The sequence below is a fragment of the Maniola jurtina genome, chromosome 4 (genome assembly GCF_905333055.1).
Source record: "Maniola jurtina chromosome 4, ilManJurt1.1, whole genome shotgun sequence".
In the NCBI taxonomy this organism is placed as follows: Eukaryota; Metazoa; Arthropoda; class Insecta; order Lepidoptera; family Nymphalidae; genus Maniola; species Maniola jurtina.
The window spans coordinates 6,190,166-6,262,254 of NC_060032.1; the positions used below are offsets into that span (position 1 = coordinate 6,190,166).

Genomic DNA, 72,089 nt, shown 5'->3' on the forward strand with positions numbered 1-72,089 from the left:
AGTATTGGACCTATGCTAGGTTTTTCTAACGAAAAACTAAAAGCAAATAAATGGCATGAATCTACAGAATCCGTTAACATTCTACCACTGTCTGTCATAAGGATCGAATGTGATCTTGTACAGAGTTCGTACACTAACGGTTCTCCTTCACATATTATTTATGAGTTTGTGCCAAACATTCCTCCAGGTCATAGATTTATAGAATCTCCAAGTAATGTGATATATTTTCCGGTCAAAAGAAAGATAATTTCATCAATAACAATAAAAATTTTGGATTTGGAAGGCAATAATATAAATTTTAAGGGCGAAACTATTGTTTTGTGTCTTCATTTGAAAAAGTCAAAATGATCGTATTTAACAAAAGTAATTATTATAAAGAGTATAACCCAACTATTAAGAAAGTTATTACCAAGGAAAGTGTAAAACAAAGAAGACGTGTTAGAGTATATAAAAAAATTCATCAGAGTAATAAACAATTTCTTAAAGCCCTCGGCTTCAAAGTATGAGCCTCCTTCAGATCAACGAATTACCTGAATTCGATAACTCTATCGAGAGTTATGAGGTTCATACATATAATCCATACAATAACAGTTTCAATGAAAATGATGAAATTCGGATACCTATTCACCAGCAAGATATTTACGTGTTACCATCAGCCAGTTCCATTTACATTGAAGGAAAAGTTTCGGTGACTCATAAAGATCAAGCTGGCAAAGTTCAAAAGAAAAGTGTTGACTTCAGTAATAATGCAATTGCATTTCTTTTTCAAGATATCCGATACGAAATGAATGGTGTTGAAATCGATCGTATTAGAAATGCTGGAATAACTACAACCATAAAATCTTTCATTTCAATGAATAGCGGTGACAGTAAAGCGGCTGCTGCTTGGGGTTGGAATATAGACGGATTTAAAAATCAAAATGGAAATTTTAATGCTTTGATACCCTTAAATAAGATTTTAGGTTTTGCTGAAGACTACAATAAAATAATAATAAACTGTAAACATGAACTCATACTTAACAGAGGTAGTACTAACATAAATAGTGTTGTCATGGGTAGCGATGATATTGTAGACATTGATATACAGAGAATCCAATGGCGAGTACCACATATTAAAGTATCAGATCAGCAAAGATTAATACTTTTAAGGAAATTAGAAAAAGATAATCCCGTACAAATAGCATTTAGAAATTGGGATTTGTATGAATATCCATTATTGCCAAAAACTACCAAACATTCATGGGCGTTAAAGACTGCTTCTCAATTAGAAAAACCTCGATATGTTATATTTGGTTTGCAAACTAATAGAAAAAATGTTAAAAACAGAGACAGCACAATATTCGATCATTGTACATTAACCAATGTCACATTATTCCTGAATTCCCACTATTATCCGTATGATGCTTTAAATCTCAAGTTTGAGGAAAATAAATACAGTATATTATACGACATGTACACCAAGTTTCGTCAGTCGTTTTACAACCTTCCTATTGATCCACTGCTTGATCTTCATACATTTAAAGAAATAGCGCCTTTATTTGTCATAGATTGTTCCAGACAAAATGAAAATTTAAAAACTGGTCCAGTTGATGTTCGTCTGGAAATAGAAACGTCTCAGGAAATTCCAAGCAATACCAGCGCTTACTGTTTAATCATAAACGATCGTCTTGTGGAGTATAGGCCGCTGAGTAACATTGTTCGAAAACTATCATGAAAATTATTGTGGACGTTCAAGGTTTTAAAAATGATCAAAATTACTTTCTGCCTAAAGAGATTGCTATAGTGTATAGTGATCGAGTTCAAGTTTTGTTAATAAAACCACCATATCCCTATGAATGGCTAACAGACACAGAAAAGAAACAAGTTAAATGGATTGAAAAGAATAGAAAAATATTATGGAGCGAGGGAATCGTGCCTTACGAGACCTATAAATACCATCTAATAGATATTTTAAAAAATAATGATATTTATTGTAAAGGCCTTGAAAAGCAGTTATGGTTAAAAGATATATTAAGTAATCCTAACGTACATAATTTAGAAGATAAAGGATGTCCTCGTTTATTAACATTGTATGAGTTGTATAATTCACATTCTGACATATATAGTTGTGTTTATCATCCGACCATCTGTGCGCTGAAAAATGTAACTTGTTTAAAAAAGTGGTGTATGAATAATAAAGTTTTAGATGATTAAATATGCTTGTTTAATTTCCATATACCTGCTTCTTTTATTTAATTTACTGATTATACTCGTATTGAAAACACAATATTTGGTGTAGGTTGTTATAGCCAAATAGTTGTTTTTCATGTTGTAAAAATATTACATTTGAAGAGTAATTTTAAAATTCAAGGTTTCTTAGTACCTATCTAGTTTTATCAACATATTTGCTCGTGCAAATAGAATGAATATTTCGTTCTTAAACCATGTGAATAGTTTGTTCAAAATACGGATAGTTGATTAATTTTTGCTTGGATTTAGCTACACTCCATTTATTTAATGTGTTGTTGAGGACAGTAGTTTAGAATTGGGGAATTCTGTATCAAAATTGGTGGCGATTTTGGATCACGGCGAGCGAAGCGAGCGAGCGTAGCGAGAGTGATCCAAAATCCCCACCAATTTTGATACAGAATCCCCAATTCAACACTACTAATGATTCTGTGAACATTATCTACAATCATTTGATTTAATAGAATCTTTTACAAATTTGGCACTCCATCGAAAACGTTTGACATAAAAATTGGCACAAATTAATGAGCACTCACAAAGACCTTAAAAATTAGGCCATCTCTATGAGAGTTAAAAAGGAACTTTTGTTAAAATTCATGTGTGCGGCTGTGACACATTTTTTATTTGGCGCTATGTATGCATAACGGTAGTCCTGCGCGTATATCCTCTGCGAGCGGCACCACCTGAGCCCTGAGCCTCACATTCTCTTCGTACTCTGTCAATAATATCTGCTACTAATTTTTCTTCTCTTGACCGTTTTTCTTCCCAGTCGGATTTATTATTGTAATCACCTGTAATTTGAACAAAATATTTTGTAAATAAAATTGCATTACAGCAGCTATTTTAATCTCTCTATCATATTGAAACAAAAAATATAAAATAGCTACCTATATTGAATCGAAATGTTTAAACTTACTGAAACTTTTGTATTGAGTACATAAATTCAAAAAATACCTAGTATATTTACTTACTTCTAGTAGGTATTTTACAGAGTTTTCTGTTTTCAGGTGATTTGGATGCTCTGTTTGTATTTTGTTTTCCATTATTGTGATAATTTGGCACACTAGTTTTCGGAATTACCAATTCAGGATCAGGTTCTTCTTTAATTTCTGTTTGAGTTGTGCTTGTTTGCTTTGCTAAAGCTTCGGCCTGCGAGTTTGTCAAAACAGGGCTGGAATCTTTTAACACCTCACTATGTCTGCTTGCTAAGTGACCAATATAGCCTGGAAAATGCATTACATTTTTTAGCGTACTTAAAAATAATTAAAATATACGGCTTTACAATGTTTGCTGCAGAATTGACTAATTTCAGATTAATGAAAAACGTGGCAACATTAATAGGATGGGTAGGATTTTCAACTGTCAAGTGTCAACATTGTTGATTGTTTTCAATTAAAGTAAATAAAAGAGCCAGTAATTTTCAATTTTTAACAAATTTAAAATTGCAAGTTCACCGTTGACGGTGGAAATTACTGGAGTAATTTATTAAAATTATATTGTTATTATTATTCTATATGTATGTACTATGTGTATCATAGTTATTAGTTAAGCATATAAAATAAAACTGTTAAGTGTTAATGTGAGAGCTAAAAAAGTATACTTACCTACTTAAAATTATTAAAAAGCGAAAAGAAGCTGTGCTTATGTTCCTACTGCTTATTATAAGCAAGTAACATAGTTAAGCCATTAACATATTAGGGCTTAGGGTAACTACTAAGCAAAAATATTACTAAATAACGAACTTAATCTTTTTGGTATCAAGATATTAATTAATTTGTGTATTATGATATGATAACTACTAATGCTTACTTCTTACTACTAACTACAAAGGTAAGTACTTAATTTTATATTTTGCAAATAATAAGTAGAGAAAAACTTATAGTATTCACTATCTATTGTAAGTTGTAACTTAATGGTAGGTTTGCATTATGATCTACTTATAGAGATTTATATCTACATAATATGTATATGACATACCTTTTCTGCTCTTAAAATATACCAGACATTGTTCACACTGGAAGAGTGGTGTTGGATTCAAAGGATGTACAACATGTAGTTTATATTTATGCCTATACCAATGAGTTCTGCTCTGTAAAACTTCTCCGCAGAGCTTACAAATAACACTTCCATCATTCCTTGTCATATATTCTAAGAAGTCATTTCGGGCTTTTGGTGGATCTTTTGAATTTTCTTGATCTTTGCTTTCATTTGTGTCTTCGGGGTTTGGTTGCTCTGTTAGGAAATGAACGCCTGCTTCCTGTGCTTCTATAGGGTTTTGTTGGGTGTCATTGAAAGTCTCAGATGGATATTCAGATCTTGAGTCTGTTAAGACTTCCAGGGTGATTATTGGCATACTGTTCACATCATCTTCATATGTGTAGTGGTAATCTGAAATATTTTAATACTTACATAAAAACTCTGTACAATCTATTCTATATCTCTATATCTTAGACTTCTTCTATATCCTTGACTATATTGAAACGCGTAAGCGACATAGGCTCTATGTATAGTGGTGTAAAGGACGTTGTTACCGCTGTTAAGCTGTTGTTACTGAACTAGCAAAAGCAAATTACTCTTGAACATCTAAATTGCAGGGCAATGAGTCGCGTTGCTTCGACGAGGTTTTTGCGATTATCTACCTATCTTTTAACCAAGTCTACATCTAGAAAAACTAGATTAAATGATGACCCATTTCATAAATGCAATGTTAAGTTGGTTTCAGTTAAAAAGAGCTCTGAATGTCGACAGTAGAAGAAGTAGCGTGTATGTATATGTATACCTACTATAGGTCCGAAATGTCAATCGTGACCCAGAAGAGATACCTCCCCTCGCCGTTGCTTATTTTGTACCACTAAATACATCAAAATCCCCTGTAAATCACCTGTATTACTACCTACGGAATTTAGAAAAACCTACCTAGTAAGATTCTACCTAGGTTCCTACACGGCATCGTACCGGAACGCTAAATCGCTTGGCGGCACAGCTTCGCCGGTAGGGTGGTAACTAGCCACGGCCGAAGCCTCCCACCAGACCAGACCATTAGAAATTATAAAATTCCAACTCCCTGCCGGGAATCGAACCCGGGGCCTCCCACTAATAAGACCACAGCGCTTACCACTGCGCCAGGGAGGTACCAGTAGTAACAGGGCCACTGCTCAGTTTCAAAACCAGGTTCTTTTTGCACCTAATAAGTACATATAAAATACTATAAGATGATGCTTGCGATGTCGTCCGCGTGGACTTAGGTTTTTTAATAGTTTTGTGGGAACTCTTGAATTTTCGGGATAGAAGTAGACAGTATATTCGTCTCCGGGATGCAAGCTATCTTTGTACCAAATCAATTAGTATACCTACCTGCCCACGACTACGTTCACGTGGATTTGTTTTTCTTAAATCCCGTGGCAACTCTTTGATTTTCCAGAATAAAAAGTAGCTTATAGGTATCTTGCTCCGAGATGCAAGCTATCTCTGTACCAAATTTTCTCAAAATCGGTAAAACGGAATGGTGAAAAGTTAGCACACACACACACACACACACGCACGCACGCACGCACGCACGCACGCACGCACGCACGCACGCACGCACGCACGCACGCACGCACGCACGCACGCACGCACGCACGCACGCACGCACACACACACACACACACACACACACACACACACACACTCTCGCATGTATAATATCAGTATGGATCCATCCATCCTGATGAAGCCATCGGGAATGTAGAAATTACACCGTAGTCGCGGACTACTAGCTACTGTAACTTTTTACACCAAATCTACACGCAAACATGCCTTGCGCGAATAGCAAGCGGAGGTGGTGGCATTGGCAGCGAGTGGACACCAGGGACGGTTACCGGTAGGTAGGTATTATTAACGTTAAAACTACCAAAATATTTCGTGAACACCCTACCCAAATAACAGCTTTCTAGTACATAGTACTAATAGTCTCGGAGCTAAGCTACGGACGGACAGACGGAAACGTGGTGTAACTATCAATCAGCTTGTTTGCGTCCACTGCTGGACATAGGCCTTCCCAAGAGCGCGCCACCATACGGTCCTCCGCTTTTCTCATCCACCCACTTCCCACTACCTTCTCCAGCGGGTTGGAGGGCGTCCCACACTGCGCTTGCACGGTCTCCACTCCAGAGACACACGTCTGCCCCACCGGCCATCGGTTCTGCGACAGACATGACCTGCCCACTGCCACTTCAGCTGACTAATTCGTTGTGCTATGTCGGTCACTTTGGTTCTCCTACGAATTTTGTTCCTCAAAGAGACATAGCCATTGTACCCTGAGCGACTTTAAACTTGATACTTGTAACTATAATGTTCCATTTACTACGCAACCCTAAAAAGATAAAGTTAATAATAAGCTAGTTTGTGAAAAATAATTTCTACAATTTTAGTATTTATACTTTTATTTGAATTATTATTTGTAGTGTACATATTATTTTCGCATTACAATTGAATGCGTTGGTAAGATTCTTCCCTTAAATAAAACTACTTTAATTTCTTGTTATATAATTTTTTTTAGATATTCCGTAGCTTACATCAAATTTACTGTTAAAGCTCTGCTGTTTGCAACGATAATTTTATACTTAAGTAATTAACATAATTATCCAGTTAAACTGTGGTAGTAATGTTAACTTTAATATAAATGTTATAGAAAATCTACCAGTATATTTACTAACGCTTACATTGTAAAAATACTATAAGAATAGCGGGTAGATACACCTAAATGTTAGTGTCCAATAACAATCATAGTCTCTGATTATCTAAAATGCTATCGACAGTTTCCGGCCCTGAATAAACTCATTGTGGATAAACCCTCTGCTGATAAAATCTGAAGAAAAACATAGTTTTTTTTAAAATATACAAATTGTTGTAAGAATAATACTAATGCCGTAATACGTTGTTGAACGGCTAAATAAATATTTTTCTGTACCTACTTCAGTAAACTATCAATTGAATAGAATCTAGAAAAAATTAACACACGTAATATAAAACATTGCACTACCTTTAATATAACTCGGATGTTGTAGGTATTTATATACTAGTAATATTTGATATTTATTTATATAGTTATGAGAATCAATACTTTTCTGTTTTATGCAAACCAAGTTAAACTTATTAAAAATAGAATTAGGTAATATAGCTGTAGATACTCCAAAATTATTTCTACAGAAGGTGGACATTAAAATGGAATTAGAATTTTTATAAGAATTATACCTACTTATAAAACAAAAACCCCGAGTTTAAAATGTCAGAAATCAATGTTCCCGAACCCCTCAATCAGAAAAATTACGTCACCTAAACTTTTAACTAGGTAAGGCTTTATTTATACATAAGAAATCTCTGTGGATATTAACTCAATAAAAATCAAGTGCACAAAAAAGTGAAAAAATTCTCAAACATACTTATGCAAGTAAATAAATGACATTATATTCACTGCACAACTCAAAAACAAAAAAAAAATCTAATGAAAAGGAACCTTAAAATTTAAACATGGTCTGTTAGTTCTTTAACCTTCGCCAATTCTTAAATCAAATAATAAACGCGTTTATCGTGACCATAATACTAAGTGAAAACAATAATTATTTGTATATTATCTATATTAATATATAGGCTGCCTGGCAGCATAATATGGTTGAAAGGAAAAGTAAGATACAACAATGAACATGTTGCTAACTTAGTTAGCTCTAATATCACAAAACCAAATACTACAAAAAGAAAGAAAATAAAAATATAAATAACATGTTACCACTCAAATAAAAAAAACACTAGAGAATTTAAAAAAAAAGTGATTAATAACAGGAATGGGAAAGAACGAAACGTCGTAAGAGATTTCTCGTCGTAAGATATATTTTTGTATGCGCTGCCGAGACGGGCCAAGTTGTCAGAATACTCGTACTTAGAATTTAAAAACCGGCCAAGTGCGAGTCGGACTCGCGCACTGATGGTTCCGTACTCGGGTATTTTTTGACATTTTGGACGATAAATCAAATACTATTATGCATAAAAACAAATAAAAATCTGTTTTAGAATGTGCAGGTAAAGCCCTTTTATAGGATACCCCACTTGGTATAGTTATCTTACTTTGAAAATTTATACACATTTTAATTTTTTTTAAATGATGTAACCATGAATTCACGGTTTTCAGATTTGTTCCTTTACTTGTGCTATAAAACCTACTTGCCTGCCAAATTTCATGATTCTAGGTCAACGGGAAGTAGGTACCTTATAGGTTTTTTTGACAGACACGACGGACGGACAGACAGACAGACAACAAAGTGATCCTATAAGAGTTCCGTTTTTCCTTTTAAGGTACGGAACCCTAAAAAAAGTCGACATCAAGTTTGCGAGTGTCCATTTGGTGAACATTAGAAACCCTTTTATTTATTGCTGCTTAAACTGAAATTGATTTCACTTGATCAAGAATTTATGACAGTGTATCACCTACTAGTAAGTGAAGAAACGATTTGCGTAACTCTGCTCACCATTTAACGAGGATGGAAAAGCTAAGAAAAACTTATATCGTTAAATAGGAAAACGTCTTGAATCGTGATAGACGTTGCATAGGCAACGTTGGATGGGTAATAAGAACTTATGCTCATGCAAGACCCGATCGTCACTTCTGGTGACAAGGCCAAGAGTTCCTTAAGTGTTAGCGAATAAGAAAAAATAAGTCCACCAAACGGCAGACCTAAGCTAGGGTATGGCAATTGAAAAGTTGCATTTTTGTGACTTTAATTATTGTAGAAAAGTTTGTGAAAATTGGCTAAATCTATTTTGTGCTAACTGCAGAGAAACAGTTAAACCGGTGGGCTTTAGAGCGAATGCTGAGTGCAAAAGTATAGTAATGATCGGTATTTAAAACACGAAAAGGGCAAAAATAAACACCACGGTATCTCGTTTAAATTAACAAAACGCAAAAAAATCAAGGCTGGTCATCATATTATGACTGTCTCGGCAATACGCGCAATTGTAACGTAGGTACAACGCTAGAACGGTTTCATTTTGTGCGATTGACTGGCGCTGGTACATCTATCTAAAAATCACACTTCAAAATTGTTAATACCTTATCGGCAACTATAAAATCTATAAAGATTCAAGTCTATCCTTAAATATATACAGCAACTTGAACCTATCAACCTTACATAAACTTAAAATTGTGCGCTAAATTTAAACACAAACTCAATAATATTTTAAGTAGATAAACCTAAAATCTATGTATATAATTCTACAGTTTTAAAAGAAATTGCTCGTGTTATCAAAACTCTTTCTAATATAATCTTATAATATAATAACTATTAAACGAGAACTTAAAAATATATCCGTGGAGATTATTCATAACATCTAACAAATTATTTCCCTTATCAATGGAAGAACTGCTGATTGTCGTTTCTCGGATTCTAGGTGACCTAGAACCTTCTTTACCCTAAGCCCTAAAATGAACAGATAAAGATGGACACGTTATTTTATACAACATTAACATATGCGCTATGGCACTATATTTTACGTAAGCATATTTATTGTATACATTTTGATCTATTACTTTAACAATATATGTCGACCGTAACGATTTAAATATGTATCGTATGATTAGGCTCACTAAAACTGAAACACTATAATATTATAAAGTCTTGAATAAGAAATCTTTGAAATATAGTAGGTAATAATATATAATTTTCCAATAATATTTTCACTTATCATTATTCTGCTATTTTCTTCTGGTTGTTGCAATTAGCTTTACTAACCTAGACAATATTTAAAAATACCTCAAGAGACATTATTTAAAAAATCAGTTTAGCACATAAAAATCCTGTTGATGTTGAAAGTTAGCTAGAGACATAGTCTCATAATTTAAATATTCTCATTTCTTTTTCGAAAATGTATTGCGAAGACAAATAAATGTTAATTAGGTACAGTCTTTGGTCGGTGTCTTGCGATATATTTTAAGTAGTAAGAGGAATAAAAAGGATATTTGAAACAACAGGTTTAAAAGTCAAGAGTAGAAAACGATTGGAAGGCACATTTCAGACTTGCAAAGCACCTATTAATGCTAGTAAATGTAACAATTAAAATTTAATACGCCGTAGTAGTTGCGTAACTGGCCTCCATTAAATTGTGTAAATTATTGTCTAATATTTGCACAACCATACTTTTACATGTAAAAACAATGAGCTCTATGTAACAATCATTAGATATTAAATGCATAACAGTATCATTGGAAATACTTATAATAAAAGTGTTCATTAAAATTTCACTCCAAAAATAGAACAAATACTATGACTATTGAACTCTAGAGGTTCTAACTCTAACGATTTATATTTTCAAGAATAACTATGATATAAAGGCGTTTTCGAAGGCACTATATTTACGATTCAAATTAATATTGATAATATGGAATCCGTAATACTCGAAACAAAGTTCATCTTAAGCTTGTGTGGGATCAGGAGAAGAATGTGAAGGTGTTGAGCCGTGAGGCGAGCCTGATCCAACCGCTTCCAGTTTGATCCCAGGAGGTAGCTGGCCTTCAATGCCAGGTAACATAAAGAAAGCACTCGGTGGATAAACACAGTCCTTGGGCACATAGTAGTCGTGCGTAGTCTTCATGTGGTTCTTCATTTTATCAGGCCTAGAGAATTCTTTGCAGCAGACAGGGCAAGGAAATACTTTCCTTTGTTGGCCCTCATGATAGAGGAAGGCGTGCCTCTGGAATGAATATTTGTTTTTGAAAGTTTTCTGTATGTTCTCTTTCGCACATTCCGTGCATTGGTATACGCCCTCGTTCACGGAAGCGTACCTGAATAGATTCAGGCCCCGGACTGACATTTCCGTTAATTGTTCCGCAGGATCATTGGACGCTGAATTCGCTCTCCTCCTTATACGCCTTCTCACGGCTGGTCTTTGCATTTGTCCTCCTGTTGGTAATGTGTTATTATTAATGGAATCGTTATGATATTCATTCGAGGTGGATGCAGATTGTGTCGAAGGATTTATATAATTTTTTCCTTGGCCATCGTTTGTCGGCGATTGCACATATTTTATGTCTTTTTCAAAATCAGGCGTACCACGACCTGAAATTAGTTAATTTTTTTATTGTAAATTAAATTGCATAAATAAAATTGTACTAAGTATTTAAATTGACATCTAACGACACTTAACAGCAAAAGGAAATATATCTACTGGTTTCGAATGAAAACTTAATAAAATAGCAATCGATTAAGGAAATAAATGATGGAAAAAAGAAACAAAAACGAAAATATATTAATATTTATTTGTTCAAATTGAATGACAAAATTAATTACACCATGATAAAAACGAAAAACATGACAGATGTAACTACCTTATGTATAGACAAGTTTATCATAAAATAACATACTTAGTCATGTAAAAGATTTAAGTAGCACCAATTTATTTTACAATTGTATAAAAAGTTTGCTTTACAGTTTACTGTATTAAATAGTATGATAAACTCGTATAAGTGTATCCTTAAATAAATATATATATTTAAATTTTTAAACAAAAATAAAACTTATAACATGAATTTATAGGGATACGCTTCTATATTCCTAAGAATATTTTCGGCGCATTCTATATGTATCCGTATATCTGCGGTGTATAAATTGAATTCGATTGACTTGAATCAACACCAGGCAGTGATGACAAATTTCTAAACATAATATTTTCAGAAAAATTGGATCATTAAAACTATGTAAAGTAATCATTAAATCTACGTAATAAATTAAAAAAAAAAAAAATAATGTAACAAAAAAAGATAGCTTTCACTATGTTAAAATAGGACTCAAGTATTTGCATTTGGAACTATTTCGGCAAGTGTAGTAGGTACATCATTTATAAAAAAATAACGCATCTTAGTTAATAAGATCACATAAGGTGGGTTATTTAATTGAGATAGATAACTCTGGTAAGGATTCATATTTTGCAGGTCTCTGATAAAAATAGCTGCCTTTTTAAGAAACCAATAAAAAAAGCCTCACAGTGGATTTCACAAGACATCTAAATCTATTGTTTAAAATAAAAAAAATACAAAAGCAACAATTTGTACTGAACCAAAAAATACTTTGTTTCGCATAGCGTCAATTTGAGCAACTTAGAAAGCATGTTAACATAACTAGCTCTAACCACACCGTCTACTTGAGAGTAGTATCATATGACAATATACCTACCTGATCAGTCCTCTCTTCGTGACTACTACAGTTTTCTACAGAATAGAAAATCCACTCCATCGTAAACAACACAATTTATGCCTATTATAATATTATAAATAACTTAAACTAATCTTTACTAATAACCCGTGTTGTTACTTTGATACTATTATCATAGTATATTCTTTATTGTAGTTCGAATTAATTTATATTTTAAGCATCGTTGCTTGTATCACTATTAAAATAGAAAGTAAACTCTTTACACAACTAAACACTTTAAGGCAAGTTGAAGTCATTATTGTCCTCAGATTATATTTTGTTTGTGGCAAGATTCTATCTAAATCCCATATTAATATTATCAGGTATTAGAAATAAAGGAATAAACTTAAATTAATTTCAACAAACAACAGAAACTCACTATGACATAAATGTACATTTTAATGTTACTACACTGGCGACTGCCAGGTGGATCAACAAGCAAAATATTGAAAATGTAACTTTAAAAATATACATCTATGAAATAGCTTACAAAAAAGATACAATTAAAGAAGGTATAAAACGAAAATAAATAATGGAGCATAACCAAACAATAACATGAATAGAAAGATTTAATTTAGCTTTAACTTTTATTATTTTCATTAAAGATTCTAAAAATAGTAATTAACACCTTATTGTATACGATCGTATTTCCTTCAATAACAAATAATGCTATATCATGTAACTCTCGAATCTAAATCTTTCTAAATATTAATACGCTTTGCATTTTGCTATTGTCTAAGTGCAAGTAACGAAAAAATATGGAGTCAACATTTGGCTAAGAACTATATAATAATTTATTAATATTATGCTTCAAATTTACTGTGTCATGTTGAGATAAAATATTTGTTGTATAACTTTATTTAAAAATACGTAAGAGAGGTGTAGAATTTTCTATTTATTGATTTTTTTCTTGCTTGAACTGTAAACTTTTTCTTCTAACCTTAACCTAAACCTGAGGAATGTACTAAGAAAACTTTTTGCACCTTATATTAGGTAGGTACCTGTATTAGGTTTTTTCTTTTTTTATACTTTCGAAAAAAATATTGGTAGCTTTGCTGTTAAACACAGTACCTATCTGAAATGAACGAAAATAATTAAAAAGCTTTCGCTGCGAACATTTCGCTGCCAGCATCGTGAAAAAAATAAAGTACATAATAGACCTGTCGACTTGGTTTAGTTAAAGTTTTGTGTGAAACAGAATTTGTATTTTACAGTAATGCAGATAACCAACATTTAAGATAAGTTGCGCAGATAACTCAATTTGTCAATATCAAACGATAAGTTAAAACAAAGATCTTTACAGGTAAAATAAAGCCCATGTATTCATTCGTATACACAAATATTCTTGTTTTAAGACAATTTCAAATAAAACTGTTCCCTAATTAACCATATTTTTTTCATCTTGCCATTTTAAGCCCAGCGCTGTGGCCTGTGTTAGACAGTTCAGTCAAGTTGCGTATTTTAGAAAAGCAAAATTTTGCTATCTGATTTTGCGATATTTACGTGATCCATATTGACGCATTATATAAAATTAATATGTCAATAAGTAATAACATTTCTCTCATTTAGCACGTAATATTGACTTTCAATTAAATTGACAGAATGATATTTTCTGAAAGTTTTTCCTTAGTAACATTCGCTATAATCCTACTTTTATTTAAAATCTTGAATATGTAATAATGTTGCTAAAATATGAATTTGAATTACTTTGGTGAACACCTCTCTAGTTCACTGCCAATAGTATAATTACAATGGAAAATAAAGCGACTCGTAATTAATTATTCTTTGTAATTAATAATATATTATTAGGTAGATATAATATTCTGCAAATGTAATCTGATAAATTTACTACGAAATTCTATTTAAGAATAGGTATAATAATTTGTAACATTATAAGCATATATACTCTGAGAATGAAACATACGAATAAATCTATTTTTCACCTGTAAAACAGTAATACATATAGCATCTGTACATAAACTCTCGTGTATACATAATTTGAAGCTGCAATTTATGAAACCCCATATATAACACCATATTATTATTTCCTCTAACGATAACAGAATTAGGGCCTTTCATTATTATAGATGTATTTCAAAACAACAATAACAAACAACGTACTCTTTAAGGACAATTCATTTTACGTCACATCACATGTGACGTCGCCTTATGTTTAATTTAGCACCAATTGATGATATAGCTTTAAGTAAATAATGTTCCATCGATTTAGAAATAAGATATTCTAATTAAGACATTTCTCGTTAACATAAAATATATAACTTTTATAAATAATCGTTTATAACAAATACAAATAGAATTTATATTTTATTTAAGTATATTTTTGTAGAATAAAAATTAAGGAACTCGGAAAGGAGAATGATAAACATGATTTAATTAAGGAAAGTTAGAAGTTTCCAATTTTAACATGTTTTAAGTTTAGGCACTGGCTAAATTGACTATTAATAAATATCTGAAACTTCCGATATTAGCCTCACCTTGTAATATATCTAAATTTCTCTTTAAGTACCGATCCCCGATCAAAGATAAATTTTTTCATATAAAGATTATGAAAGGTACAATAAATTCGTTTATATGAATTCAACAGTCTTGACAATTTTTAATTAAGCGCCATAGCGCCACCCCAATTTTTTTTATGATTTCTTTTACAAGTTGTTAAATTTTCATGTAAAGTGGGAAACATGAGATGATATCCCTAATTTAACAATATACTTTATATTTAACTACTTGGGCCTAGAGGTCACTATAATCCTAAGGAAGCTTCTTAAAGTAGATTGTAAACTTTGAATAATGAAAATAAATAAATATACATAATATTCTTTGAAATTTCTTAGTTATCTAGTAGTCAATTTAACTTATTAATATACAAGTAAAGGCACACTAATAGGCAAGCGTTCCCTGGACCTACTACTTAATTTGGAAACCGTTAAATTTTGGATCAAGAACGTATATTTTGATCAGACACCCCGTTTACACTTTTGCTCTGCAGGGCATTATTGAAATTTACCAAATTTAAAATTAGTACCGAAACTTATAAAAAAACTTGAACGTCGAAGGAGAAGTTTAGGATAGGTACAATTATAACGTTATCCATTTTCAAAGCAGAATTTAGGATTCAGAAACGCGCATTATGAGGTTAACGTTGAAAATGTAGATTGAATATAGACTCAATATACATTTACTTTATCAATTTCAAAAGAATAATCTTCAGTCAAGCAATAGTTTAGTATAATAGGCTCAATATATAAATGCAGATGATCACGACAGTGCGTATATTATCATCTACTCGGGTGGAGGTAATTAATATTCTCACTGCATGTGAAAATTATGAACGGTAATAAAACCGGAACGGTAAAATATGGCACCAACACAGCGGTGAGGTTACGAGAATTTTTTTTAAATATAAAATAGATCCTTTCAAATTTTTTGTAAAAAACAAACTAGGTTTATTTAATTTATGTTCAAATATTCAACGCACGTTTAGAAAAAACAGCCTTACAAGTGGTGTAGTCTAAGCCGACTACCAAATAGAATAAAGAAATTTTTCACTGAAACCGAAAGTTGCCAGAGTTCGATTAAATGATGGAAAAAAAACGGTTGGAAAGCTACGAGTTTTGGAAAGTTCAAGTGACAGTAACCTTATTGCTTCAAGTACATTCGATTTGTTAGACCTTCGTTATGAGGGTAGATGCGTAAAATTTTTGACCTTTGAAAATATTACATTCAGCTTGCTTTTTAGGGTTCCGTACCTCAAAAAGAAAAAAGGAACCCTTATATAGGATCATTTCGTTGTCTGTCTGCGACTGTTACGTCTGTCAATTATTCAGGGGAAACAAAACTTATAGGGCACTTCCCGTAGAAGGAATCATGAAATTTAGAAAAATCACTGCTAAAAATCCAAAAATCCGTGACTTTGTGTAATACATCACAAAAAAATAATTAAAATGTGTTCACAAGTAATTAGTTTAATAAATCACATCATAGATGGCGCTATCCGTAATTAACTTGCAGTGTTGCACACATAAGTGTTAATTTGATGCACGATAGTACGAACCACGTACGAACTCTTCGTATTCGAGTCCGACTCGCAGCTGACCGGTTTTTTTAAAGTGAGTTTTAGGAATTAAGAACCTGTCAGAGCAGAAGTGTAGACTCAGGTTCCCGACTTTTTAGACAACTTCGACTTCTGATTATATTTTATTGAACAACTGAACTGAGAAAGTGTAGCTATCATTATATGGAAGACTACTTTTGCCTCTAAATTTAACTAAATATTTTAATAAGTACAATCCCCTAATATATTTAAGGCATTTTGATTTCTACTAAAATAGAATTTACAAATCATCTCATGGTTCCAGTTATTTTAAACTCTTCTCAAAGCACCTTGCTAAAATCACTTTTTACAACAATCTTGTTGTTTAAGTAATATTTACAAAACTAAATATTATTATTTGTTTTTTTTTTACAAGTTTATAATAAATAAAGCTGCTATAACATGAAATTGGTAGGAGAATATTATTTTAAACGCGAGTGTTACATATAACGTCCCCTTTTATCCACTACTCAATAATATGTTCCCCTACGAACAATGTACAATATTGTCTTTGACAGATACTTGTCATAGAAATAGAAGGTACGTAATTGACCTATAGATAAAATATGTAAAGTGTGTAAATATACATGCATCTCGATAAAAGAAATTACATAAATGGAAAAATTGTAGTTAGAATCTTTTACTAATGACAAAATTGCGTACATTTTAAGGAACTGAACCTAAACTACGTTTGTTTAAATGAGATTATTGTAAGCTATTCTATCTCTTAGCCACCAGACATTTATGGTCTATATTTGAATAGAATAACATTTACAACCAAACATTTCAACATTGATAAACTATTTTAAATTAACCTTAACAAAATCTACATATTAAAATCATAGCCCGTGTTGAGTTTTACTTCGGAGAAGTTACATTATAAAATATTATACAACTAAGATCACTAATAAGGCAAGTTAAATGAAAATGCACTTCACACCACTACTGATAATGGCATTAATATAGCCTTTTTGTAGAGTCTAGCATAGCCTCTCATCAGGAAATATTCAATATTCTGAATCTTAATAAGTATAAGTTTACAAAAAGGCTCCGCCATTGGTATACTCGTAAAAATAACTCCTAAACTACACTAACTAATTCAGTTCAATGAGAATTGCGTGTAATCGAATAGACTACATTTGAATTAACGATCACCGTGAGTAGTTACTTTGTACCCTGAAATTTTTGTAAGTAATAAAATTAAGTAACAAGTGAGTGCAAAATAACAAGTAAATTATAGAAAATTTGATAAACCTCTTCGTAGTTCAGCACTCTGAGAAACAAATGGAACAACATAAATAAATAGATAAATATAACAACGAACGACTTGTATCGTTCAAAATACCAACAAACTTATTGATAAATCGTGAAACTTGGAGCTCGAAGCCTATTCATTTGCAATCTACACTTTTAACCACTATTCGTAAATTCAAATTCTAATTAAGTAAGTAAGTAATGTTGAATTTAAAATTAAATCAGATCTTTTAAAATAATCATTCAAGAAGAATAAACATTTTAATATTAAGACTCTTGCTTGGCCGTTTGCTCGTTAGTATGAGGTTGATTTTTATGAATGATTTTGAGATGGGCAATCATATTATCCTTCCGAGTAAACTCTTTGTAGCAAATGGGGCAAGGGAAAACTTTGACGTCTTTTTTGTGAGATGTGACATAATGTCGACAAAAGTTGCTAATATGAGTGTAAACTCTAGCACAAATCTTGCATCTGAAGACGTTTTCGCCTTCCTTGATACAATAATCCCTTACGGATTCATTTGTTTCCTCATGGTAGCTACCAATGTTACCGATGTTATTTTTTCTAATAGGCGAAGGAAATATACGATGTTCCCAATTAGTCTGTCCTAGCTCAGCCACATCGTTGTTTGTCATGTTTAAACTATTTTGTTCTAACTCAGCAGCAAATAGCTGAGTAGCAAGAGCCGGCATGAGAACGGTTTCCGGAGGGAATTTGTCGAAACTGTTAAGGGCAGGATTTAAATTGGATAGACCAGAGAGCTGATTGAATAAGGTTCGAGCTCTAAATTTAGACATTTGGGGTAGTAATTTTTTACTATTCTTTGGCTTTAAATTACGACCTTGTCTTATTTTGTCATCAGAATCTTTCAACGGACCTTCCCGGGAGTTAGAGTTTTCACGGCTCCTATCTGGATTGTATTTGTATTCGATTGGTTCATTATAATCGTCAGTAGTTTCAGCATTTGGTTCCTGTTTTATTGATCCATTTTCGATCGATAACACCGGTCCGTTTGTAGGAAAGTTTTGATGCGATTCCTCTCTGGGCGTTTTATCGATTTCTGAAAAGTGACAAGACGATATCTTACTAACTGGATGAACTATCCACGTGTTTGTCCAAGTATTTGATGAAAAAAAAAACGTAATTGGAAATATTTTAGCGCGACCATCGTATTTGATGTAATTATTTAGAATGACTAGAATATTTCCAATTTAGCCTTTGATGAAGGAAAGCTATTGGGAATAAGCCTTGTCTGTTTTCCCTTTTCTTATGTTAAAATATATATTTACTTTTAGGAAGATTATGAGAGTGAAATATATTAATCAAACCATTACCATACCGAAATTGCCCCTGGCCATTCCTCTAATAGCTCTCCCCGAAAGCAGAAAAGCAAGCAATAGTTATATATTATATCTTTTGTAGAAGTAACAAGCATTAATTTCTTGAATATGTATGTCAAAAAATTTGAGAGATTATCACTTACCCCTTCAGAATAAAGTTTAAATAAATAAAATAGATATTTAAATTACACTTCACTTTTCACTTATGTTACAATTTCCTAACATCAAAGCTTATATCCCAGTAGCTTTTCTCTTTACTTTAATGTGATATTCTATTTTAAACGGTGTTAGGTAAATGGAAAGGAAGATTAAAATATTTACAAGAGACAAGCGAAAATTACCATGAAAACTATCATTTACGACATTGTAATCTTACATAATTTTTCGCTTAACTGATTTACATTACGAAACGAGATTTCGTTAAAAATTTCGTTAAAGGATAACTTAAGCTATAGGTACATCTACCAAGATCTAACTAATCTGCTAAAAATGTTAACTTAAACTAAGTAGTGTTTGAATTACATACCTGCTGATTCCGAATCTTTGCCCGACGTCGGAGCCTCGTTGGACTGAGCATCATCGCCCTCGTCTATCATTAACGTCTCCCCTCCATCTTCTCCACCAGATGTAGCTCCATCTTCAGCATTGAATCCATCCATTGACATCTTAACTTCTAACATTTCTGACGGTGAGCCACGAACCAATTGATCTCCCGCCCTGTTTGAAGATGTATGCGACGCAGATTCCGGTATGAATTCGCCCGGCGGACTGGCGGCTGTGTTTAGGGCATCACTAGAGCTTCCACTCAATTTCCTGGGTCGACCTCGTTTCCGTTTCGGTTGCATTAAAGCGTTACCCAATAAGGGCATAAGTAAATTAGGAGGTGCCCCTCCACTCGGAATTCCTGACGCAGGCCTCTTTTGGTGCATGTATGGATGTATTCTGTGTAACTGAGGCGGCGGAGTATGTGCAGAGGTATTGGTCTGTTGTTGTTGTATTAACGAGTTTGTTAATGCGGGAATATCGCATTTTTCTTCATTGACTTCTGTGAGTCCTTTTATCCTTAAACTTTCAGCTACTTTGAGGAATGCCGTCAGACGCTCCTGGTCGACGCTGACTTCCCCTCTGTACATGAAATCTAACAAGCTTTTCATATCAGAGTAAGGAACATCCTTCAAGATAACAATAGGATGTTTTTCTTGATGATTAACAAATAGGGCTTGGAAGTAAGGACTACAAGCCGATAAAACCATTTTATGCGCTTTAAGCAATTGGCCTTCTACGGCCAGCGTTACGTCAGTGAACGTTTCTGCGTGTAGTAGCTGATCAAACACTGACAACATATTGGTTTGGTGGTTGTTCCACCTTAAACAAAATCTTTGCGTAGCCATCTTTACTTTATATTTCCTTCTTCGGAAGATATGATCGATACTAGTCCTGGCTTAAAAGCTAACGTATCAACAATATTTCAATGATGTATACATAAGTGTTCTCTCGTATTCCATGAATAATACAACAAATCTTTAACAATGTATAATATTTACTTAGAAGCCATCTTTAATTTGTTTCATAGTGCATTCCGTTTGACGGGCGCAGGGAGATCTGTAAAGGAGAAACGATACACTTTAGGAAAATTGATCCGCATTTTTGCTACCTATGGAGTATGGTATCATTGGTGGGAAAGTTATGAAAATCCTTATCCTTGTTATAATAAATGCGAAATCGTGTCTGTCTATCTGTCCGTCTGCTAGCTTTTTACGGTCCATCCGTTTAACCGATTTTAAAGAAATTTGGTACAGAGATAGCTTGTATTTCAGGGATGGCATAGGATACTTTTTATCTTGGAAAATCAAAGAGTTCCCACGGGATTTTTAAAAATCTAAATTCACGCGAACGAAGTCGCAAGCATCATCTATCTAGTGAAAAAAAGTAAAAATAGCGAGCAAACGAGCAGGCGGGCCACCTGATGTTAGGTGATTATCACTGCTCATGAACATTGCAGCACCAGAGGAACTGCCTGTAGTTGATTCGCTAAGCTTGATAGTTGATTTTTATTAGTACTAAAGATCAAAACAGATGTATCGCTTTCAACATTTTGTCCTATTTTGTCCGCCCTGTTGAAATAATGATACAATATGGTACCTAAATGTTTTATTAAAAATATGAATGGTACATTGGGCTTATTATTTTAAGCAAAGCTTGCTTTTTACTATCTACCAAAAGTTTCTTCAATAAATTGACTGACTGAAGTTTATTCAAACAATTTCATTCATATCTATTTACCTAATTTAGAGCTAATTTAGAGCAAGTCAAGGCGCTCAAATAGTAAAGATGACTGACAAACAATTCGGCACCTTCTGAGTGTAAAACTTTAATTTTTATTATTTAAGTATTATATTTAACTATATTAGACGCGCGGGTGAATGGATGGACGGATGGGCGGACAGACAGGCAGACAATCCGACACCGGAGGCTCAGTAATAGCACAGCGATATTGTGGTAATAGGGTCCCGTTTGGCTCTGTTAGGTACGGTACCCTAAAAAGATGCTTCAATATAAATGCGGGTAGTACCTACCTAACTACATCAGCTCTTTAAATATTTTTATAAAAAGTTATCATCCATCCAAAAAAAAACGATAAGTAATCAAAGTTGGTTTTACACAAACATCATTTGATACATACTAGACACAGTACCACAGACTCACACTAATATAAAATATTATAAAGCCGGAAGTTTGTATGTATGTGTACCTATGTTTGTTACTCTTTCATGCAAAAACTACTTGACGGATTTGGCTGAAATTTGGAATGGGAATAGATAATATCCTGGATCAGCACATAGACTACTTTGATCCCGGAAAATCAAAGAAATCCCATGGGATTTTGAAAAACCTAAATCCACGCGGACGAAGTCGTGGACATCAGCAAGTATAATAGTACTAAACAGTACCTACCTAATCAGTCCCTGAGTTTTTGTAAGTATCGTTGTTATGTGTAGGTACCAAGACAAAAGTAGGTATACGCCGTGTTTTATTATAAGTATTTAAGTAGGCACTAATTTAAATAACTTAATTATTTTTATCTTGGATGCATCAAATAAATAGAAAAAGTTGAATATATGTAGGTAGGTACTAACTTAAACTAACTTAACTAGGTATGTATCTAGTATCTAACTACCCATCTTGTATGTAAAATATACATGTAACAATCAAATTGTTTAATTATGACATAATAACTCATTGCAGATTTGCATAAAACGATAATTCTAATTCAGAATGTCGAGTTCAAGGGTAAGTTATTTATTATTTAAAGTTTTGTTGTGATTTGCGAGTTGTGACTGATCCAGTAGGTAGGTAGGTACCTCGTAGATTCTATCAAGGTTAAAAAAATCGAGGGCGCCTCTAGCGCGGGAGGCGAGTCCGTGGCTCCGTGCAACGAGCGCACTGCAGTAGGAAAACATTCTACGTGTGACGCTAGGTACGTATAATACACGGAAAATATAATACGTATGCAAGATATATAACCACCGCCGATTTTACACCGTTTTAGTCAATACGAACTATATTTACGCGGGCTAAATTAAAACCGCCCAAAAATCTTATTAGAATCCTATTGGAATCCTAGGTGGCTCAATTTATTCAATCCTGAGAACATGATTTGCTCCACATCCACAGGTGCTGACCACAAACGTTATCGCGGTATAAACGGGCGCACGAATTATTACTACGCACCCAGTCGAGCGCGTTACATTACGTCATCACAATGGCATTATTACCTACGATATCCACATTAATTCAGCCGATACGGCGAGATAACAACGGTTCGCGAATAATTATATCACTGCACTAACATAATAGAACATACCACACGTATCTGCACCACGATCAACTCGACCCTTTTATGGGAATGAGGATCAGCCCTTCCGCCATAGTCCGAGACCGCGTTTACGTCGCACCCCGCTCACCCGACGACTGACGGCCGCAGCCCGCAACCCCGCGCGGCGAACCAACTCGCTCCGCTACTCGAATATCTCTCACAAAAAATACGTCGTCATCATCGAAATGGCGGCAGCAGATATATTCAGCGCAGGGTGCACGGTAAAATATTGATTTATTGAAATTTATTGATTTCCTCTCGTGCAACCGAGATCGCCCTCACGGTACTGGGAAATATGCGACGTGACTCAGGTTAGGGTGGGTGGTTTATATTTGGCAATGATTTACGATCACCACGTAAGGAGTTTTAATCTCGTTTATATCGGCGTGATGAGGCGCTACCGGTACCTATTAATCCAGACTAAACCTACATTTTAAAGAATATTTCTGCAATATCAGCAATGATAACCTAATCAACGGCTCCATAACAGCTCTAAACACCGCTTAATATTTTTGATTTTGAATTACTAATGTGGTGTCTAAAAATAATTGAGGAAGTAGGTAATTTATAAATAAAGCCTCTACTGAAGCTGCTCGTTTTTATTACAACTAAATATTATTAGCATTTGCAGTAGGTAATGTTTAATAAATAATAATAATGTCCATTATCATCATCGACATACCTTAACGTAAATAAATTCAAGGGATGAGTTTTCCACGTGAAAAACATCAATCCATTCGTGTTGTCGCCATGTCAGCAACGTTTGTCGTCTCTGTTGCACGCAGTCGGGGTAGGTTGGGCGCCTTCCTTGAGGCGAGCGCCGCCGGAGACGGCCGATGTCCGTCACTTTTCGCAAGCGAACGCACGCGATACCGTAAGGAAAATAGACCGCGGGGCGCACTATATTTTTTTTTTAATAAAAATTCACTTTACCACACTTAAAATTAAAATAAAAAGCTAAATGCTTTCTCAAAATAATAGTTTGTTGTATTGTCCACTTTGTCCCAAATAGTACATTAAAGAATATAATTAATTTTGAGGGGTTCAAGGATATTCAACGAAAAAGTCCGCGCGCGATTTTTGACACGGAAGTGTTTTTAATAAAAATGGCCTGCCGCCTCGGCGGGAGGAGTGGCAATGGGCAATGAGGTCGGTACCCTCTCTCTGGCACCCGCGCGCGCCCCTCCCTGCCTCACTCCGGCACAGGGTTAGAAAGTTACAAAAGTGAATCGAGGAAAACGCGCGCCGAGGCAATAACGTCCTGGATCATGGGAACATAGCTCAGAGAGGGATGGCTATATAAGTACAATCCGCAGACAATTCAAATAGTCATCCCTATATCAATCTTGTTCATAGGTACAAGATGTAAAGCTTGCATCGCCTGTCTTTACCCTAAGCACACGTACTTAGGTTACGAGCTGAGGACCCCCGGCCTGATGGAGCCCCGAAATGCTAAATGAATATTTTATCCAAATAATGGCAGACTGAAGTTAGAGGCCGATCCGCCCAGGGCCTCAGGTCTCCACGCCTTGAGAAGTCCTTACCTACTCCTTTTAGTACTGAAATCCCAAATAATGTGTTCATTACTTACAATTAAGAGCCCAGTGCGGAATTGGGGGGTAAAAAATTAAAGAATGAAGAGTTATCCGTAAGAATCGTTACCGTAGAATTTAAAAAGCCTTAATTCATGAAATCAGGATCTTCCATTATACTTTAGTTATCAGTATCGGTTCTGTAAAATCGCAGTAAAATTTTTGCGCTCTGTTCTTTTTCAGAAATATTCTTAATATTTTATTACACAAAACTTGTGTAAAAGAAATCCCGTTCACTTCGCTCGCAACAATTTTTAACCGACTTCAAAAAAAGGAGGAGGTTCTTTTTTAAACATCTGCTTGCTGATTTTCGATTGGCTTTCATAATGAGTAGTAAGTACCTATCTATTGCACTGTTTATCGGATTTTCGCGCTGCCTTAAAAATTTATTTTTGTAACTTTGTAAAAATGTCCAAAACTTCGTATGCCTAAGCAAAAACTTTGCTTGGCCTAAGACTGGTTTTAATTGTCGCCACGTAAAACCTACCCTAGGTATAAGTAATAAGAAGTCATAATCCTGAAAATCATGGTTTGCCTACCTAAATCCTATATAAGGACCTACTTTAATTTCCTACTTAGCTAAAACTTAAATTGATTTTATCATCACGCATATTATTATCATCAAGAATAAGTAAGTAGGTATAATGAGCTTATTGTTTAATTATTTTCTTATCTACAATTTAAAATAATGTGTAATACGACGTTGTGATTAAGATATTATACAAAAAATTGAATTATAAGCCTGACGGTCAATAACTAAAAAACCTCACAACATTAATTATTATTGTTAGAGAAGTGTAGGAGATAAAATTTCACTTAAATATTTAAACCTTGTACCATAACCTATTTGTATCACAATCAGCATCAAAGGAAAATTCTGGGATCTTATGAGCGAACATCATAGTCCCAGAATTTCTCCACGCAATATGCGAGCTGCCTCACGATATTTTTCTCGAGTGAATACCTCGTGATTGTAAATATTAATAAAGTTTAACATAAGTTTTTACAGAAAACTCAGAAATGCTTGACCAGTTTTTTAAACTACTTATCATTGGTTCGCGCCAACGTTTCACACCATTTTTAAACGTAGATATATTATATCAGGCTTAGAATAAAACCCAGATATCAGGAATTTTCTTTGGTCTCGTTGGGTATCAAAGCTGCTAATTAGGATAAATTGACGAATTGATTCCTTTTTGTTCATTACTAATACATACATACTCGATCGTATATCTACTGAGAAATCACAATAATAACGATCTTCGAAGTAATTACACTCAAAAATACTCAAATATGTAATTCTTCGTATGGGATATATTATGGAAGATTATCTTTTCAATTTGACCACTTGTAAGAAAATATCCTCAGTCGACAAAATAAATGTGATAAAAAAACATTATAACGTATGATAATATGATACGAGCATGTTAGGGACACCTGTCTGAAAGGGTGGCGTTACGAGATCTGTTATCTTTATCATATCTGTGAAAGTGTGAACGCTATCGCAAAATTTTGTCTCGCATCCATCATCAAATTAAGTAGGTTGGGACTCTTTATTGGACCATTCAGGCCATATGAAATTCAATCGATTCTTAACGTTCAATGCAATGTATATTTTGACATGTGGCTGCAAGACGAGAAAGGTCATGAAATCGAAGTTTTCGTCAATTAGCCTCTGCAACATTCTACTGGTAGGTATATCTACTGTACTGTTCTGAGATCAGTAACATCGATCTTTTGTTACGTTGCAAGAAATTTACAATAGTAATAGAAGATTAAACATTACATTGCCATTGCGTTGCATTGCGAGACAAGCTCTTGACTGGAACCCTCAGGGCAGCCGGCAGGGGAAATCATGGCTGGCCCAAAATAACTTATCGGCGTACAGTTCTGGCGGAATCACGAGGACAGGGATGAAGTGGAACAAGGTCAAGCGTAAAGCTCAAAACCACTCAAATCAAATTGGTGGTCAAAACTTTCTTACAGACCAGACCTTAAAAAAATTCAAAACTGCTAACCAATTCGTTTTGAGGGCGAATTTAGCCACTGCTGATCATATCTAAATATTTCGTCGACAGAAATATGCATAAGTAGGTATGATAATCAAAGTTGCTGAGACAAGAAATGAGTCATTCATGGCTAATAAGTATTATTCTCTGATTTCGTAATCAGTCAAAAGTTTAATGGCATATCTATTTCACCGGAAAAATTAATTAATAAATAATTACGTAATTTTTGTAAATCATTAAATCGCTGAGTCTACAACATAGTGATATCTCTCCAAGAAAGAATATATTTGAGAAAATCTAAGGGGATTTTTAAAAATCCAAATCCTAAAGAACGGAGTCACGAGAAAAAGCTAGTTTAAATAATATAAACTTTTCTCGCTGCTTTAAATCAGGTATCTCCAAACTTTAGTCAACTGATTCTTATTTTAAGTCCTTAGGGCCAAGACCATCATTATAGTTTTGAATTTAGAACATATAGTTCCGGGATAAGGCGAGTTAGCCTGTTATGCGCTGAGGATGGCCATCGAGGGGATTTTGGTGGGTAGAAATCCCGCATAGCCCGATCTCTCCTCAAAGAGGTCGAGTATGTTGAGAAGATTTCCCTCCCGTCAACAAAAAAAAAAAAGCCTGTAGCGCCTTTTGCCCGGAGCTATGGCCGGGGCCCGGATGTTTTTAAAGAAAAATGTCTTAAATCCTTTTACTATAGATTTATAAGATTCTTCCACTCACACAATTTGGTAGGTTGCCAAAAGCTAGCGAATTTAGGGTTTTCCCAAAAATCCCGTGCGAACTCTTTGATTTTCCGGGTTAAAAAGTAGCCTATTTCTGTTCCCGGTAGGCAAGCCAACACTACCTTTCATCAAAATCGGTTGGACGGATTGGGCGTCAAAAGCTAGTAGACAGACAGACATACATATTTATACTATTAGTATGGAGTATAAATATGGATTTGTTATTTTAAAATCAATATAAAAAAATCTAATCCAAAATTCACGGAGTGAACAAACTAACTCTTACTAAAAGTGAAGCAAGAACACTTCAAATATTATCACACTTAACAAACGCTTATCAATATCAAAAAGTAAATATAACAAAAAGCCTGCATATATTTTGGATTAAGTATTAATTTTACCGACGCATTGCGTAACAATTTCAAAATGAACCAACAATTTGATTATAAAAAATCTTTTCTTTAGAAAAGAAGCAATTAAGTTTAGTAAACAAAACACAATGTTTCCCGCAGCAATATTTCCCGCAGTCTACTCGTAGATATTTTTATAAAACGTGAATGCAATTATGAAATTCGGTCATGAAAAATGTGAATAAAGCTTTTTCATCGATTCCCAGCCGAGAGTAATTCACTGGTGACCTGACCTAGGTCATCGTGTCACTGTAAGCTGAAGTCCTTACACAGTACTGACCTAGTTTCTGCCGCATAGGCTTTACAGTTTCATTTTTTATTGCGAACGTGGCCTGGAATCCTGGAAACTTGATCTAGTTAATGTAGGCAAATATTGGAATATGTTTTGTATCTATCTGAGTAATCTCTCTGCGTCGTATCTAATTATCGTAATCTCTCATTGCTGAGGTCGTGATCCCTTTCCATTAATCACAGTGGTAGAGGTTTTCTTCGAATAATAATGCGGTGCGGTATTCTTGGAATGTGGCAGGACAATATTGTGACGTCAATATATTTACTTACTTTAATCCAGCGTCGTTTTGGAATACAAGGCTAAATAATAAAGCTTGATTCGCTATGGCCCGCTAAAAGAGACAAATCTGTATGGTACAACGTGCAGCATGCGATATGGAACGCCCATCCTCCCATAGCTAAAGAAGCAGGAAAAGCATGCGATACATCATCAACACGTTAACGTACGATTCACTCAGACGCAGAGAATCTTTGAGACATGTAGACTCCATGAGGCACAATTGTGTTTTATGGAGTCAAAAATGTCAATGGTGTCAAAAGTCTTCACGCCTTAATCTTTGCGACTTGTCTGGGTACTGAATATCCGTATTCAGTACCCAGACAAGTCGCAAAGACTAGGGCTAGGGCTAGGCACGGTTGCTTGGGCATGAGTGTGGCAGTGCCATGGACCGAGCACAACACACTGGCAGAGTGCCCAGCATGGGCAGAGTCGCGAGGGACGCTCGTGGCGACAGTGGTGCAAGACCTCTCTCTACCAGCCGTGGTCAAAGCCAATGCGGGCAATGGAAATAGTCTTAGAAAGAGGAGAGTTCTTCTGCGAGGAGGTGATATCGTAGAAGGAGTCGGTGAACCATATGAGAGAGGATTATGTGGACTATCATGCCATCCATTGCAGGAGAGTTGGGCGCAGGCAGGTCATCATCCCCTTATCATTGACTACCCCTTCGAGAAGGGCTTCCGGGTGATAGACACGGGGTGTTCCTGGTGCATCTCAGACGATGACGGAGGCTCGTCAGCAAGCGTCGCTGGTTGTATTGCGCAAGCGGGTTTGGTCCCGTAGCCCAGCCACCAGCATATCTTCCCTGCAGCTTTAAAAAGCCGGGAAGGGAGAACTTTAAAAACCAATGCTTCAACATACAGAAAAGCACTAATTATAAAACTTTACTCGATATGTTCAACTTCAAAGCGCTACTTCTGTCTTAATCGTTAATAACTTATGCGCGGCTATGATTAGTTAGTCTAGAAAACCAGGTTACTGCTTACTATCTCTGCAACTTAATTTTACTAATCAACATAAAAATGACCTTGTTTCCCATAAAATTTATAATACAATCCTAATCTCACAGAATGAGTAATCAAAAACAGCGATAGTAAACACGGTGTGAAACGTCTAACTTTGGGTGTTCGAGTGTCCAATGAATAAGCAGAATCTCTGTAACGGCGCAGAGAACGGCGGGTTAACTGTTAACTACGACTACGAGAGTGGTAAAAGCTGCGAACAAAAAGAAATCCTTAAGCTTTCTAACGTGTGTGCATTCTCTCATTTGGCACGGAAGATCAGAGAGATGTCACACCTGTTACTGGAGGAACAAACCTAACTCACCTTGCGTGAAAAAACGCCCCAATTTTTTTTATTCCGTCATAAGTTAGCACTTGACTGCGATCTCACTGGTGGTATGTGATGTTGCAGTCTACATTGGAAGCGGGAAATCTAATTTGGAAGGGATAGGTATAGGAGTTTTCTTAAAACGTTTCATCACATGTCGGGAAGAAACCCTTAAGGGGTAGGTATGCCATTAGCCGTTACTACAGTACATCGTCTTGGCGGTACAGCTTTTAAGTACTTTTTGTAAGAATAAAGTTTAAGCATTTTTGTGAAGCACGCTCTAATAATAATTATATCTCATTAAGGAAGATTATATCTTCGCCTAATTTGTCATCATTGATATCGTTTTGCCATCTTAGAGTCCTCGTTTACGCTAGTCAGGTTTCATTGTATCTCAATCGTTTATAGCTGAGTATTAATCAATGTACATAATATATTCAAATTACTGTCTAGTTACGTAACTGATCGTTATTGTTTGCAAAATACGTTTCTTGTATCAATTAGCTTATTTTTACACAAGAATAATCGTTTACGTATGACCAGTGAGTCGAAAAAGTAAAATATGAAAATCGATTTCATAGAGCTTCCACGTTAGTTTTCGAAACACCTATTTCTGGGCGTATATTTAATTTTGTCGAAAAACAATGTTCCAGCCATTCCAGCATGTACCATTTAAGTATGCAAGGTAGCTTATTAGGACTGTATAAGTATAAATAAATTACATAGAAGTAAGTGTCTATTTCCCTTTTCTAAAGCTTTGGTTTTAGAACTCATTGATTTTCCAGGATAAAACAAGCCTATGTTCGTTCGTCTCCACGTCGCAAGCGCATCTATTAGTCACATCTCAGTACTTTTAGTCAAAATCGATTAAGCGGGTGGGCCGTGAAATGCTAGCATGCAGACAGAGACACTTTCGCATAAACGAGTAGGTATGTATGTATATGCACAGTGTGGATTAGTTCGAAATTATTTGTAAACATTGACGTGAAATTGTAATAGGTATCGTGATTTGTGCTCCAACGGTATGAAGAAAGACCACGCGTTTGGTAAAACTTCGAACACGAGGTTGCCTACATTCCGCAGGCATTAAATTTAGTCGATGAAAAAATTGGGTGCAATAGTGGGAGGTGGAAGGGCCCGTCCTCCTAGATTTGAATCGGTGCGGCTAACGGTGAGGTCTCGGTTCATTGACTCGTTTCGGACGTTCAATTTTCGCTGGTACTGTTAGACATCTAAGCAATAACTCGGCAAACGATGCCTCCCGAGGCGGTATTCTTGCATGAATATAATATCCTTGTCTTGTCTTGATTTTTATAGTTTGGACTTACTTGGATAACTTAGTTTTTGATCAGCTCTCGATTTTTATTTTCAAGAGACCTGCACTCTGAAAATCTTTCTTTTTCAAAGTTTTAATAGTGTTAGTTCCTATACTTAACTGTGGTTTTGAAGTTTACTGTTCTTATAAGTTGGTTTATTTTTAAATAGCTGTGATGCACAGCGAGACGAATTGGATGATACCATAAGAGGTCCTACTTTTACTACCTGCCCTAAAGAATAATACAGAAAACTAGGCTGAGGTTCGTTCGGTGAAATTTTTGGAAATCCTTTCTTAAGGTGATTTAAAACACCGTAAAACCAAAAATTATTAGACCGTGCGCTTCGAGCTGTAAATGGACCAGTCAGTTTCTCCTTTTATACGAGTCAGTATATAAAAACAACATAATCGTGTAGGTACCTGTTCTTTTCAACCTTGGTTTTAACAAAATATGTCATAGGCCATAATCAATTGTTTAGACGAGTTCAAAGCGACAATGTAGCTCATCTTGAATCAATGCAAGCGATCGTTAATAGTTTTAACTGTTACATGCGCGTTTGATACGATAGTTACTCGCAAAGCGTGTCACGAGGGAGTGCCTCGTCCTGTCGCTACCAACTCCCAGTTCCTAGAAGGGCGCGGGTAAAACTAATAGGGCTGTCGAATACCTAAGTGTATTATTGAACTGAAAAATTAATTAAAACATAATAATTACACGTATCCTCCCAAAGTACCCTCGATACGCGAGTCAGGCTCGTATTTGGCCTGTTTTCTCAATTTATTTTCTTTTTATTTACGCACTAGAGGATGCCCGCGACTTCGTTCGCATGGATTTAGATTTCGATAGATCCCGCGGGAACTCTTTGATTTTCCGGGATAAAAAGTAGCCTATGTCCGTCCCCGGGATATAAGCTAACCCTGTACCAAATTTCGTCTGAATCGGTTACACTGTTGGGCAGTGAAAAGGTAGCAGACAGACAGATAGACAGACAGACACACTTTCGCATTTATATTATTAAGTATGGATAGGCACCTATTTCCATAAAAAGGTATCCACGTGTTAAGTTAGGTTAATAGTTATATCCGAAATTTTTCATTTTCAACTTACATTAGGCACCTATATAAACTTTAACAACATAAAAATGTTAATACGATAATCGCATTAAGATTTCATCATCTTTTACCGCATCTTTTCATAACTTAAGACAACTCACACACTCACATGTAGCTACCATAATATGTAGCATACTCTCTCCCCACAATAACATTATTTATAGTTTTATCTCTTAATTTTCTAGCAATGATTAATTAACTGCAAACTACTTATTCTTCTATGAATTATTTATTTATTTATTCTTGACTATTTTTTTTCGTTACCCTCTAATCGCAGAAAGATCTAGCTACTTCTAATTAACCCCTGACCCAAAAAGAGGGGTGTTATAAGTTTGATGTGTGTATCTGTGTATCTGTCTGTGGCATCGTAGCTCCTAAACGAATGAACTGATTTTAATTTAGTTTTTTTTTGTTTGAAAGGTGGCTTGATCGAGAGTGTTCTTAGCTATAATCGAAAAAATTCGGTTTAGCAGTTTGAAAGTTATCAGCTCTTTTCTAGTTTTAAGAGGTTTTTAGGTCGGGGGTTTATTAATTTTGATTTTATTATTTGATGAGTGTGTTTAATTTAGATGAACTGTTATATGTACATATCCGCAAAATAATATCTATCTAATGATGACAGCCCTAGATTAGAGAGAACCAACCTCGAGCCAACGCATTATCTCTGGTATCTACGTACATATTATACGACATGCGAGATATTTTGCGAATGTTCCTACATCCGTAACATGGTAGGTAGCCAAGTCTACGATTAGAATCATTCTTCTAAAGTTCTGACACCTTAGCCATGGGTTTGAAGAAACTAAAGATAATAATCTTTTTTCTTTACATACTGGTGTTCTCCGAGGCATGATGGACATCTTAGTACCTATCACCCAATTACTATTACTTATTATTACGATACGGCAACCGCCGAGTTTCTTGCTGGTTCTTCTCGGTAGGAAAGGCATTCCGAACCAGTGGTAGATGCTTTTGACGATTCAAAAGAACTTGTAAAAGTCTAATTAAATAAAAATATTTTGAATTTGAATTTGATAGATACTCTTAATATGAGGCGAGGTTTTAAACCAGCACAATTAATTTATGCGGTGTACCTAGCTAGTAGCAGCCAAATTAGGGCAATGTTCATAACAATAAGGTTTAAACAAAGAAATCCTCATCAAGCCAAGTAGAATTGATGTGTATCTTGTGTCTTACTAACCCGAATACAGAACCCTCTTTTAATGCGAGCTCCTTAGTATTGTCTGATTTTTCAGTTGTCTATTAACAAGTGTAAATTAAAAATTTATAACACCCCCGACAATAACTTCCAAACGGCTGAACCGATTTTCTTGGATTATAGCTAAGAACACTTTCGATCAAGCCACTTTTTAAACAAAAAAAAACTAAATTAAAATCGGTTCATTAGTTTAAGAGCTACGATGCCACAGACAGATACACAGATACACACGTCAAACTTATAACACCCCTCTTTTTGAGTTGGGGGTTAAAAAAAATGACACTTGGAGTTTGAGAAGCACTTGGGTATCCAAAATCCAGCGTTGCCAGAAGGGCATGAAATCTACGAAATTCGTAATTTGTGGGACATGTTCGTACCTACCTTCGTATCCTCGGTTTTACTTTTGTACTTCTTAAATAGGACTGTTTTGTCATTAATTGTGACATATTTTTAACTGATTTAAAAAAAAGAAGGTTCTCAATTGGAATGCATGGTATTTAATTTTTAGCGGTTTTTGTATGTTAATTACGCGATTACTCGATTATGAATCGATTTTGGTGAATCAAAAGTCAATGTCAAATCATTTATTCAAGGTAGGTAGTACTATTGTACTTTTTTTGATGGTCAGGATTGTTAGATTTGTAAGATGATATAGTGGTGATAATTAATTACTTACGTAAAATGAACTGATTTATTTACATATTTTTTTTACGTGAGTTAGCGGCACAGTAGTGTTGTACCTTTTTAAAGATTTTCGTACCTATCCCAAAATTTTAAATCTTACTCTCCAAAGACATTCTTTGAAGAGTAAATCACTGTATAAAAGTTTATTATTAATTTTAGTCATGTTTCACGTCTATTTTCTAGATTTTAGCACGATTTTAGCCAAATGAAGAGAGTTATATTCCTTGCATCGTATGTGGGTCAAGAGCCCTTTAGAATGCATATTCATATAATGTATGTACATGCACGCGCTCATGTTAGTTAAACACAGGAGACAAATGTTTTACTAACTCATAGAAATACATATCTGTCGCTAACGGTGTACCTTGCCTTTACACTTAAACTTACAGATATTCACTATAACCATTTTGCTCCTGGGAAGTTTTATTTTAGGGATGTCGAAAGTTCCATTAAATATCGATATATTATATCGATGTTTAAAAATTTATCGGATATTGTATGTGTGTGTGTGTGTATGTTTGTTACTCCTTCACGCAATAACTACTGGACGGATTTGGCTGAAATTCTGAATGGAGATAGATAATATCCTGGATTAGCACATAGGCTACTTTTTATCCCGGAAAATCAAAGAGTTCTTACGGGATTTCGAAAAACCTAAATCCACGCGGACGAAGTCGCGGGCATCAGCTAGTATTACTTACTAGCTGACGCCCGCGACTTCGTCCGCGTGGATTTAGGTTTTTCGAAATCCCGGGAATTCCCGGAAGAATCCGGGAATTTCCGGGATAAAAAGTAGCCTATGTGCTAATCCAGGATCCATCTATCTCCATTCTGAACTTCAGCCAAATCTGTCCAGTGGTTTTTGCGTGAAGAAGTAACAAACATACACACACACATACACACAAACTTTCGCCTTTATAATATTAGTGTAAAGTGTGATAGTTACCTATACCAGTTCAGTAGTTTCAGCGTGATATAACCTATATTAAATGTAAAAAAATATTTTGGGCTCTATATCGATAATTGCTTTGATTAAAATTTTCATAATGTTACCTATATTTTTAATGAACTACGGATTTCTTCCAGTTACAATTTTAATATCCATCTCCACTAATTTTGTAAAATGAAAAATGCTAAAGTGTGTAGATAGTTTGTGAAAATCTAACAGACAGACAGACATACTTTCGCATATTTATTATTTAGTATGGATAAGTAAACTTACGTAACTTACAGGAATCATCTAAAAAGTAAGTAAAACCTAAAACCTAATTACCTGCTTGCTTCCAATATTACGCTGAGTAACTAATAGGTATATCTGCTTTTAAAAGAATTCCTAAAATATTTCATTCATTTAATGATTGTTAACTAATTAAGTACTTAATTACCTTTTAATTTCGCTACCTTTTATATTCCAATTTTTTTCGATTTATGACTATCATTAGTTTTATCATTAGCGCTAAAATATTTTAAATAGGTAGCAGAACAATGCGTTAATGTATAGCGTAACATGAGCGTAACAGGAAAACAAACTTATTTTCGTAGCGTTAGTTTTAAGTTGAAGAAATAATGTAAAAAATATGGACTTTCAAAGTGGTATTAAGAGGGCTCTCTCCGTCACTCGTTTCATACAATCGTAGTTCCAATTTCATTTGAATATTAAGCAACTAAAGTCCATGAAATTTTGCAGACATATTCTAGAAACTAATATCTATGTCTGTGGTTTTCCAGATTTCTGTTAAAATATTCGGTTTCAAAGTTACGCGGTCTTAAAAATTTTCATACAAATCTTTGAGCCCCTGTAATTTTAAAACTACATATTTTTAGAAAAATCTAAAACACCACAGACACAGATATTAGTTTCTAGAACATGTCTGCAAAATTTCATGGACTTTAGTTGCTTGATATTCAAATGAAATTGGAACTACGATTGTATGAAACGAGTGACGGAGAGAGCCCTGTTAAGACAAAAATACTGAATCAATAAATTCATTGTGACTCGAGGTACCTTTACAAGGATCGGCATTTTTAATACAATTTTATGCTACTGGTCAACTGAAATCGTGCCTAATTTTGACAAAAATTGGGCACGATTTCAGTTGACCTAAGTACAATCTACACGGATCGCCTTTTATTGGGTAGCGACTTGCGTCAGACTTCATTCAATAAATTAAAATTATTATATTAAATTGTGTTGATGTTTTCGTCTGAAAGAATTTTGATTAATTTTTGAATCCCTTTTTATTACCACAAACATAAGAAGATAAAAATACTCCATTGAGTTTTTAACCCCCGACCCAAAAAGAGGGGTGTTAAGAGTTTGACGTGTGTATCTGTGTATCTGTCTGTGGCATCGTAGCTCCTAAACTTATGAACCGATTTTAATTTAGTTTTTTTTTTGTTTGAAAGGTGGCTTGGTCGAGAGTGTTCTTAGCTATAATCCAAGAAAATCGGTTCAGCCGTTTGAAAGTTATCAGCTCTTTTCTAGTTACTGTAACCTTCACTTGTCGGGGGTGTTATAAATTTTTAATTTACACTTGTATTATCACAAACATAAGAAGATAAAAATACTTCACTGAGTTTTTAATTGCTTGGATAAGCAATCTGACAGTCGTCGTACCTACTACCGCACCGTGAATTTACTAGACCCATGGTAGTCAGTGCCCGTCCAGTATTCCGTTACTAGGCGTAGAACTGATCCAATCTCACGATAACTCAACTTTTGACGCTAAATTGATTAACCCTACACCGAATCCGAAGTCTGCTAACTAATTTAAAAAAGTTTTAGAAAGGTAACTCTCAATTCGTACGTTTCTATCTTTTTGTATCTATGTACTACGAGCTAGCTACTCGTAAAGAACTAAGTACCTCTTGCCCGCAACTTTGTTTGCGTAGACGTTTCTTTATTATAATTTTTCTGTTTTCCCTTAGAGTAAAAATGTTTTTCGGGCTACAAAATGTAGGTATGTTCCTAGATTGCAAATTATTTCCATGTCTCGTTAGTCGAATTACTGGCTGGTAAACTGTAATAGACCATCTGGTCATCTAGTTCAATATTATAAAATGCGAAAGTCTTTTTATTATATTGAAATCGATTTATTGAACAAATTCGTTACCCATCTAATTTACCATTTGCAGTTTTTACTAACAAAAATCCTAGAAAAATTGGATGACTTCTTGAGCGTGAGACGAGAGGGGTTGCCAAGACACAAAGGCCTAGGTGTCTTTGAAAAAAATTATGGAAAAATAATATTATTGAAACAAATGATATATAGTTTTATAAATTAATTATTATAATTTTAAGCCACTCATTTTGACTCGTGCAACTGTTTAAATACCATGTACCACTTATAATATAAGTACCTAGGTACGTATGTATGCACCAAATTAAAACAGGTGGTTTCGATGTGCAATGCAGCCTGTATTTTGCGCCTAGCCTTAAAATAGTTTACTTAAGTGGCTCTACTAAACCAATGCGTGTGTACTGAGACTATTTATCAAGTATGGTAATTAATTTAAGTGATTTATCCGTAGGTCACATCGGGTCAAACTTCAAGCGAAATCTTTGTAGGTATAATAATATTATGTATTATTGCCAATATACTTATTCTGTTAGGTTAAGTTGTAAAATATATCATCATAGCAGCCTGTGGACATCCACTGTTGAATACAGGGCTTCCCTAGTGAACGCCACCACACCCTGTCCTTAGCCTTCGTCATACGGCCGCTTGCAATCACCCTCTTATCGTCAGTCCGTACCGGTGGGCGCCCCAGGCCCACGCTACGATTACTAAGTAGGTATAATACGCGGTTTTCATTCTAAGCCGACTTCGGATCCAACGGCTATCGCCTAATACGACAAGCATTACCTGGAAATAAGCATTTGGGTCGTAGGTACCCAACGAAAAGTTGACCGAGTTTCTTGCTGGTTCTTCTCCGTAGGAAAGGCATTCCGAACCAGTGGTAGATGCTCTTGACGATTCAAAAGTACTTTTAAAAGTCTAATTGAATAAAATATTTTGAATTTGAATTTGAAATTGGTTGAATTCCTGACAGACCTTTGTAGCTATATTATTTAAGGAGGGTATGTACTAGCGTGTGTAGGAGTGTATGTGTAATTTGTACTAGCTCCTTGACATGGACCATCTAGATAAGTTAAGGAAAAAATGTTAGAAGCGAGTTCATTAGGGTATCGCAGGGCAGGCAAAATGGCGGACGACGCTCGCGGAGGCGCGCCCGAGTGGTTGCTAATAGGGTTGCAATATTACAAAATATTTTTAACCGTAAGAAAATATTTTAAAGGAGTTTTAGGTACATCAACTGTAAACTTCTACTAACTTAGACTTAAGTTTCGGTTAAATCGAGACAGATTTATGCTAGCCGTCTCGTTTTAACAGTGTCTAAAATCTTAGCAATGTCAAAGTGCGCTTTACAGCTCTCAGCCTTAGTATCGTTACAGCGAACACCTAATTGCGATATTCGGCGGTGTTCCCACTAGATTTCAACATGGGGTTAATCAAGGGGTGGGTCGACAAATGAAAAAAAAAAAAAAAAAAAATGAAAAATATCTTTATTTACACTTAACATTGCCTTAAAATAAACAACGATAACAACTGCGTTAGTTAGGTACAAACTGTGTTGCAGTTGTTAACGCCCACCTCCAGATTAACAAAATTAGGTACTAAAGACAAGATAAATAAATAGATATATATATAACATTAAATATATATATATGTGTAACAATCTTAAAAATCAATGAATATTGTGTTTAGTTAATATGCATGTGTGTGTGTGTGTGTGCGTGTGTGTGTGTGTGTGTGTGTGTGTGTGTGTGTTTGTTTGTATGTGCATGCGAGTGTGAATGGATTATTTCAAAGTTACGATGTCTTCCGTGTCCCTATAAGAGAGTGATTTAAGCCATTGAGATATAAGTATTTTACAGGTTCGTTGATTAGCAGAGTAAATATTTAAGTGATAATTTACTTTGTTGTATATTATTGGGCTAGCATAGCAAAAATGTTTACTTGCTAGTTCAGTTCTGCAAGATTTGATCTGGCATACCTTATCGGATCTTCTTTTACGATGGTCTAACGTAGAATCATAGTGCATTTGTTTGTGTTTTCGTAAAATTACTTGGAGTATGTAGATCTGTCGTACCGTTAGAACATCGCATAAACCATACAACTCACGGGTTGAAAATAGTATAGGTTTCCCTAGCATCACTTTAAGGATAGCTCTTTGAGCTCGCTCAAGTCGTAAGAGTAGTGTTTTTCCGCAATTACCCCAGATTGTGATACAATAAAACAGGATCGACTGTACCAAAGCAAAATAAACAACTTTTAAGGTTTTTGTGTCGAGTATAGGCTTGAGATTTTTGAATATGTAAATCATTTTTCTCGCTTGGCCGACAAGTTTGTCAATTTGTGGAGCCCAGGATAGTGTACTATCAATAATTACTCCTAAATATTTCATACAGTCAACTCGTTCCATTTTACCACAGTTACAATTAGCAATATTGAAGCCGCAAGTATGAGCTTTGATTAGAAAAGGGTTTTGGGGCTGTGAGTTCTTTTTTAAAGAGAATGTGATATATTTACTTTTTTGTAGGTTTAGTGAAAGCAAGTTAGAAGAGAGCCATAGCATGACCTTTTCTAACATCCGTTCTGCAATTGTCTGCGTTTCAGTCCAGGTTTTACTCCGAACAACTATTGCCATATCGTCAGCATAAGCTACTAATTTAACTAGGGGAAAAGAGAGATTACATAATTGGTTTATGTATATGAGGAAGAGTGTCGGACCCAGGACACTCCCCTGGGGAACGCCATAAGTTAATGGTTCTTCTTGGCTTATACAATCACCAATTTTCACACACTGAGTGCGATTTTTTAAGTAGTCTTTAAAAATGTTTAGTACCATCCCTCTTATACCTATTTCCTCCAACCTGCCAATTAGAATAGGGACTGAGACAGTGTCAAAAGCCTTTGACAGATCGAGAAATAAACCAATTACCTTATCTTTCTTGTCCAAACCTTCTGTTATAGTGCTCGTAAGTTCTAAGATGGCATCTTCTGTAGACTTACCACTTCGAAAGCCAAATTGGTTATTCGATAGAATTTCGAATTTATTAAGGTATGTAACAAGGCGACTATTAATTATTTTTTCTAAAACTTTAGATATGGAAGATAAGACAGCGATTGGTCTATAATTGTTGACGTTGCCTCTGTCCCCATTTTTATATATAGGATGTATAACCGCTTTTTTAAAAACAGATGGAAAGATACCGTTCATAAAGCAGATATTAAAGATATGGGCAAGAACGGGTGAGAGAAAGTGTCTGGCTTGTTTTAACAAAGTGCAAGAGATGCCATCCCAGCCTGTAGCACAGTCACCGCGCAATCCAAGAATAACTCTTTCTACTTCTTCTTTATCACAAGTATATAGTACCATTGAATTAGGTTGTGCTACAGGTTGGAAAGACGTATCAGATATTAAGGTTGTATTATTACTAGTGTTGAGAGTCCTAACTTTAGTGGCTAAGGTTTCACCGATACTAGCGAAAAATTTATTAACAGCATTAACAGCAGTGCTATTATCACTTGCTGTCTTAAGAAGTTCTGTATGTTTGTTTTTGTTTATATCAAAATTAGCGACTCGCTTAATGAGGTTCCATGTGGCTTTAGGTTTTGATTTGTTTTGTAAGAATTGATTACGTTCATATGCGAGCTTAACTTTTTTGATAAGGTTGTTGCAGTAATTCCTGTAACGTACATATATTTTCTTTTGAGTTTCGTCTGTAGGGTTCTTTTTGGTAGTACGATATAACTTGTCCCTGTGGCGCATGCAACGTAAGAGACCTTTTGTTATCCAGGGCTTTATAATTCGATGTTTATTGCGAATTGATACAGTACTAGAATGACTTTCAACCACGGTAGTCAAAATATTTACCAAAGTTTGAGCTGCAGTTTCTGGTTCTTGAATATTTAGAATTGGAGAAAAATCGGTGTTCTCTAAGGTTTTAACTACAGCTGCCATATTTTCTGAAAGGCCAGCAACGCATTGGCGGTTCCTCTGATTCTGCAAATGTTCATGGGCGGCGAATATCGTCTAACATCGCTTAGGGAACATTCGTGTTTGCTCGCTATTTTTATTTAAAAAAAAAATGACGAGTTTGTAGACCCAGCAGTTTGAGCTGTTATGCTGACATATTAGTCAGTTAGTTTAACCTTTATTATTATTTACATTTAATCTATCCATTTATTATCTGTCACACTTGAAAGGTGGACAGCCCTAGTGTACAATCGACATTGCGTAAGCACGGGGCCGATTTCTAGCTTGGCTCCCACGCCGCAAGGTCAGCCTTCGGGGATTGCTCCCACTTGCCATTCGTAACTAAGACTATATCGACACGATCACCATCACAAACGATTCATAACGCATCTCTTCTTCCCACTATCAGCCTCGTACGCTAAGCCACTGTATCTATCTTCCCTACCTATTTTTTAAACTATATGTAACGCTTAAACTCAATTAAGCTTTACTATACTGAAAGGTGACAGCGTTGATTTGTTAGTCACAAATCAACTAGTCAAAGGTCCAGGTCCTGGATACCAACTCGGTTGCAACTTTCGAGATTTTCCTTTTTGTCTCACCGCGGTGGGCTATGCAGACCGCAACATACCAGTGATCCCTTGTGGCTCGGTGTATTTTCTGATTCCTTGCTCCTGTTCCGTGTCTTTATGCGTTTTGCGTCACACTCCTACAAGGCTTGCCCGTGTTTCCCAAGCAACGCCTTCATTACATTGTTCTGTTGTTTTTTAGAACAGTTATGACGTCCGTAATTTTCTTTTCTAAAGCACGCGCAACTGCTTCTTCTTCTCTTCTCTTTTTTTTACCTTTGATTTTCTGCGACAAAAAGTTGCCTATGTCCATCCCTGGGATCCATGCAAGCTGTCTCTGTACCAAATTTTGCCAAAATTGATAAAACGGATAGGCTGTATAAAGATAGCAGACAGACGGGCATCTATAATATTAGTTTAGATTAGATAGATACCAAGGATTAGATTAGTATAAAATTTATTGTTAATATTATAGAGATCATAAAAAGAGACAGGCATCTCTAGTTATAAATATTAACTAAACGCAATCTCCAGCCTCTACGACTTTCACGAGAATATTTTACAGTAAATTAATGTACAATTTTAACACACACAGTTAACCTTTCGGGATTCTTTCAATAAATATACCAAAATAACTGTTTTCGTGTTACAAAGTTTGAAGCTGTAAAATCTAATAGGACTCTTCGCAATTAATGACTTTCACGTGCATTACAGGTTTTATACCTATGAGTACCTACGTACCTAGGTAGACTGCAAGTTCTACAGTAGGCCCTACTATATAGTGTTGCTACGAATATTTGAATTCGTATCGTGAATATTCTGATACAAAAATTATTCTTTATATATAGAAAATCGATGTTTGTATGTTTGTACCTTATAGGCGGCTAAACTACTGATCAGATTATGATGAAACTTTCTTAGGGTGTTCAGAGGACGCCCGAGATGGTTCCTGGCACAAAATAACTATATATAATATATATGAATCAAAAAATCATGTTTGTTTAAGTTTTTTACGTGTGTTTACCGATAGTTCGTATTAAATATTTCGTTTTTAAAGAAACTTTTTGCTTTGTGAGTTATATTTTTAGCCGACTTCCAAAAAGGAGATGGTTTTCTATTAAATCCGTAAATTTTTTGGATCCAACTCCTTAATCCTGATGCAGGTAGCTGCCCGCCTAAGGTATGCTGATTCTGGAACTATTCATACTAAATTAATATTGTAAACACCAAGCGTCTTCATGATTAGACTCCAAGTTCAACTCCTCTTCCCTGGTGATGCAAGGTATAACACTCCTTAACTGTAGGGATTCAGGAACTGTTGCAGGCAATATGTAATTTTAAGTTGGTACATCGTCTTCACTCAAGAACACGTCTGCCCTATCGGCCGACCATTCTGGGATAGACATAGCCTAGCCACTGCCACTTCAGCTTACTAATCCTTTGAGATATGTTGGTTGCTCTTTTTCTCCTGCGAATTTCCTCGTTCCGGAGTTTATCGCTCGTTTATCGTAACACAGCTCATTCCTTTTTTCGAGGGGAAATCCTTATGGATTCAGCCGGTGAAGCAAGGGAGTTATGTCGGACTCTTACAGACTAAAACGCTACGGTGTTCCACGTATCGCCTTGTGGCTGGGCTACGTGGCCAAAACCTAGCCTGCAGCGGCGTCTGTTTAGAATCTACCAGGGACCAATAAAGTCTCTACATACTGTCTGAGGCGCACGAGGAACACAAAGGTGCGCCTTCGACTTGAAGACTTTTTCCTATCGGATGACAGACTTTGGAGAGAGAACCTACATTAACACACTAATTGCAGATACCGTATTTCAACATCCAACCAATCTTCGAAAAGGGTTACTTAGTTTAATTTAAGTATCCCTACTTATCTACTATTTTATAGCCGTTTTATGATTCGGTTGGATGTTCAAAGGTATTAATTAATTTAAGTAATTCCTACACTTACATAGGTCTCCACAAAATGTTCATATAACGAATAATAACATGGTAGTACGCTCGTACCTATATGAGTATACATAAATAGGCAATCTGTGCAACCACCATCGTGGCGTGAGACCTTGGGATCGCCTGCCTGCCTCATGTTAATATAACTAAGTACATTCGCACACATAGTAAATCTCCGTTTATTTGAGAAGGCTACAAGGGGTTTTGTTTGTGTGGGTAGGTATGCGATGACATTGATAACAATGTTCTGATTGCTCTATAATGTTCGAGTTTTCCCGGATTTTTCATAATATTGAATAGATTTGAACGATATTAAAATTATATAATATTGAAGATAATTATGTTAATAGATTTTCTAAAGTAAGTTAGTAATTTCTTTAATTTTTAAATATATCTATATTAAGGTAAGTAACTATTTTACAGATTGTTATCAAAGAGACATCGAATATTTGTTTATCAAAACTGACATCTAGGTTTACTTACCTATTCATTAAACCCCGACTCAAAAAGAGGGGTTTTATAAGTTTGACGTGTGTATCTGTGTATCTGTCTGTGGCATCATAGCTCCTAAACCAATGAACCGATTTTAATTTAGTTTTTTTTGTTTGAAAGGTGGCTTGATCGAGAGTGTTCTTAGCTATAATCCAAGAAAATCAGTTCAGCCGTTTGAAAGTTATCAGCTCTTTTCTAGTTACTGTAACCTTCACTTGTCGGGGGTGTTATAAATTTTTAATTTACACTTGTTCATTAAAAGGTCAGTAATTTGAATTCTAGACTATTATAGAAACTAAACTGAAATGTCCCCAGATAGAATGTCTAGTCGTAGATGTTTAGATCGTTTCAAATAGGTACCTATTAGCACTAGCACCAGTTTGGCGAATCTGAATGATATGTCACGCCTACGCGCCGTAGCAGTTCGATTGTCCCAGTCGATAGCAAGGTGATTTATCGATCTAAGTATATTGTGATAATACGAAGTAAGGAGCGACGACGGGGATGTCTGACATTATAATCCTATACTTCCTACTACCTAATTTAATACATGTGAAAGTGTGGATGTTTGGATGTTTGTTACTCTATCACACAAATACTACTGGACAGATTTGGGTGAAATTTGGAATGGAGATTATACCCTGGATAAACAACATACGCTACTTTTTATCCCGGAAAATCAAAGAGTTCCCCCGGGATTTTGAAAAACTTCAATCCACATGGACAAAGTCGCGGGCATCATCTATTGGAATGGAGATAGATTATACCCTGCATAGGCTACTTTTTATCCCGGAAAATCAAAGAGTTCCCCCGGGATTTTGAAAAACGTCAATCCACATGGATGAAGTCGCGTACCTATTACTATATCTAACATCTGTAGGTAAAATGAATGTCAACAGGAAACTTGCCGAGTGAATCAAACACGATGTAGCGGTAACACAGCGTTCTCAGAGCCTCCGGCGACGAAACAAGCGAAAAAAGTACCATCAGACGGCATCGTCGTTAGAAAAAACTGTGCTCCTTTTCCCCTACTTTTCCACGGCGAGAGAGAGGCTGTGTGAAATGCGAATAGAATAGGGATTGGTGCACAGTACAAAAATGTTCATGTCATTATTATCTACTATAGAATATAATTGTAGTTGTACGTAATTAATAAATAAGTATCCAATTTTTTATCCACGTTTTTAATGACCCTACTGATGTAGCGGTTTATGTAGTCTAAAAAAGTTGGTTCATTAATGTTCTTGAATATTCTAGTTTAGAGTCCCAATGGTTTTTGGCTCGTTGGAAGATTTTTTTTGTAAAAGTAATTGTTATTTACTTGCCATAAAGAATTCGGATGTTTCATTTGAAAAAGAGTTGGAAGAAATGCATATAGCATAATAATCTGATTTGTATTTCATAATGAACAACAGTGATGGCAATAATGTTGAAGAGTTGTCTTGTTACGAGTACCTATATCATTTCAATATATAAATATCCGAGATTTGACAAGAAGGCATGTTATTCCAAAGGGGCAGGAGCAGGCAAAAGATTTTTGATGAGTTCGTCATCCGAACATCCGCACCGTCATCGTAGTTTGGTGATAACGGTACGGGACCACATAGAACAGAATTTATTATTAATTAAATAAACAAGTGTATTGAAAGTTGAACTGTGATTCTCAAATGACTTAAATAAGTCCTACTTACCTAAAGGAACCCACAGGCAACGAAGCTCTGTTCTACTCTAGTAAGAACCTAGTTATAGATAGTCTTCTCTCAGAGCTTCGTAGACGTTCAGTTACTGATGTAATTTGTTAACATCATAGCCTTGCTGTATACAGAATTATGAAAATGTTTATAATATACTAATCCATAAGACGTAAAGAAATCATAATTATTCATGCACATTATTTCATGAAATTACCTACTTAGTATCAATAATTTCAGGTAAATAATAAATTTGTCGTAGATAGTAGAAATACAGTCTTTATCAATATCACAATAGAAAGAAAGTTCTCTCCTATTTCTTTGTTACAGATTTTGTGTCGAAAATGATAGATTAATTTATTACTCATGCATAATATTATGCGAAAGTTTGTCTGTCTGTCTGCTATCTTTTAATAGCCCATGTGCTTTAGGCTCCTCGCTAACGGGCTACCGACCACAGCCACCATTGGCGCACCTCGTCCTTTGGTACTGCGCAAACGAAGGTGGTCAGTCGCCGCTACAATTCGTAACACTCTTCTACTGTAAGTAGCGAGAGTGATCGCCACCGGGGTTGAGTGGCGTGGATACTGAGTTGCTAGTGGACACCACTCGCTACACGTGTGCGGCGATTCCATACAAAACGTGTTAAAAATTATGTACTGAACAGCTTGTCGCCAGCCACGGGTGGCTATGTTTGGTGGTCCAATTGCTCGGAGCCTTACCGATATTGACGTTTGAAAGGACGTTTGATACAGACTTCGCTTGTAACCTGAAGACGGGCATTTAAGTCTACTTAAGTACTTCTGGAAAAGCAACAAATTTCCACGGGATCGTTAAAAATCCTACATTGTCGCAGGTCGCGGGCACCATCTAGTAATATGGGTACTTAACGTTAAGTGTTTTCAATATAGCTAAGGACGTACCTTGGTACGACATAGGTGAAACACGTAAACGGTAAATATCTACTAAATTGTAAGGTTACTTTTAAAAAATGATTTGAATTGTCAAAAGTAATATAAAATTATTCATTTATCTGATGAAGGTAGTTTGATAAAATCGATATTTGGCTCATTCGATGTCATACAATCTGTTACTAGGAGGCCAAAAAGATTGAACTTGCATAAATACGGGTGTTTTGAAGGTTTTAGTTGTCTCCATCTGAGATTCGGAGCGATATCGCATATAGGTCTTTGGATTGTGAACTGGCTAATTAGATGTAGTGATAGCAATCACGCTCCAATTAAATCATTTATTTTACCATTAAGTTATTTTAGATTTAAACACTCGGATAACCTCTACACACTGAACCTGTGTTTTTTGTGTAGGTTTTGGGAGGACATTCCAATAATTCGATAAAAATATTTAAATAATAACTGCTTTTCTGAGTGACGCCAATAAAATATACCTATAAAACATCCAAGTGAGATTTTTTAAAACCTTATCATTTTGTTTTGCCAGGTACGAATAAGTACCTGTTTATGCAACACCTTTATCTGTTTGTCTGTCTAGTGTGTCATAGAGAGGGACCGAGGTTTTTTGGTAGGTCGCTTCGGACCTAGAGCGTCGCACGCGCACGTGAGAATGAACGGCCAGAGTGGGACAATGCTGCAGTTTGTTCTGATGACAGACAAGGATGGCGAATATGAAATTAGGGTGGTTCCACGTGAGTTCAACGACTCTTCGTATCGCGCGTGTAGGTGATTTTTATAATTTAGATTTTGGGATAAATGACCATTTGTAGGAGGAAAGTAAAAAATTTAAAATTAGAACTGATATTTTATTTTTTGTACAGTTTTGACAGCTTTGGACACAGCATAATATGCCAAACGTTGCACCTTAGTCTATACCTACTACGGAGAAAATGGATGAAACTGAAGTAGAAAATCTTTCTATTTTAGTAAATAGGTACTTACCTAGTACTTTTTAAGTTAAATACTTTGGCTAAGTTTAGCATCATCATAATATTATCTAGATCCATCGCCTCACAACAGTGAGCACGTGTGGGTATGATGAAGTGCGCTTAGGCCATAGTCCATCATGCTGTCCAAGTGCGGATACCTACGCATGACTTCGCAACCTATGTGAACATTATAACTCTCGTCTCAGGCATGCAGTTTTCCTCACGATGTTTTCCTGCACCGTTAAAGCAAGTGGTATTTAATTGCTTAAAACTCACATAACTGCGAAAAGTTAGAGATGCGTGCCCGGGATCGCACCCCGGGTCCCCCAATAGAAGCCCAACCGCCGCCTGATCTGCTTGACCTGGCTTTCGCCGCTTTTTAAATTTTATAATACCTAATATCAAATTCTAAAAGTGGAATTAAGTACCTATATGTTATGTATATAACTATTATAAAGATAAAAATATAGCCATCTCTCTGAAGGTTATTAAAAAGTAACAAGAACAAGTCAAACCCCTAACTTCACGGGTAACTACGCTACCTACATTACCTATATTAAGTACATAGGTAGTAGGTAGCTGACTAGGTACCTAATAAAGGTATGCTAAATGAGAAACACAAGGAAAAAGATCTAAAAATCAGGAGGACGTTGATAATAGCATTCTGATAAGAAATCACAGTCATACGTTAATAAAAACTACACACAAAAATCAAGAGCTGTTAATATGTAGGTACGTCTAGGTATTCGGTGAATTCGTCTTCCGGTTAGATTAAAATAATATATTAAAACAAAAGACACAAGACAGTTTTTTAAATAGGTACATAATAATGTACTATTCCATATTAAAACCTAGATATCGTTTAAAATTTTATAATTTAGACGAATTTATATTTTACTCGTAGCTTTATAAAATACTACTACAGCTTACAGGTAGGTTTTCTCTTACCTAAAATCTATTAAAACCCTCTTGAACTGAATAATTTCTCTCTCTATACTAATATTATACAGAAGTAAGGTTTGTAAGTTTGTTTGTAAGGGGTAATCTTTGGAACTACTGAACCGATTTGGAAAATTCTTTCACCAGTAGAAAGCTACTTTATTCCTGAGTGTCTTAGTTTATATATATTTTTTTTAAATAAGAGATACCTACGTAAATTTTAATAAGCTACCCGTGCGAAGCCGAGGCGGGTCGCTAGTCTCAATTAATTTAAGCAATAATGATTTGCTAGACATTATTGCACGTAATTCTATACCCACATATTTCTATACCCATTCTGAATTCTATATAGGTAGAGTTTACATGTGTAAATTAAAAATTTATAACACCCCCGACAAGTGAAGGTCACAGTAACTCGAAAAGAGCTGATAACTTTCAAACGGCTGAACCGATTTTCTTGGATTATGGCTAAGAACACTCTTGATCAAGCCACCTTTCAAATAAAAAAAAAAACTAAATTAAAGTCGGTTCATTAGTTTAGGAGAGACGATGCTACAGACAGATACACAGATACACACGTCAAACTTATAACACCCCTTTTTTTGGGTCGGGGGTTAAAAAGAAAAGAGTTTATACGAAGCCAGATGTGTCAACAAGTAAGCTTATATAATGATTTGGTAATCATGTATCTCAAACAGCCATTGTATGATAATCGTGACCTTCACGTCAGATGTACCTCCTTTATCACCCCCAATATTGAATATCTATTCATCTCTACTTAACTTATGACTACGCGTTTAAAATGTAACGGTAAAATGCATTGAGATATTGTCTTTAGAGGAGCAAATCCTAGACACCTATACAAAATATATACTTACCTAATATGATAAATAATAACAATACAAATTATGTAACAAATACTTATAGTTATTTTTATACGCGAATGGTACCATAATAACCTGACTGTCAAAAATTAGTAAAGGAAACGAAATGAAAATAAAATTGTATTTCAATATTCTCCTTTTTAACCCCCGACCCAAAAAGAGGGGTGTTATAAGTTTGACGTGTGTATCTGTCTGTGGCATCGTAGCTCCTAAACTAATGAACCGATTTTAATTTAGTTTTTTTTTTTGTTTGAAAGGTGGCTTGATCGAAAGTGTTCTTAGCTATAATCCAAGAAATCGGTTCAGCCGTTTGAAAGTTATCAGCTCTTTTCTAGTTACTGTAACCTTCACTTGTCGGGGGTGTTATAAATTTTTAATTTACACTTGTTATTAGTATTGAACTATTATCAACACACTTTAGTCCTTATTACCCCCATATCGGTAATTTCGCAGGACATTCCAGGCTTTAGAATTAGTTACAACTAAGTAGTCTATGGATAAAGCAGGGTAAAATGTTAGAGAAATAGGTACCTACCTCTACTAACTACCTACAATCCAAAGTCACCACTGGCTAGGTAACAATTAGGTCTGTATTGTGAAACACAAATCGCTGTGTGTGCTCAAACGCAGGTAAGTAAGTATGCCAGTATATCGTTTTGTGACAATGGATAATGAATAGGTATGTTAACAAAATGGATTATTCAACAATTGTTTTTTTCTGCAAACAATTTCCATATGCGAATTCTGCGTATAAAACTGCGCGGTGAAAATTCGCAGTGTGGGTTTACCCGAAGCCCCATAATTATTTTTAGGGTTCCTTACAAGCAAAACTTTTTGCGGACATGTTTTCTAATTATCTACTTATGTACCTACCTACCTATCAAAAGTTTTATCGTCATATTTTTCTGAGTCCTGTATACCTACCAAGACTTGTAGAGCCGTAATATTAATTTCCATATGGCAAGTTTGACTTTAAATACCTACTGATGAATAAGTAAAAATATACTTATAAGGCAAAGAATTAGTTTGGCCATCAAAAGGGATAATGCCAGCATCTTGGTTACAATGCCTCGCTGCAGTGGTCTTGATGAGGTTTTAGGTTTAATTTAATTCATTTATTTTAGTTTTTAATTTAATTAATATATATATTTTTTTTTGAATCTCAACTTTAAGTTTATTTTATGAAAAAAAAAAAACTCTTATGTTGATGTCAATAAAATATTCTGTTTCCTTAAAAGGTAATAATATTATATTATAATATCAACGGTCAAGGTCATGAGATCGCGACAAAGCGCCGAACGCGCTCAATTTATGAGAGAAACGGAAATAGTCAAAAATCTTCGCTCCTCGAAAGCCTCTTGAATTCCGCCTTTCTCTCCAGCGGGCTGGGCCATCGGCTCCGATAGTTTGGGAGCATAGCCTTGCGTTGCGCAACGCTGCCCCCACGTGCATCCGAAACGCGCACTCATCGGAGTTCCAAACGTTGATATGCTAATTCCAAGATTTCCTTCAACAATCATGAATCTCCTATACACTATATCTTGTCTGGTGGGAGGCTTCAGCCGTGGTTAGTTACCACCCTACCGGCAAAGCCGTGCCGCCAAGCGTTCCGGTACGATGCCGTGTAGAAATCAAACGAGTATAATGTGGGTTTAAAGAAAACTGCCGTACCCCTTCCAGTATAGCCCGCTTCCATCTTAGACTGCATCATCACTTACCACAAGATGAGATTGCAGTCAAGGGCTAACTTGTATCTGAATAAAAATAAAATAAAAATACTCAAAACAAAATAAGGGGCACACGTAAAGTTGTACTTGCAAAATTGTAGGTTTCCCTTTTTAATAAATAATTATAAATTAATCAGTGTTTTTCATTAATTTAATTTAAATAAACATTTCTGGAAACGACTGTTCAAACAAAATTACTTTACTAACTTTTAGGTAAATGATAAATTAGTACATTCCAGCTTCAACATTAATTAATCTTTCAGTTCTCAGCCCTAGCATAGTTAACCTTTGAAATCATCATCATCATCATCATCAGCCTGTGGACGTCCACTGCTGGACATAGGCCTTCCCTATAGAGCGCCACCACACCCGGTCCTCAGCCTTCCTCATCCAGCCACTTCCCGCCAGCCGCTTTATGTCAACGAAAAAACCTTTGAAATGTCAAAGAAAAAAGAGATATGTGACTGTAATACCTTTTTTTTTTTTTTTATACACAGGAAATGCCTAACGCATACCCTTCCGTCAGGGGAAACGGAGGGGTTATGTGGGGCTTGCACCCACTAAAACCTGTGTTTGTTCCTCAACGGACTGGCGGTTGCGCGGGTATCACTAATGTAGTATTCACCGCACTCCCGCCAGGACTTGACCCGCCGCCAAGCGGACGGGTCCCATCGCTAGGCTGGCTGCTACCAGCTCCGTCTCAGAAGCGCACCCGGAACACGGCGCGCTACCTCCTGACCTGGTTATGTATCGGCTGACGAACGCCCCTTACGCCCGTCAACCGCAGGTCGGCAACTCATGGAGGCCGGAGGTCATCATTTGCCCTTCGGCGCCCGCTGCGTCTCCTGCGAGAGGGATCCACCATCAAAATTTCCCTCTCACGTTCCGCCGCCTCTTTTGCAGACATCACCTCCTCGCAAAAGGAGGCAGCGGCACTCCACGCTGTTTCGCTCCGAACCATCGCTTGCACGATGTTTGGGAGCGAGAGACCACCAACACCAACTGCCGCATCGAGTGTACGGCGCTGTTCTGCCCAAGCTTGGCACTCCTCCAGGGTGTGCTGCGCCGTGTCCTCAAGGCGGTCCTCACAGTGGTGGCAATACCTACTTAGTTACATTTTTTTTTGTATATCTTTGATATATTTGTATCAATGTTTGAACCGTTATTTTTCCTACTTCACAACAAGTATTACAGCGTCATTCATATCGTAAAAGTAGGAATGTTTAATTAGAGAAAGGGCGCTCGCCATGTGTGAGATTTGAGAAGCTGTTGCATTATTGCAAAGGCTCATCAAAGGGCAGCCCATAATATTAAGTATTTACAACTTTTTTTAGAACAATCGAATTATTGCTTCATTTATATCAATACTAGATGATACCCGGGACTTCATCCGCGTGGATTGAGGTTTTTAAAAATCCCGTGCTCTTTTATCCCATGCATAACTTTTATCCCGTGCTTTCCGGGATAAAAAGTTGCCTATGTCAATTTCCGGGGATCATCAAGCTACCTCTGTACCAAAATTCATATAAATCGGTTAAATGGATGGGACTTTGAGAATCCCGTGGGAACTCTTTGATTTGAAAAGTAGCCTATGTCCGTGTCCGGGATATAAGCTAACTCTGTACCAAATTTTATCAAAATCGGTTAAACTGTTGGACCGTGAAAAGCTAGCAGTTGCGATTGTAGGTAATTTTTAGTAATGAGACATTTTCGTTGACAACTCAATCTAACTTGTCCCTGAAAACGTTGTATTATTATATCGGCTGTTGGAAAATTCGCTATAAAACTGATAATGAAATATGAATGATAATATATTATGATAATAATATTATGGTATGGTAAAAAAATATATTTTTAGAGTTCCGTTTGAACTGAAATTGTTTCGAGATTTCAAAACTGATCATTTCATTGATAATAGGTAATAATTGGAATCAATTTTATTCCATGGACATATTATAATACGATTCTATTCATAACAGATGTCCCGTGGGAGCTTTTTGATTTTCCAGGATAAGCTGTATCCCATTTATACAGTCACACATTTATAATATACGTATACCAGGTATCGGCTACCCTTGTCCCTGAAAGGAAAGACAAAGCGCAGGTGGGCATCGAGACTCCGAGAGGCCCGGTGGGTATCGCTGAGTCTCCGCCTCGGTACTAATACTCCTACGGTACTAAACCGCACACCCGCGGGAAAATTTATACTATAAAGGCCTAGCCAAACCTAGCTAAAGTACCTACTGTGCGCCCACGCGATGCTGTATACTACCCTAAATGACGGAGCGCGGGCGGTCACCGAGAGGCCCGGCGGGTGATCGCTGCGCCTGCGCCAGTCGCCCTCTCGCTCGCCCTCCCCCCGCCAGCCGCGCCCTACACCCCGCTCGACGCATACGAGGGAAAATATATTGTGTAGGCTTGGGCACACTAAGCGCGGAATAATAGGGCATGAACCAGCCATGAGGATATTGTAGCGAGGTTAACTACAATAATCATAATATTATGATTTATGATACCTAGTTTACACATACTGATCTATACTTCCATATCAATACTATAAATACGAAAGTGTGTGTCTATCTGTCTGTGACGTCATTCTTATTTGCAGTACGTCATGATTATTTAGTGTGTAAAATAGTTCCACTTGTTTGAAGATCACTAGGATGTGTTTGTTGTTGTTCCTTAGAATAATATAACCACAATACTCCCCCGTGGCCAGTGGTACCCATGACGGATTTTCCTCACGAAAAGCACGCGTTTAGTATCTAGTAGTTTTAGTTTAAGTTGATGAAAATAGCCTATCACCATCACCTCAATGTAGTGGAAGATATTACTTTATCCTTCATAACAAAAGTGTAAATTAAAAATTTATAACACCCCCGACAAGTGAAGGTTACAGTAAAAACTAGAAAAGAGCTGATAATTTTCAAACGGCTGAACCAATTTTCTTGAATTATAGCTAAGAATGCTCTCGATCAAGCCACCTTTCAAACAAAAAAAACTAAATTAAAATCGGTTCATTAGTTTAGGAGCTACGATGCCACAGACAGATACACACGTCAAACTTATAACACCCCTCTTTTTGGGTTGGGGGTTAAAAAGTGATCGATTTTACTTTAGTAAATGAATTTGGACTTCGACTTTTTCGCATGTATTTACCTAGCAACAACAAGACGCGCGCCACGCAGTCTCAGGCTGAGATCTGTAGATCGTATTTTGACTTTCCTTAGACCTAAATTCCAGTTAAAACGAGATAGATTTATGTTGGCGATATAACGCTATCTCGTTCAGTCTAAGCATGCTCTATAGATTTTAGCCTCAAAGCGCGTTTGGTTTGGCCAAAGCTTTATCTTGTCACTGCCATCAAGAAAATTATGGCTTGTAACAATTGATTTGCATGCTACCGTCTTGCTATCTCGGGAAGATAATTTCTTGGCCTTGACTAGTCATTTCATTAACTATAATATACAATTATTTTTTCTTCGCTTTGTCATCCTATTAGAACGTTTGATTTTTTCTCTAACCAGACGGTCCTTTAAATTTATATTCGCTTTAAATATTATCGTATTTACTTGAATGAAATGGAAAAAAAGGATTATGCTTAATTAATGAGACTTAGATATGGATATCTTTAAGGGTCAAGATCTTCGGTAGATCAAGATGTCACTTAGTGTGCCAATTTTGTTTAAAACATCAACAATCATCAACTACCAACATCGGTCATAAATCCATTTGCTGACTTGGGGCAACTCTCACTAAGAAAGGATTTTCTTAGACTGTACCCGAGCGAAACCGGAGTAGGCCAGCTATTAGTCATAATTTGTAAGATCACAGGACGGAGGGACGCGCGTCCTAATCAGGCAAAGGTCACGGGTCCTCGATATCTCCACCCACTCCACTAACCTTTTAAAGCGATTGTGAAGATACGGACCAAGCATGCTCGTCAGCTGTCTTGCACAGATCACACTAATATTATAAAGCCGAAAGTTTGTATGTGTGTGTGTGTGTGTGTGTGTATGTTTGTTACTCCTTCACGCAAAAACTACCAGACGGATTTGGCTGAAATTTGGAATGGAGATAGATAATATCCTGGATTAGCACATAGGCTACTTTTTATCCCGGAAAATCAAAGAGTTTCCACGGGATTTCGAAAAACCTAAATCCACGCGAGCGAAGCCGCGGGCATCGGCTAGTTATAAATAATTTATTTATAATACTTATCAATGTTCCTCGTAGTTATTAGATTAAGTAGAATAGTTCGTTTCTGTTGCAAAACTAAATTTAGCCACAAAATATCATGCCAGTTGCCACACTCTTAGATCCGTAGAAAATACTTCAAAATTTTCTTTGTCCGGAAATTTCAATGGCGTTTCCGAAACCTTACCGAAACTGCACCGGAACTTCACTGAAACTGCACCGAAAGTTCACCGAAACTGCACCGAAACCTCATCGAAACCGCACCGAAAGTTCACTGAAACCTTATTCAAAGCTCAACGAAAGCTCACCGAAAGCTCACCGAAATCGCACCGAAAGCTACCGAAACCACGAATTGGGTTGTGCACCAATACATAATTGAATACATGAAACTTTTAACCCTGTATAATATAGTTATAATATAATCAACGTTTATAATCACATCACATCACACTAATATTATAAAGGAGAAAGTTTGTGTGTGTGTGTGTGTGTGTGTGTGTGTGTGTGTGTGTGTGTGTGTGTGTGTGTGTGTGTGTGTGTGTGTGTGTGTGTGTGTGTGTGTGTGTATGTTAGTTACTCCTTCACGCAAAAACTACTATAATAATAATATTCTGGTTTAGCACATAGGCTACTTTTTATCCCGGAAAACCAAAGAGTTCCCACGGGATTTCGAAAAACCTAAATCCACGCGGGCGAAGTCGCAGGCATCAGCTAGTTATAAATAATATCGATATTATTATGATGGATTTTCAACATTGTCGCAACCCTATTTATGTCACTAACAATAACTGTCACAGGACTCAAGCTTGAAGCTTTATTTTATCATCTACATTATTTTACACGCAGTACGCGAGTAGGAACAATATACGAGACATTGAAACTTCTACCGTTTGTGGATTGATAAGAAACGTTACAAAATAATTATCATTTCTTACATTACATATTATTTTATTACGCGATGCTTTTTATCTTATCTGATAGGTATAATATTAACGTAATGGGGGTATTATGATTAATCATCTAAATTTAAGAGTTTTAGTTACTACATTTATTATTATTATGTACTTAGTCGCTCGAATACATATTATAATTTTACAAGGCAAGATAAAAATAAAAAGAATAAATATATCTATAAATATATATTTTAGGGTTCTGTACATAAATGGAAAAATGGAATCCTTATGGTGCGACTTTCGCCGTCTATTCTATCCGTCTGCCACAGTAGATTATTTCAGTAACTATCAAAGGTATCGACATGAAAGGAATAGTTTTGTATAATAAAATAGTGGCCCAACATCATTGGAATAAAAAATCGAGAATTGATTTAAATTTAATTAAAAAAGGGGGCTAAACCGGTGTTTTGAAATTTAAAATTAAGATAACTATACCGAATGGGGAATCATATAAAAGGGGGTTACCTGTACATTTTAAAACAGATAGTTATTTATTTTTATGCCCAATAGTTTTTGTTTTATTGTGCAAAATGTAGAAAAAAAATCCCGAGTAGGTACGAACCCTTTCGGTGCGCGAGTCTGACTCGCACCTTGTATACCTATGTGTTATACGCACCTACTAGGTAATTTGGATATTTTTGAGAAATGTTTTTATTTTATCCGTATGAAGAGATTGTTAAATTGCAATTTGGTGGGCAGTTATGTTCCTAAAAGTAGCATGCCATCAGTGATTGCGCGCCGGCGCCGGTGGCGCGACCCCCACCTGTAGCGTCCCCCAGCGGAAACGAAGAATTTGCATCACAATCAAATAGAACCCTCGCTAGCTCGCTTCCTCCCGTGCCCTCTCGATCCGACCCCGATTGTATTCTCGGTGTAAATGTTCACTTCCGGAGCATTTTCGTCATGGAAAATCAGAATTATTGTGCAAACAGTTCGACTATCGTCCATTCCAACCGGGGCAATTAAAGCAAACTAAAAATTCGTCTTTGACTACAAACGTTTTTTTATACTTATCTACTTTGATATTAGATTCTGATTAGTAAGTATATAATTCAGATTTCTTTGGACGACGAAAGGATTAAAAAATTTCATCACAATCCAATAAAAACTTCTCTAGCAATATCGTCGCATGCTCTCTCGATTCGATCCCGAAATAAAGCAAACTAAAAAATGTATGTTCGACTACAAACATTTTATACTTTGCAGTTTTTGTAGTTATACCCAATCTTATCTATTAGACTGGGGTTGTTGAAGGATGGAAGAAAGGAGTTCATCATGCATCGCAATCACATAGAATCCTCCCCTTCCTCACTTCCTCCCGCACCCTCTCGATCGGACCCCGATTGTGTTCTCGGTGTAAATGTTCACTTCCGGAGCATTTTTGTCGTTGAAAATCATAATTCAGCAAACAGTTCAACTTTCGTCGTTTCTAATTTGATTGATGCCGGTCAAATGAAATACATTTGGCAAGTAGATAGGTCTTAATATAGCACAAGTAAAGGAAAAAAAAACAAAAAAGATTCCGACGAATTGAGAACCTTCTTCTTTTTTGGAAGTTGGTTAAAAAAGCGAACACCGTGAATTTGTGGTGACATCACAAAAAAAATGTGTTCACGAAAAACAAATATTCCTAATTCACATATAGGTACTCGTAGATAGCGCAATCCGCCACTAACTTGCAGAGTTCTACATAAAAGTGTTCGGTACGAGTATATATCTTGTACGGAATCCTTCGTGTGCGAATTCGACTTGCACTTGACCAGATTTTTTAGGTGGTTAAAAATATCCCTTTATAGGATAAAACCTACAAAATATAAATGCCGTAAAATCACAGTCAGTGGATAGTTCAACGGTTAATTGTTATGCTAATATCCTTTTCCGGTTTAAAAGCGGGGGTCTATAATATACGTAGGGGTCGTGTTCACTATGCCGTTAAAAATAAAATGCCACACACTTTCCAACGATAATCGTTTTCGTCGCCCACAGGATTTTATCGAAAGAGGGTAGGTAGTTTCTTTTATTTAAAGTTACATTAAATAATAAGGATACTATTTTTAGAGTTGTCAGTAAGGTAAATAAGGAACCATAGCATAGTGTCAAAAACATTTACTTTTGAAAATCTTGAGAATGCAGTTATATTTTTAACCCCTGACCCAAAAAGAGGGGTGTTATAAGTTTGACGTGTGTATCTGTGTATCTGTCTGTGGCATCGTAGCGCCTAAACGAATGACCCGATTTTAATTTACTTTTTTTTTGTTTGAAAGGTGGCTTGATTGAGAGTGTTCTTAGCTATAATCCAAAAAAATCGGTTCAGCCGTTTAAAAGTTATCAGCTCTTTTCTAGTTTTCTTGTCGAAAAGAAGGTTAGATAACCCTTAGGTTCATAATATTCAAGTGTCAATTGACAAATGTCAAGCTGTCAAGATGGACGTTGCCTAGATATACATAATTATTTATTTGAAAATGATGTTTTGGAAAACTCAGATACTTTGGATCGTAGGCGCGGAATAGTCCAAGAAAATCGGTTCAGCCGTTTGAAAGTTATCAGCTCTTTTCTAGTTACTGTAACCTTCACTGGCCGGGGGTGTTGAAAATTTTTAATTTACACTTGTTACAATAACTACTTGTAAATATAATGTACAGACCTACTACATAAGAGTATTTTTCACGACTATAACAAAAGGGTAAAATTTAAATATTGCGCGTGGCCCACAAAATTAGTAAGTATGCTATGGCTATGACATGACCTTCATCCACGTGCGTTGTAATAGTCCTTCACTACCATAATTCGCTACGCACCTATGCAAATTGAAATTAGTGATGGTTATATTATTTGCAAATTGCAGTGTACCTACTTATTATTTAAATTTTTAAAGGTAAAATTATTGTAGCTGAAATTTTGTGACTTCTTGTAATATTAATATTTCCCTAAATGTATGATTGCCTAGTGGATAAGACGTCAGGTCTATTTATTCTTCTGTATTCTATCCGGAGGGTCGGGAGTTCAATCTTTTAGCTTTTCGAAATTATATGTGCGTTTTAAGCAATTAAATATCACTTGCTTTAACGGTAAGGGAAAACGTCACGAGGAAACCTGCATGCCTGAGAGTTTTCCATAATATCAAGGGTGTGTGAAGTCTAAGTATTGTTTATAGATATACTTAGAAATGTAAACGCATGAAATTTCTCCAGAGATATTTTCGCATTATTCGATTTGCCCTGTCATGTTAAACCGTTGCGTTTGCAGATTTTGAAAAATAAAAGAACCGAGAACGAACTGTGGGGAGAAATTTAGATCTTTATAAATACTTTGGGACGTTACAGACCGTCACCCAAGCGTGCGCAGACGCAGGGGGCGGCCACCCCGGCCCGAGGTCGTTCACCTCTCCCTCCGTGCCTCGCGTCCCTCGCAATCTCAGCCCTTTGTGCGCGTAGAGGGCTACTCGGAGAGGGCAAAGACTCCATTTGTGTTTCTTTGTTTTGAAATGCCTTCTAACTTGAAGGGTCTCCAGGTACCCGCCAGGCGACTGGTCATCGGAATCTTAGTTTCCGAGAACGACGTGTTAGATTTTTTGTCGCGAGCGCAATCGAATCTGAAAGCTTATAAAATATTAGCGAATTCGAATAAGGTAATAATATAAAGCTTGGAAGTTGGAACTAGCTGTAGACTGTGGTAGATTAAATATTTTATATAAGTACATATCTACAGTTTTCTACCCAAGAGACAGTACAAGTACAAGTAGATAGGCGTGTGTGTCTGTGTAGGTACTCGTAAGTAGATAGGTGGGTAGATGTAATTTAATATCATCTATCGATCTCAATTCAGTAAGATCGCTAACTTGGTCGATATATGGCAGTTGTATACCTCTGAACAGCTGCTACAAGACATCCATCGGAACACTAAAATCGTTTGGCTAGAGTACTCAGTTACTACCCTGTTTATGATACTGATAAAAAACAAAAATAAAGAATATAGGCGATCGCTAACAGTCACAAGACTTGCAGGGGGCAAAAATCATTTATCATTGCTGAAAATGACATGAGTGACGCCATTGGTTACGCCTTAAAAACACGTGAGCAGAGCTTAGTCTTCCTCAGTGCCTACTTGAGCTGACGTCAAGAGCATTTTTTCGATGCGCCCGATGTATCCGGATCTTGCTGACGTAATTTTCAGGCCTTATAAATGCGTTGCAGGTGCTTCTTGCAGCTCTTATGCAGATCGTTTCATGATATGCAATCACCCGGCTTCGACACGTTGATGGTGCTCTACCAGAAACCTTCACGCAAGTGCCAACATGTTTACAAAGCTTGAACTCGATCAGATGACAGAATGCACGAAAATAGGTGTAGGTAGCAAACGAACGAACACACAAGCTTGGTACTTAATTTCTATAAGGGATTTCAGAACCTTGTTTCTCCTTCACCGTTCTACCACAGAACAGACATAAATCGTGAATGTTGGCACTCTTATAATATAAGGTCGACAAGACAACCAATCCATCACTCGTACGAAACATTTCTGTACTCAACGTTTCTGATAAGAACTGCTAAGATATAGAATGCACTTCCGACGTCCGTACTACCTGCCACGTAGTTATATATCTAGGCTAAATACCTTCAAGGCAGGAGTGAATCTAAGGATCTTCAATAAAAGTGCGTTCCTAGACATCATCGCTTTTTATCATGTAACTAGCTGATGCCCGCGACTTCGTTCGCGTGAATGTAGGTTTTTTAAATTCCCGTGGGAGCTCTTTGATTTTCCGGGATAAAAAGTAGCCTATGTGCTAATCCAGGGTATAATCTATCTCCATTCTACAGCCCAATCCGTCCAGTAGTTCTTGCGTGAAGGAGTAACAAACATACACACACACACACACACACACACATACAAACTTTCTCCTTTATAATATTAGTGTGATAGTGTGATGATAGTCGTCTTGCTATGTCAGTGCGTCAAACGCAAGCCTATTTCTCAATAAAAAAAATAGAGTTGTCTATGTTTTGTACCTACCTTTTATTTATTCTTGGGGTAGCTACTCGAGTATAGCATAATGTACCGATCCATGACCCACCCTCAGACATCAACGGACAACGTTAAATGATTCTACCGTAAATTACTTACGTTGCGGTAACGGACAAGTGTAACGTTTTAACTAATAAAAACCGGCCAAGTGCGAGTCAGACTCGCGCACTGAGGGTTCAGACCAGGGGAGGGGAGGGTACCTACCTGCCAAATTTCATGATTCTAGGTCAACGGGAAGTACCCTATAGGTTTCTTGACAGACACGACGGACAGACAGACAGACAGATAACAGTTTTTCCTTTTGAGGTACGGAACCCTAAAAATGATTGCTTTATAATATTTCTTCAACGTAGGTAATATTATATAGACGTGTTACTAACTGTACCACCATCGTCCTGTGTCTTTAGTTTTACTGCACTATGCACGTTTAAAAGTTAGAATGAGAGCGAGTCAAGTAGGTACTTAATTATTTACAAAAAAAAAACTTCTTCTAAGTAACTACTTACGTACAAATAATAATGATATAATTATAAATAAAAAAATTAATAAAATTAAATCTAAGGGTAGAAACCCACTAACACCCGTCTTAATTAATTGTTTAGAGTGATCAATATGTCACGACATCAATTTAAACCCGTCAAATGCTCTTAAAATAAAAATACAACCCTTCACAAAACAAACGGGTAGCAACATAAATGTAAAATGCACCCCGCCCGCATACCGGCGTATCAAGTCGGTCGTATCAAATTGAACTGAATTTAGTACATTACAAAACCAATTACGAACGTACAGTCATAAAAAAACATATATTTAAACAATTTAGAACTCTAATTTCAGTACTATAAAGCTTACATGATAAATGAAAGGAAAAAATGCCTTCAAACACTTAATAGTATGCGAGGGTGCAAATAATAGGGGTGGATTGTTTCTATCAATGAAATTATTTATTCATCCGCTTGTTTTGGTCATAGACTGATAGTTTTTTAGATCGTTTGGATAAATTATTCAAAAGGGTGGATTCTATGGCCCTTGGCGTGGTACGGCACTACATAATCACTTGTTTTATGCTAATTTAATGTGAACCTGTTCATTTGTGCATTTTTACTTGAATAATGTCTGAAGTTTATTAATTACTAATTGATGCCCGTGACTTTCTTCGCGAGTATTTAAGTTTTTAATAACCCCGTTGGAATTTGACAAAAATCTAGTGCTATACCACTGGATTGATTTCACATGAGTAGATATGTGTAGATATGTCTTTACATGAAGACACGGTGCAGCATCAGTTTAACTTCAGATGAGATCACAAGCAAGCGTGAATCTGTATCGATACAAATATGTTAATACTATTATACTTTTCCTTTTTTTTTTCAAGTGGTGTATTTATTTTGTGCAATTTATTTTTATAGGCAAACGCGACCGTTTGTTTGAAGCCTTGATACCTTAACCGTAAATGGTTGAATATTATTTTGTGTATGTTATCATTTATGCAGAAATAATATTATGATATTAGCTTCATTAGATGGTTTTACGAGCCTTGTCAGACTACACTGAAATATTTCTGCATAAGCTGTTTAGGTAATATAATATCTACCGTTGTACCTGTTGTATTGAATTAAGTAATTTAGATTGGCTACAACGGGGGTGGCGTGTCCGTGTCCGGCAAAAGTCCCATAAAAGTTAAGATTATTAAAAAAATGTTACAATTTTTATTTAAAACTTGACCATTTTTAATACTTACTTCTTTTATCATCGTGGATAGGTCCTTAACCATACTTTACGATTAGGGATTAAACAACGGAGGGGTGCAGAAATCATTGGTCACACAAAATATTTTTTCTTATTGAAATCACTACAATTTTCATCAAAGTACAAACAAAGAAGGATGGTAATGTTATGTAAAGATGTTTAAATTACCTGTACAAACAACCATTAAATATTAAATGAAATACAATAAAAGAAATTTCAATTTATAAACACACCATGTTTCTATTTCAACTAATCTATTAATTTTACACTATATTCTCCCATTCATAAGGTTGAAATTGCAAAATCAATTTGTCTGAAAAAGAAAATGCAATCTGCCGTCTCAATAGGATTTAATGGTGTGAAAGTAAATCAATTTCAGTTCATGCATACCCGTACATTTTTGAAATTTACTGCTAGCTTAGCATCACTTTATAAATTAATGTACATGATTGTATCAACAATTATAACGGCTAGGTACTTAGATACATTTTTAATTTATGTAATGAAAGTAGGTACTTATTGTGTATGTCTCAAAAACAAACAATCTGAATATATATATTGAAACATGTTTTACCTCTTTATTTAAGTAATAATAATAATAATTTTATCATATTTTTATTCAATGTTTTTTTTTTCCGTTACTTTAGTTTTTTGTTGTTTATGTTATTTTATTTCTCTTTTGTTTCTGTTATTTATTGATTTTGTTGTTGATGTTATTTTATTTTTTGTTGTTTCTGTTATTTTTTCTGTGTTTCTGTTATTTTTTCTGTTGTTTTTGTTATTTTATTGTTTGTTGTTTAAAAATAGGATAAAATGGGAAAAATAAATAAATGAGAGACAATAATAATAAATTAATCAGTGTAGAGTTGTTCTACATAGAGTGATACAGAGAGAGTGAGTCTACATAGATGTTCTTGATGATATAAGTAATGCATAGGTATAAATCCTTGGTCTTGTTAAGGGATCTATGGATCAGAAGCGTGTAACATGCGAGTAACTTTAAAATCAATCAATAATTAAAATAAAGAGCACGTTGGCGTAAATCTGTCATACATAATAGACGGCTTAAATTTTTGTAACTTCATCAAACTGTTTAACGAAAGTTTAACGGAACTACGGTGTTACGTGTTTCAGTCCGAGAAAACCGAATTTTCTCGGATTCATGTTAGAAAAAATTCCGAATTAAGTACGAATTCAATGGGTTTTCAGTTTTAACAAGCGTCTTACTAGCCAAGTTTAAAAATAATAATTGGTAAGTACCTGCTTGTTATCGAAATGGAAATAAAGCGACTCCCCCACACCGGGCTAGAGTAATAACCTGTAACTGAAGCGCCCCTCGTCGCTTATCGCTGCCCGCGGTGTCAAACGACAAGTGCTCGTGGTTTCACCGCTCAGAGTTAGTGCTACTGGATGTGGCCACAAATATTCAACTCCGTCATACTTACAATCTAAATCCAAACTCGTAGCTATGATATTTTATTCACACAGTTCATGAATTGCCCATTTTTTTTTAGTGAGGGATGATAATAGCCGATAGGTAGGTATATTATAATATTATAACATTAGGTAGGTAATGACCAAGAAAAGTCAGATGTAAAACAGCTACTTCTTGGAAAATAATATTTGTGATGAAAAGACATAAACTTTAGAAAATACAAGCTTTATTGATCTATTAAACAATTATTATTATCATAGTGTGTTTTAGCTCTATCAAATGTTTAAAATAGAAATTAAAGTCAATTGAGTCAATCTGTTATTTTCGCTAGAATATGTGAAATTCAGACGGAAGTTTCTGAATAAAATGACTGTGGAGGAAATTCTAAGAATCTTTTCCTCTGCGTTATAGACAAATTCTCAAATTTTTAGACCAGCTGTTCAAGCTGTATTATATTATAATTCTTCTATAATACAATTTATAAACTAAACTAAATTAACAGGTCTAAATCTAATGCTATCTTTTTTCGTAGGAAGCGTTATGAAGGGAATTATGATAATACACATATTCAGGGCCAAGGTAAAGATTTCTTTGTATATATACGTCTATATTTTGATCTAACATTTTAGTTTAGAGATTGCGTACAACAGAATAAGCCCCATTGTCATTGTGAGTTTACTTTTTAATACTATTGTGTATATTCAGAGGGCGAAGTTTCAGCGATTATCTTGTCGTTTCCAGTACGTTTGCAGCAGTGAGTAAACGTCACAGAGCGAGTCACGGCATGTCACGTGACAATACCAGCGACATGGGGAGCGCGTTCATTCATATTGCTGATGCGGTCTAGTGCCCGCGAAGAATGAAATTATTAGCTACCTACCTAAATATTTCAATTAAAAACATGCACAAACACGAAACCTGTATCAAAAGTTAATTTAATTGTGGTCAATTAAAATTTTGACCAAACATTTCTACGATTTCGACGAATGGGACTGATTGAAAATGGTTGAATTTAAAATTTTTACCTCTAATAGGTACTTAATGATTGCAAAGCCCTAAAGTATTGTATTGGCTTAGGTATATAGACCGATAGGTATATTTTTGATTCTGTGATAGGTTAGGCTACTAAAAATTTACACAAACACGAAACCTGCATCAAAGGTTTATTTATTTGTGGTCAATGACCAAACTTTTCGACGACTTTTTTAGTGGCGACTCAGCGAATGATCACGACCTAAGTTACCACTTAACTTATAAAACCGCCAAGTTCATCACAGAATTAGACATAGATAACTCTGTGATAGACTAGGCTATCCAAAAAATTCGCTATTCTGAGCTAAAATCAGCTGTACTATTTCTGCGAAAAACCCCCACTCCATTGCATTATAATTTTTAAATAGTGACACTATAGTTAATCATCATCACTCACATCACATCAGGAGCACTTCATTGATATTCTAAAATAAGTAAAAAATTTCAATTTCTTAACGCTAATAATCGTAAAATACCTAGTCATATTGAAAAATCGAGATTTTGGGTAGGATTCGTTTTGTTTTCAATGTGCGAAATGTTCTCATGCGTTACAAATTTAATTCCTAAGCCGCTCGCGTCAAACAGCACGCCGATACCTAGGTAGCAACATGAACGCTTCTAATTGCTTATTGCATCGTTATAAAAAATCGAAATCGTGAAGAAATCTCCCACGAGAGTCTGCCCTCCGAGAGAAGGGGACGCACGCCTGGGAACGGCGGGTGGCATGTTTTGTACTTTTTACTCGCGTCCGAACCGAAGGGGGATGACCGGCTTCGTCGTTTTATCCCTCTTTGTTTCTCTTATTTTGGACTCTTTGAAATTTTGGCTTAGTGTCCGATCTCCGAATTAGGTATATATCTTACATAAAAAGAAAAAATGTAAGTAAGTATAAGTTTAAACTTCATTTAACTAACCATCGATTTTTTTTAAATCTATACTAATAAATAAAATTGGAGTGTCTGTCTGTAATTTCGAAATAACTACCTCATATTAAGCTCATATGGTTATTTGAACGATACCACACGTTTTTAAAATTTTTGTCTGTCTGTCTGTCTGTCTGTCTGTCTGTTTGAAAAGGCTAATCTTGGGAACGGCTGAACCGATTTTGACGGGATTTTCACAGACAAGTAGAGAATTGACCAGGGAGTAACATAGGCTACTTTTTTAACCGACTTTCAAAAAGGGAGTTGTGTTTTTCTACCTATGTACACCGAAATCTCCGAGATTTCTGAACCGATTTGCGTCATTTCTTTTTTAATCGATAGAGGAACTTTGCGACATTGTTTCCTAAAAAATTTGGAGTCCAACTCCTCAATCCTGATGCTGCAGGGGATCTGACCAATCCACGCGGGCGAAGCTGCGGGCATCAGCTAGTCTTAAAATAAATTAGTCTTTTAAGGCCAATGATTTTGTCAGCCCCAGCACAGACTATGGTCTATTTGGGCTGCAAATTTCAAACACCAGTCTCAGTTTTTATCTTCTACAAAGTTTGGTGTAAAATGTGCACTATTTATTAAGTCTTTAATTAAATTTAAAAAAAAAACATACTTTCACCATGTTGGTGAACTAAGTCTGCTCTGAATTAAAATCGATATGGCTACATTTCCATATTAGGTACACATAACTACCATTAGATTACAACAAGGGGTTATTCAAGGGGAGGACCACCAAATTCCTGAAAGGCCGGCAACGCATTGGCGGTTCCTCTGGTACTGCAAATGTTCATGAGCGGCGGTAATCACTTAACATCAGGTGATCCGCCTGCACGTTTGCTCGCTATTTTTATTTACAAAAATCTAACTATCCTATCATAGATATTTTGTATATTATAGTAACATATGAAAGTGTGTGGCTATCTGCCTGTTGCCTTCTCTAACCACTGAACTATCTTGACGAAAGGCACATAAGCAAACATAGCTTGTATGTATATGTTTGTTATCTTTTCTCTTCTCAAGTATCTTTATTTGTTGCCTTTTCATCAATAAACTACTCGTATATTATACACAAACGGCATGAAGAAAATGTGCATCCTGAGGCTCCTTTTTATCCAGGAAACGTATCTAACCTTTACCATAGATTTTTTTTATGATAACAAACAGGCAAGAATTCCACGCGCGGTTGAAGGCTCTACATGAGTAGGTAAATACTTTATTGCATAGAATCGAAGTTTTTTAACGATAGAACTATCTCTTGACCACAATAACGCGTGATGGAAAGTTATGATGGCTGTAATCTAGGTATCTACCTATCGTAAGATCCTTCAAGGTTTTTATTGCAAAAGTAACGAGGGTTAGAAAACAAAGGACGATAGGGCGTTCCACTCGTTAGCCATAGAAATATAAAATAATATATTGTATAATGTATGAAGTAAAATCTTAGGCCATGGCTATGTTATGGCGATGCTATAATATGTATACTTAAGTATTTTTAGGTATGTACTAATGGTATCTTTATCAATGGTGCATATTTTCTTAATAAGCAACCGCATCGGGGTAGTAATAATATGACCTAATTGATTAAAATATTAATTGTTATCAATCAATCGATTAAGGTTTTTAAAAATTTGATGGGAATTGGGAACTCTTTGATTTTCCGGGACAAAAAATAGCTTATGTCCGACCATCTTCAGAAGTCACATATCTCTAGATAATGCTCGGGACTTCGTCCACGTTATAATAGGATTCAAAGTGGCCGCCATAGAAAACGTAAGTACTTACCTACCTGTGTAATACGCGTGTGCACTATTGTTACGATTCGTATTTAATGGTTTTTTGACGAATACGAATTGAATACGAATGAATACATAATCTCCCTTAGGTTAGGTACCGATTTCAATTACAACCAAGGTTTTCTTAAAATTAAGCTAAGTATAGGCACTTACATGCCTATATACCTACCTACATAGGTAATAGGAATACGTAAACCAAGCTTTGCAGATTTTTTCCTCTAAGCTACCGTTATTATTTTCCCAAGGTAGCTATTCAGTTGTAATCCTTAGTGTAGCTTAGAAAAATCAGAAACGAGAACAATGTGGAAGTTATTAAAGGCTTTGGAACGATTATAAAATAATTACCTCCTTATTAAGATGAAAATGCTAGTAATAAAAATGTTACAACAATAAGTAACAGTAATCACGGACGGAACAGTTAGCTTTCTCTTGTAAAGTAATATTACCTTTACGTCAATAGTTTATGTTAACTCACAGTTACAGCTGGCTACAAATTATGATGCATAAAAGATCCGAAGTAACATTATGTTGAACGGGAATATGGAATTTATGTCGATACGCGGACAAAACCAGCAAGAACTAAAAGTTTAACTAGACACTTTTCGATTGCTTTTGTTGAAACGATCAAACAATCACCTATTCCATTTTTGACCGCGTCTAGTTTTTATTTATTGTTTATCGGTTTTGCGCTTGACTGCAAAGTGCAATCTCACATCGTAACGAAAAACTTTCTAACATGCAACCAACCCTCGTAACGGCACTCCATTTTTGAAGCACGTTCGTAGGTGTCAAAAGAGCCCACGCCAGCATCTATGTAGCCTAGCCTAGGAAGGTATATGTCACACACGCAAGCATACGATTTTGTCTTCAATTTTCAAAATATGTTTGTATGAGTTTTGGCTATCTTTGCATGCAACTATAAAAAGAGTAATGAACGAACATCTGCATGATAATCCTTAAAAGCTAACAGACATAAACAATCAACCTTTTGAAGATGTCAGGGAATCTTAGAAAACTTTAAAAGAAATGTATGAACTTAGATATATAGGAAGGACAGTACTATGGAAAAGAGTGAACCAACTTAGGGGTTAAAGAAAAATAATCTGGATATGAAAAATTTGTACTTCAACTTACAGTAAGAAAATCCTCGTGATAAAAATTGACTGACAGCGTCTACTAAAAAAAATCTTATAAACACAATCTAAGCTATTAAACGAACTTGAAAATTAATTCTGAGACCAAAAATAACCTTTCAAGAAGAGACTGACCTTAAAAAAATAATGTTTTTAGATTTTGTAAATTATCAGAGAATTTACAAAGATAGGGTTTGTTAGAGATGTAACAACCCTTAACAGGCCTTAAGTACCTACCCCTTTGTAAACAGAAACGGTTAAATCAATCTCTGTCTGGGCCGTAAATTAATTAAAAGCTAGGATAGAACTCGCTAAATATAAACATGGATCAATAGATGAAATCTGTGACGTAGTGGCTGTCTGGATCACGAATGTAAAGCTAATTTGCAACAGATCGTAGCTTATTATCATGCTTTTTTTTAACTTGCCATGTCAGTAGGTGGTCAAGGGTTCCCCACAATCGATTGGGCTGAACACATAATATATCTGTCTACTTAGTAACATCGATGGCATTGGAGCCGGGAGGTGGACATAGTACTTAACTCCTCAACTTTTCAATATATAGGTAAGTACCACGTAAGTACTGAACTATATGTGGGCTCGATGGGTTGGTCTTATTTTTATTTTTATTTATTTGGGACAGTAAACAATTACCTAATATTACTTATGTGATATTGATGTGATCTTGATAAGTAGTACAGTTCTTGCAATTCACGAAGGCGAGTGGCTTATGCTTGTGTTGAAGTCGTATCGGTATAAGTAAGGTACACTAAATGTGTGCGTTTGCGAGCGCTTGCTCGCGACTGATTGGTCCGACATGCACGCACACTTACGCAATGCCCATGTATACAACGTAACCACAAGTAAAGTTCACTCGCCTTCGTGAATTGCAAGAACTATACTAAATATAGATGATGCCCAGGGTCACTTCATGGAGTCGGGAAGTAATCATATAGGAACATCGATGTATAGGAACTCCTTATTAAGTATACAGGGTGTAACCAGAACGCTAGCAAAAACTTAGCGTTATTGTTATACCTACTAACTAAGCATAATCTAATGCCAATGACTTTAATAAATAAATTGCCCTATTTTGTAGTTTTAGAGTAGGTAAGTACTATATAAAAGTACTAGAGCTAGAATTCTTGGGTTTGGATCGGATGCAGTGCGTAAAGAGCCGAATGGTAATTAATCAATAATCCCCTTAAAAGCAGTGGTATTTACTTCTCAGCAACTTGTCTTGTCCGACAGGTGCTCAAGAGTAACCGACGATTATCTCACCATCAGACGATCAATCTTTTGAGTCTCAACTCTCAAACTAACAGTGTCTTGTACAGTGTACTTACTAGTACCTACCTACACATCACGCATAGTCGCATAATAACAAGTCGGTGTACAATTACATTAGCATATTGCCACATTGCCCGATAACTAATCTATTTCGGGGCGTAACAACCCTCTCAAATTGATCGCACTATGCGGGCATTATCGACGCGGTATCGGGGAGGCATCCACCCACCCCAGGATATACCTGTTATCCCAAAATAACGTCTATCACAAGCCATTAAGAGCCAGCAACTGTGTTGCATCACAGATATCGAGGATCGATACTATGGAAAACTACCTACATGAAAAGCCAATTAACTCCTTCGTACCCGTATTTTGTGACCTAATTGAAATTGTCCTGGCGTTGCCATCTACCCTCGCAATCAAACCTACGCTAAATTAAAAGATAACAAAAGGTTAATATTTATTAGTTACTCGAGGATGCCCGCGACTTCGTCCGCGTGGATTTAGATGTTTATTGATACCGTGGGAACTGTTTGATTTTCCGGGATAAAAAGACGCAAGGCTACTTCGGTACCTTTCAGACAAATCAGTTAAGTGGATGAGTCCTTAGGAATCCCGCGGGAACTCTTTGACTTTACGGGATAAAAAGTAGCGTATGTCCGTCCTAAATTTCGTCAGAATCGGTTGCACTGTTGGGCCGTAAAAAGGTAACAGACAGACAGACACACTTTCGCATAAAATATTAGTATGGATAGTCTCTAACTTGCTACAAATGATGAAAACATACCTAGATACCTACGCATATATAGACATAAAATAGACACTTTACGCATAATAGTCGCCTATATTATTTAATAGTACCTGATGCCGTCTGCGATGAACCCGCTTGGTATTAGGGTTTTTATGTATCCCGTGGAAACTCTTTGATTTTCCGAGTTAAAAAGTAACCTGTAATTATTATGTCACTCTGCAGGTCTTTAACAATACCTGACCTCTTACACACCCCTAAACTTATATCCATGCAAAAAATCACGTCGATCCGTCGTTGCTCCATTCTGGCGTAATTGAAGGACAAACCAAAAAAAAATACACAGTACGCGTTTATATTGCGGGTAGTGATTTGTAAGATCAACTTAACTTTTCTGATCTGTGTCTTAGAAGATTTTTGATTCCCGATTAATTAAGTTGGAAAATGATCAGTACAACAGTACAGGCCTGTTACTTACTTATTTTAAAGTTCTGCTGACTTGCTCGAGATCTCGATGGACCAGTTCTTTCTTTCCGCGAAAACCTTACCATGAATTTTAATTTTATTATGTATGTATACAGGTATTTTCAGATTCAGGTT

The 72,089-nt window shown here is 35.8% G+C and overlaps 1 protein-coding gene, 1 long non-coding RNA gene and 1 pseudogene across 10 annotated transcripts in view; 1 reads left to right on the top strand and 2 right to left on the bottom strand.

The window, feature by feature from the left end:
- Positions 1 to 2,641: 2,641 nt before the first annotated feature.
- Positions 2,642 to 23,843, bottom strand: LOC123864702 (protein tramtrack, alpha isoform). Of its 6 annotated transcripts, none has more exons than XM_045905321.1 (5): positions 23,709 to 23,843; positions 19,676 to 20,751; positions 4,204 to 4,614; positions 3,198 to 3,449; positions 2,642 to 3,017 (listed from the first exon to the last, which is right to left on the bottom strand). In XM_045905321.1, exons 2-5 carry the CDS (start codon positions 20,538 to 20,540, stop codon positions 2,857 to 2,859), a joined length of 1,689 nt encoding a protein of 562 aa, XP_045761277.1. In that variant the 5' UTR covers positions 20,541 to 20,751; positions 23,709 to 23,843; the 3' UTR covers positions 2,642 to 2,856. The 6 variants fall into 6 exon arrangements, with proteins under 6 accessions (XP_045761277.1, XP_045761278.1, XP_045761275.1 ...); XM_045905322.1 differs by lacking the exon at positions 23,709 to 23,843 and adding an exon at positions 22,926 to 23,506; XM_045905319.1 differs by lacking the exon at positions 23,709 to 23,843 and adding an exon at positions 23,015 to 23,498.
- Positions 22,426 to 24,151, top strand: LOC123864696 (annotated as a pseudogene).
- Positions 24,152 to 67,817: 43,666 nt separating this feature from the next.
- LOC123864708 overlaps positions 67,818 to 72,089 on the bottom strand; it is an 18,951-nt gene continuing 14,679 nt past the window's right edge. Inside the window, exons 2-3 of one of the 4 annotated variants that reach the window (XR_006795833.1) lie at positions 70,151 to 70,352; positions 67,818 to 67,831 (exon numbers count right to left, since the gene is read on the bottom strand). This is a non-coding gene — a long non-coding RNA (uncharacterized LOC123864708). Of the gene's footprint in view, positions 67,832 to 68,193; positions 68,231 to 68,296; positions 68,308 to 70,146; positions 70,353 to 72,089 lie in introns of those variants that run through there. The other 3 variants (XR_006795831.1, XR_006795832.1, XR_006795830.1) reach the window with 3 other exon arrangements.

Coding starts and splice junctions, on each gene's coding strand:
- LOC123864702 (XM_045905321.1), bottom strand. CDS start 20,540: ATGGCTACGCAAAGATTTTGTTTAAGGTGGAACAACCACCAAACCAAT. Junction 4,615..19,675: donor CAAAGATTCGGAATCAGCAG/GTATGTAATTCA, acceptor AAAATATTTCAG/ATTACCACTACACATATGAA. Junction 3,018..3,197: donor CTGTAAAATACCTACTAGAA/GTAAGTAAATAT, acceptor TTCAAATTACAG/GTGATTACAATAATAAATCC.